We start from the raw sequence: 72,089 nt of genomic DNA, 5'->3' as shown, positions 1-72,089 counted from the left end.
GAAGAGTGGACTGGTAGTGAGGTCCTAGTTATAGATTTTGGTAATGGTGGGATGGTGGGAAAAGAAGTCACAAGCCAACCACTACTGCGGAGCAAGAAGCAGAAAGCAACAACTAAACAGTTTGAGCTCTCCAAACTGCTGTAATAGAAAAAATTATTTCTGATCGCTGAGCTGTAAGTGCAAACCGGAGCCAGGACAGGCGCACAGTTCTGTGAAACCTTTTACCTGCATGCGTGCTGAGCTGTAAGTGTGACCCGGAGCCGGGACAGGCGCACGGCCCTGTGTACCTTACAATTATGGTAACTGCGTGCTGCACGCTGCATGTAGCAGGCGTATCGGGTAGCCTGGTGAGTGCAGTGTGCACCTGCAGACATGTACGGCAGCGCATACGTTGCACATGTATGCAGGTGCCAAAGGTAAGAAACGGAAATGCCTATATATAAGGAACATGAGGAAATGAGCAGTGGGAGTCTGTGATGAGCGCTAACAAGGGTTTTAAAACTGCATTAACCCCACACTATACTCATGCGCTCCTCGTTATACTCCCACCCCTCCGCTAAGATGTTCTTCTTGTCCAGTGATGACTACTGTGCTAGCTGCATATCTATTGTTAGAGGCTGAGTGTGTTGCTGAAACAAACAGATATTATACATGTGCATGTATTGGAAAGCCGCGATTATAGATACATCCTCCCAAGATATTGAAAACTGGGCATGCACTGTAGTCGTAGCCCAAATTTGCTAGCAATTCTTTGAGCAAAATAGCGCAAGTTGCCGGCAAGTTTCGAGCAAAATATCGAGTTTTGGTGGGCTTTTCGGAAAATCCAAGGCTTCTTAGGGACTTTCCCACTCAGTCACCAAGGTTGAAAACGAGCAGAAAAGCGTTAGTTGGACAAAACAGACTTGTGGCCCACATTTTTGTAGAAATGTGAGCAGCAGCAGCAGCAGCGCAGGAGCTCAATCAAAAATGCCGTCGTCATGAGCGACAGTAATATCGTTGAGTTTTCGTTGAAACTCATTTATCTCAAGCAAAACCAAAGCAAAATACCGATGGAGAAAGGAAATGCCAAGCAGGATATTGAACATTTTGTGGCAAAACTGTGCAGCAAAATATCGATGTGAGCAGAGCAAATTTGGGCCATGACAAATGCACGACGAAATGATCGGCCTTTTAGCTGACCTGGGGTCAGACTACCCCTCAAGAGCAGCCTCCGGGACTGATACTAGTTCCCATCTGTACGTCTACCCAAACTACTCACTGCTCAACAACTCATAACATGAGTATCAATCGCTATAGATCTATGTCTGGCTTTCTGTCCTTTTCAATTAAATCGGCTCTTGTTTGGAATTATTTACCAGACGACCTGAAGTCCTGCACTACTATCACAGATTTCCGCGTCAAATTGGCTATTTGGCTAAAAGACAGCTTAACTCTTAATCATTGTTGTGATTTGCTTTCAAGCAATGTGCATAATCAGTAAATTGATGTTGCTGTTTTTGTTTTGTTTTTTTTTGGTTTCCCGTTCTCGGGGCCTTCTATTCTGTACTCTTTGTAGTTGTACTTCTGTACTGTTGAGCTATCCAAATTCAAATAAACACTAAAAAAAAATAGTACTTATAATTATAGCACATCCATCCATACCGTAAAAGTCCGTAAATAAGTACGTATTTACTTTCGAATTTAGTGACCACACCCGTACTAACTTTCGGGCGGGTACTGACTTTCGGGCACGAACAAACTTTCGGACCTGACTTGTGTGTAGTGGAGAAGTCATTTTCATGTCGATGTACATGCTACGTGCTGCATGTGCGTACCGTACCGGTACGTATTTCGGGCAGTATGTTTATCGGGCTTGACTTGACTTCAACAGACAGAGCCAAAAGAATGAAGGGGGTATTTCTTTCGGGCAGGTACTTATTTACGGACTTTTACGGTATTTGAAGTACGCGAGCTCAATTGTGAATATGGAAAGAAGGGAGCAGCTGAGCTTCCTTGTACTAACACCATTGGACACAGTGACCATAATACTACTATTACTTATATTAGGGAGGTTTCGCTCTACGGAATTACGTATGATAATAATGTAGGAACTGCACTTAATTTTCATACGTAAAAATCACAGCTGTTGGGTTTCGCTCTACGTGATTTCTCCACGACTGCTAAACATGCCTTGTTCCTTTGGAGACGCGTTGGCTGCATACGCCCACCGCATGCACTACGAACCGAAACCGCGTTTTCCATCTTATTTTGCACGTGGTGTACGGTGTGTGTACCTTGTGTTTCGCACGGCTTGAACTTTGCCCTGAATAAATCCAGAAAATGCTAAAAATATTTCAAAAAGTCCTACGGAGGACCCAACGTAGGAAAGAGCTTTCCTACGGGGATCCGTAGGGAGATTTACATATGAAAGTTGCCCTCGCTCCCCGGCCCGTACGGCATACGGATTTTCATAAGTAATTACGTAGAGCGAAACCTCCCTTTTATTAGAAGCTTGTTCGCCAGAATACAAGTTGTAAAATTTTATTTTAGGCTGTACATCCTGTTTGAAAGAGAGTGTCACGAATTGCAATAGATTTATACTCGTACAGACTCTACATTCACTTTAGTTCTGTTCTCTACTTTTTGTCTTGATAGATGTTACCATGAAGATGACTGGACAGCAGAAAACACAGCCATCAGTCCACACAGAGGGAGATCGTGCAGCTGATCAACAACTGTCCTCCAGCAGACATACAGCAACAGACAAAGAAGCAACATTAGCTTTAGCAACAAGCAGTGCAACTAGTATGGGTACAACAAGGAGTACTAGACTAACTACAGCTCAGGTTTCAAAAACATCATCACATTCAAGCAACTCATCTCTACCAGACCTGGACGAACACTTCACTGGCAGGGATGACATTGTTACAGAAATCAGTCAAAACATTCTCACAACAAAGTCCAAATCATCATCTACACGGGTGCAGAGTCTTGTGGCACCAGCTGGTTTTGGGAAGACGTCCGTAGCCATTGCTGTGGGACATGTATGTCGCAATGCTGGTTGTCGTGTGGAGTTCTTTGACTTACGCGGTGCAGCTGGTGTTGACGCTGTCCAGGCAATGATTCAAAACCGACTCGAGACAAACCCGGCTTCATCTGAAACTTGCGGTATGACAACGAAATCAACTGATGCCATGGATGATGATGGTGGCAAACAAAGCATGCTAGCTATTCTGGACAATGCCGAAGACGCTATCCAGGCCAGTGCGGATAAGGATTTCCAACTACAAGATGTCATCCAACGACTACTACTCCAACAACACAGCGTACATGTCCTGCTGACAAGTCGTGTTTACTTTGACCTACACGCTGCCCAGTTTAAACTACAACAACACCGTCTTGATGGTCTGACAAAGGTTTGTGCTGTTGATCTTCTCCATGGTCTATGTGTTGAAGGCAGTGTGAGCTTTGAAGATGCGCATAGTTTAGTGGATCATTGTGGAAATGTTCCACTTGCTGTACGCATTACAGCTGGTCTTCTACAAGGTTGTCGATTAACTACCAAGAGGCTGCTGTCGTTGTTCAAGAAGATTGGTCTTGATGTGTTCAACGATGATTGTCTGAAACCGAACCATCGAATTCTGCAGCTGTTGAAAATAGCATACAACACACTACGTCAGGATGACAAAGAATCATTCCATGCTCTATCTCAACTGCGCTCCTCGTTCTCATCTAAGTGCGCTTGTGTGATGGTGGATTTTGAAGGTGATGATGTTGATGTGGTTCATCTTGTACGTTTTGCTCCTTTGATCAAGATTTGTTTCCTGGATTACAATTCGTATTTGGATCGCTACTCTTTGCAGCCATTCATCGCCGAGTTTGGCCGTTACCAATGCCCTGAAGACAAGCAACGCATGTACCAACAGCGAATGTGCAAGCATTTCCTTGGCTTTGTGAACGATATTGATCATCGTAGAGGTTGTGGTGCAGAGAAAGCAATGTATTGGAGTCACCAACTGCTTCAGGAATTTGCGAACATCGAGAATGCGTTGCCGGTTGTTGATCTGCTGTCTGATGATGAACTTCTTCCTTTCTCTAGATTAGCAACGCGTATTGGTTTGTTTCCAGCTTTGTTTGGGACAGCGACAGTTGTTGCAGCGTTTGTTGAAAGGGTTCAAACATTGGACAAGGCACCGCTATCCGTTCAAGTTGGCAGCCTTTGTACCTCAGTCCTGTGTAGGATTACCAGTGCAGACGAAGCAGCAGGTTCGGACACCATCTTTGACGATTTGGATCTCAAAGCCCAAAAGCTTCTGGAGAAATGTAAGCAGGAACCAACAGGAGAGCAGTCACAGCTGCAGCTACCTTTGATGCAACTTTCTCTAGAGTCATGCAGGACATCCATATGTCTGGTTATGAACTGCATTGAAGGAAAATCTGAGCTCAGCCATGAAGCACTATCCAGTCTGCAGGTGATGTACCAGCGTGTTACAACAACACTGGGAATGGGTCTTGCAACAGGTGTCACTGAATGTGCCCTGAAACTCATTCAACTGTATTGTTCCACTCTGCTAAACAAGGATATATCCAATGTACAGGTGGTAGAAGACCTTGCTGAGAGAGTGATGTCATCATACTTCCTATCACAGGATGGTGCAGTCACGTCATGTGCTTCAATGTACACCTTTCTGCTACAACACATTGTTGTGATCCTGGGCAAGGTCATGTCAAGTTCCTGTAGCAGTGAGTGGATTATTTCACCATCGTTGATTACAACACTGGGTATACCACTGTGCGAATGGAAACATGTACCAACTGGTGTCAGGCGCTCGCTCAATGCCAATGACGACTATACCACATGGGCAGATTTACAGTTACAACACTACATGTACTGCATGGATAATGACACAGTAACCACACTACTGCACATGTACGTGAGTGATACGTACAACATCGAGTACATATCCTTGGTAGTAAATGGAAGGGCACACACAACTCCAACTGGTCTCACTCTACCAGCACAGCATCCCTACAACATTGTGATGGACTATGTCAGGAGAAAGTGTAATGGCTCAAATCCAGCAGATCACACAACAGCACTGATTAACAACTGTAGCCAGAACAAGGTACCTGATCTGGAAGTGATGCAGTCTTGTAAACTGATGGCTAGAACACTGCTCCTGTTAGAGGTAAGATGATAGTGCAGCGTTATGCTTACGCTACTAGTGAGTTTTCATGGTCACTGCACTCTCAAAGAACTATTGTACTGCAACCCAGTGTAGTCAGTAATGATCTATGGTATAGTGTTTGTTTCACTTAACCTCATTACTTGCTGAACACACAGGAGAATGTGAAAACTTCTAAGACATGGTAACTATGGAAATGGAATGTGTTGTTTTTTGCTATATCAGCCTGGTTTGTTATTATTGTGTATGATGTTGCCTGTTTCTAGTGTACTGACTTCAGTTACATTCTTTTCTACACTGTTCTTTGTTGTGTTTTTTTGCGGTAGAATACTCTCTTAGCACCTGACAGCATTTCAAAACTCTTCCCAGCACTGAAGTCATTAGTTAAGGATCTCAGTGCTTACCTGCCAAGCAAGTGTGCAACTGGACTATCAGTGTCTGGAATTGTGTACTTACCACCAACAGCTGTGGACAATCCTCTACCATACATCTCTCTCATTGCTGCCCTGCATCATCAATCCAAGAGAGGCCGTGTGAGCATTGATCACCACATTGCACTACTGGAATGGTGTCCACGTGTAGCAGCATGTTTTGTCTGCTATGACCTGGACAACATCACAGCATGTCCTCGTTGTGGCATGGCTTACCTCTGTGGCAAACATCGTCAAACTGGTGAACACCTAAGTGAACACAACCAACACTGTGCTATGCTGGCAGCACTCAGACATCGCATACTGCAGTAAGTTTGATTGTCAGTGTCGGCTCACATGACAGATTGTGAGTGCTGTGTGAAGAACTGGTGTGTGCTTAGTGCCTTGGTATCATGAGAAAATCGAGTCTGTGTAAACGTGTGTGTGGGCGGGGGGGGGGGGGGGGAGAAGGAGGGGATGTGTGTGTCTGTGTCTGTGTCTGTGTGCGTGTGTGTGTGTGCGCGTGCGTGCGTGCGTGCATGTGTGTGTATGTGTGTGTGTGTGTGTGTTGGGGGGGGGGGGCTGGAGTGTGTGTGGGGGATGTCGGGGAGGGGGGGGGGGGGGGTGCGGGGAGGGGTGGTTAGGGGCGGGGGGTGAACCAAACCTCTGATCATCCGTAATATGATAATACGGTATTTTAGAACCACGTTCATATTATGTGCGCTGGTGTGAGTGTGTGTGTGTGTGTGTGTGTGTGTGTGTGTGTGTGTGCGTGTGTGTGTGTGTGTGTGTGTGTGTGTGCGTGTGTGTGTGTGCGTGTGTGTGTGTGCATGCGTGTGTGTGTATGTGTGTGCGTGTTGGGGGAGGGGAGGCTGGTGTGTGTGTGTGTGGGGGGGGGGGGGGTGAACCAAACCTCTGATCATCCGTATTCTCATCATACCATATTTTTGAATCACGTTCATATTATGTGCGCTCGTGTGAGTGTGTGTGTGTGTGTGTGTGTGTGTGTGTGTGCGTGTGTGTGTGTGTGTGTGTGTGTGTGTGTATTCCATATGGTGCAGTGGTATGTGCAGTCGATTTCCAATCGAGAGGTTGCGGGTTCAATCGATTATGGCCGCACACGTCTTTCTTCTGTTTCTCATTCTCCTAGCTCTTCTTTCATTCTCTACCAACAGCCAGTGTGTGCCGGAGTATGTGGTTTGGCGGGTGTGTGTAAAAAAGAATGAAAAATAGGGAAAAAATGAAAAATAGGGATTCACTGGCCGAAAAAGCCACTTCAGCTGTACTGTGTGGTGGATACCAGGCTAAAATTAGTGGCGGTCAATTTATCAGCCTTGCAAGCTGCTGTTTGCTGTAATTCCAGCGCAAGTTTTTTTATTTTTTTTATTTTTTATTTTTTTACCTAGAGCCACGTAAACCCGTCATGTGTGAGCCATGAATAAGGGGAGTGGTGGCGCGGTCTGGGATGCTCTGCCGACCTTGGGTCTCGGCTTCATCACAACCAGGCGCGCCAATAGCAGAGAGAGAAAAAGAGGGAGAGAGGGAGAGAAAGAGAGAGAGAGAGAGAGAGAGAGAGAGAGAGAGAGAGAGAGAGAGAGAGAGAGAGAGAGAGAGAGAGAGAGAGAGAGAGAGAGAGAGAGAGAGAGAGAGAGAGAGAAAGATAGAGAGACACAGAGAAGTGAAGCTTCAGAGGGAAGCTTCACTTCAGCTGTACTGTGTGGTGGATACCATGCAAAAATTAGTGGCGGTCAATTCATCAGCCTTGCAAGCTGCTGTTTGCTGTAGTTCCAGCGCAAGTTGCTATGTCTAACATAGCTGTTCGCTATTATCTCTTCCGGGATGGGCAGGTCTGAGGTCTGAGGTTTATGTGAGCTGCTGTTTGGCTCCCTCTTGCCGACCCGTCCTGCTTGAGGCCCTCGGAAGAGGTGACGTGACGCCGTGGGAGCGGATGTTCAATGTCTCATTGTTTGACCTGGCACAGGAGCGCAGTGAATGGGAAGGGGCGTACTCTAGCGTTACTTCATTCGGACCACGCCCACTACCACGAACACCATGTGCTGTTTATGGACCGACACCTGTGCAAAGAGGAGCGCAGCAAACCGATCGCAGATCAGATTGGGAGCAGGAAATGCCTGGCGTGTAAGAGATGGTTCAGGTGCGCCGGAGGCCTCGCTGTCCACAAGTGTCGACCCGACGACGATCGCTCTACGTGCCCAGTGGCGGGCCCTTCATTTTCTGCGCCCAACTCGGTTGCGGCAGTGCCGGTGCCGGCGAGGACTCACCTATCACTACCCTGCTGCCAGGCTCATTGCAGCGCAAGTAGCAGGTGCTGCCGATCAAAGAGGGGTGTCCAACTCCACAGCTGCGCAAAGTATAACAGAACTCTCGTTGGCCGCTAGCCTGCGGAGCGTGCTGCGTACCGTATTCAACCAACCTACCCCATGTCTGTCGTATGAGGGGACATGGGACCGTCTTACAGCAATGTTCAAGGCAGGTGTGTGTGCGTGTGTGTGTGTGTGTGTGTGTGTGTGTGTGTGTGTGTGTGTGTGTGTGTGTGTGTGTGTGCACGTGTGTATGGGGTGGGGGGGGGGTGCTGGACTTGTACTAGTAGTGCTTTCAGTATTACGAGTGAACTACCGCAGAGTCCATGGTAGGACCAACAGTAGAGGGAGGGGGGGGGGGGGGGGGGGTACTCGCACAAGACCTTATTATAATTATTAATTCAACATCTCCTGGCTCGTCAGAAGACTGCCAATATATATGAGAAGTCGGGTGGTAGCCAACCACGGCGAACTGAATAATAAGGAGAGAAACAAAGAGAGTACTGCAAGGGGAGGCATGACGAAAATGGTGAGATTATTTAGGACGAAGAAGCTGAAGCTTGAACTCCTTAATGTCTGTGCATGCTTTAAGGCTAGTTGGCAGGGAAGACCAGAGAATGTACGCAGAGAAGATAGACCTTTGATTTTCAGTAGGATCCCACACAGTATATTCCTACTGTTGTGACAATGCCATGACAGGACAGGTGTGAGTCTGCCAGTGAGTTGATCTGTTGGAGCACACGTGTGTGCACACGCGCTGTTGTGTGTGTGTGTGTGTGTGTGTGTGTGTTTGTTTGTATGGGCACTTGTGTTGGCGATATCTTTTGTGGAGCGAATGCGCACTTGCTCACCTCCCAGCCTATCTCCCTGGCCAGTTGGGGAGCTGATTGTATTCACTCCACATACCCTGCTGCCACTCAGATTGGTCAGTTGCACAGTGTAAACCTGTGACTAGTCCACCGTGTTGATTTGTCACAGGTCAATCCTAATTGCATTGTGCTATCATTCCTGCTACTACACGCTGAGCATGACGGCCGAGCAATGAACCAGTTCAGCAGCAAGCTTGCAGTCGCCAGTGCTCCCAGTATCACCGATGGTTTCGGGGTGTGTGCGGGTGGCATTGCAGTTCACCACTGTACCCAGTCCAGTTCTGTCTCTAATGATGTTGATGTCGGGAGCTCTGTACCTGTATGTTCATGTATCCGGAAACCATGCTGTACGGCAGCATACTATGCCGTTTTTGAACTTTGCTGCAAATCGATCCAGGGCTTTTTTTTCTCCGCAACCGTGTGACCAGTCCACCAAGCGCCCAACTGCCGATGAAAGAGACACGTTCCAACTACAATGCCAAAATTGCCAGAAGTGATTTAAAAGGCGAAGCCACTTATCCCGTCACAAACACCCACGCCTCATCCCGTCTTCGTCTCGTGCAATGAGAAACTCGGGAACTGCATGGTTGTGTATACCAGGATTAGCGACCCGGAGTGTGTGTGTGTGTGTGTGTGTGTGTGTGTGTGTGTGTGTGTGTGTGTGTGCGTGTGTGCGTGTTGTGCGTGTGTGTGCGTGTGTGTGTGTGTGCGTGTGTGTGTGCCTGCTTCTTTGCATACTTGCGAGATTGTGGGTTGTGTGTATGTGTGTGGGACAAGAAAGAGGGGGAGGGGGGCATGAGTGGGAATAAATATATAAATTTGTAATATGGAATCGCATAACTTGTGCCCACAATTTCCATAGCACGAATTGTTTTCCTTGGCTCAGCATATGCGTACTTAATATAAAAATAGTGGAATATATGGGGAAAAATTCCCTTGCAGGGAATGTCGTCGCAAGTTCTGTAGTATGTGTGCAACGTGTCCTGTTAGACGGTCACCTGTTTGACAGCTTGATGTTATCCAGAATGTGTACATACGTTGCCTATACATACCAGGCATGATGTCATTATGAGTCATGATTATTATAACAATGACCTCATTCCTTAGCACCAACTCATGCAATCCATACGATCAAGAGTACATAACCCCCCAGAGTGCGCAAGTTCACTTATCAGATCTGGGACGGCGAAATCCGTGTTCCACGTCATAATAATGACATCATGAGTAGGGGAAGTGTGGATGTGGCACACCGCGTCGATGGAATGAGGCAAGTCCGACCCAAAAGATGACGTACATCACGGATTACGACGTCCCACAACCCCATCCCAGTTGCGCACTCTGGGGGTTATGTACTCTTGATACGACCAATTCTACGCCCAGGGCTTCAAGTAAATGGGTGTGTCTGCCTACGTGTGTGTGTTTTGGTATGTGTGCGTGTTTGGGTGCATGTGTGTGTGTGTGTGTGGTGGTGGTGTGTGTGTGTGTATGTGTATGTGCACTCTCGCCGTTGTACATTCTACAGGGCTAGCTGAGCTTCTGAAGATCTCTACTGGATAGTGTTTAGCAGTTGAGATTGGTGAAAGTGACCAGCACTGGACAGGGATCATTTCAAGCAGCTACTGCAGTAAGAGATACTCCAACAGCACACTACCTGTCATTGATCACAACACTATGACATCACTTGTATAGACATGATGTATACAGATTGTCTATGACACACACAGTGTTGTGTTACTATGTAGATATAATGATCAACTGAACTACATGTACTGTCTAGTCCAGTCTACTGTGGTATCAGTTTTACTGAATGTGTTCATGTCTACTCTCACCTACTGTTTTTACACTAGTCACTGTACAGAATAGTTACCGGTATGTCAGTTAAACCTGGAAAACTCTACTCTACAAATGTTTATACTGGAATGTATATTGCCATAGCAGTGTCAGCCATACCCTGTACATACAAGTTCATGATATTACCCTTGAGATCGTGACACTGACCGTGCTCATGATTTACTCCTATAGAACTCTAGCAGCACTGCCAATACTTATGACAATGTAGAAATGTTTACCGAGTCTTGAACCAGTTTTTGTCAAGCAGTCAATCCTTTTGAAAATTATACATAACTCGGAATGAACTAAAGACAGTTTCCTTTAGGCAATGTTTCTTTAGAATAATTTTTTCAATTTGGTAGATGTATATCGTTGACCCGACTGCTCCACGGATGCTGGTTGCTGTGAACAATGACCATTCAGTATAATTGTACTGCTTGTGTGCATGCCTACTTGATGTTCAACACAAAGCAGCCACATCATCTGCTACAATCACAACCCTTCCCCAGTCACTAGTGAAGTGCATGTTTTAAAGGGGAAGTTACGGCTGAAATCAAATTTTCACCAGTTGTAGTCTTCGGGGTGCTGAGTCGAATGGTCCTGGTCCGAGGAAGCTGAGACGCTCCATTCCTCCTATATTCCCAATCGAACTCGCGCACTTCCACCGAAACTGGGTGACTACGCCCTAATAGATGGGGATTTGTATGCAAAATGTCACAAAAAGCGCCATTTCGTTTGTATAATGGCACGAATGACCGCGATTGGCCCATATGTTGTAGTCTTTTGGACGCTGAGTCGACTGGTTTTGGTCGAGAATGCTGCAATGCAGCGTTCCTCCCTTATTCCCAATTGAACATGGTTGAACAAGCGGTCACGTGCTCCTCCAGTACACCAGTCACCTGGTCACCGTGCCTAGCGGCCCTAGCCTAGCGCCTGCAGGGTACAACTTACAGCCTGTTTGATCTTTTTTGGGTGCGTTCCTGTCACTCGAGGTGAACTCGAGTTGAACTTTGGTGTGAAAGTTGTCGCCTGCTGGCGCGGTGACCAGGTGACTTTGGCACGCAGGAGCACGTGACCGCTTGTTCAACCATGTTCGATTGGGAATAAAGGAGGAACGCTGCATCGTAGCATTCTCGGACCAAAACCAGTCGACTCAGCCTCCAAAAGACTACAACATATGGGCCAATCGCGGTCATCCGTACTTTTATAAGAACGAAATGGCGCTTTTAGCGACATTTTGCATACAAATCCCCATCTAGTAGGGCACAGTCACCCAGTTTCAGTGGAAGTGCGCGAGTTCGATTGGGAATAAAGGAGGAATGGAGCGTCTCAGCTGCCTCGGACCAAGACCATTCGGCTCAGCACCCCGAAGACTACAACTGGTGAAAATTTGATTTTAGGCTTAACTTCCCCTTTAAAGGAGGCGAATTTCGGCCATCAGCTGGACAGAACAATATATCCGGTAGTGCAGGTTTGAATTCAGTCAGGGGCAACGTGATACACCACAGCACAGACAGGGGCAACATGATACACCACAGCACAGCCAGTGGCAACGTGATACACCACAGCACAGACAGGGGCAACGTGATACACCACAGCACAGCCAGGGGCAACGTGATACACCACAGCACAGACAGGGGCAACGTGATACACCACAGCACAGACAGGGGCAACGTGATACACCACAGCACAGCCAGGGGCAACGTGATACACCACAGCACAGACAGGGGCAACGTGATACACCACAGCACAGCCAGGGGCAACGTGATACACCACAGCACAGACAGGGGCAACGTGATACACCACAGCACAGCCAGGGGCAACGTGACACACCACAGCACAGACAGGGGCAACGTGATACACCACAGCACAGACAGGGGCAACATGATACACCACAGCACAGACAGGGGCAACGTGATACACCACAGCACAGCCCGGCAGGGGCAACGTGATACACCACAGCACAGACAGGGGCAACGTGATACACCACAGCACAGACAGGGGCAACGTGATACACCACAGCACAGACAGGGGCAACGTGATACACCACAGCACAGCCAGGGGCAATGTGATAGGCCACAGCACAGCCAGGGGCAACGTGATACACCACAGCACAGCCAGGGGCAACATGATACACCACAGCACAGACAGGGGCAACGTCATACACCACAGCACAGTCAGGGGCAACGTGATACACCACAGCACAGACAGGGGCAACGTGATACACCACAGCACAGCCAGGGGCACCGTGATACACCACAGCACAGACAGGGGCAACGTGATACACCACAGCACAGACAGGGGCAACGTGATACACCACAGCACAGACAGGGGCAACGTGATACACCACAGCACAGACAGGGGCAACGTCATACACCACAGCACAGCCAGGGGCAATGTGATAGACCACAGCACAGCCAGGGGCAACGTGATACACCACAGCACAGCCAGGGGCAACGTGATACACCACAGCACAGCCAGGGGCAACGTGATACACCACAGCACAGACAGGGGCAACGTCATACACCGCAGCACAGACAGGGGCAACGTGATACACCACAGCACAGACAGGGGCAACGTCATACACAACAGCACAGACAGGGGCAACGTGATACACCACAGCACAGCCAGGCGCAACGTCATACACCACAGCACAGACAGGGGCAACGTGATACACCACAGCACAGCCAGGGGCAACGTGACACACCACAGCACAGACAGGGGCAACGTGATACACCACAGCACAGACAGGGGCAACATGATACACCACAGCACAGACAGGGGCAACGTGATACACCACAGCACAGCCCGGCAGGGGCAACGTGATACACCACAGCACAGACAGGGGCAACGTGATACACCACAGCACAGACAGGGGCAACGTGATACACCACAGCACAGACAGGGGCAACGTGATACACCACAGCACAGCCAGGGGCAACGTGATACACCACAGCACAGACAGGGGCAATGTGATAGACCACAGCACAGCCAAGGGTAGCGTGATATCCCACAGCACAAAGGTATTGTGATATCCCACAGCACAAAGGTAATGGGATACTCGCAGCGTACTTGAGTTCTGCATTGCATGAGTAGCGTCAAGAGTACGTATCTAATTTTGACTGAGTACGAGGTCAATATAGGAAATAAAAGCCGAGTAAAAGACCGAGGCGAAAATGAGGTCTTTTACGAAGTTTTTATTTCCTATACTGACCAAGTACGAAGTCAATATAAGATTTATCACGACAATGAAACAGTCCGTATTTCAAATTCCAGAACGATAACCTCATGAATCCCGGTTTTATGATTGCACAATGATCGTAAAAGACCTCGGCGGACCTCGGTCTTTTACTCGGCCTATATTTTCCATATAGACCTCGTCTTGGTCAATATCCTATACATATTTGACTGCTTAGGTATAGCGAAAATCAATGGGAGTCAATACTAAGGGAGTGATAAATAGCGTTATCCCCCGGGGGTTATGTACTCTTGGTAGCGTATACTCGTCGCTGGCCATCCAGGGTACATTCTGAGCGTCGAGTATACGTGACGCTGGCGTGCAAAGGGTTAAACGCTTTGGCCGTTACCTAGCACCTGATCTCGTAACAATACATGCACATTGGGTGGCCACAACCATGACTGCACGTTGTCATAGCAACCTTGGAAACTCACACAATGCAGTTTACAAGATGGTAGGTTTGACACCAAGCCCTGAATACTCCGTCAGTCTAAGATGCATTAAAAATGGAATCGGAAAAATTTGCAACTAAATGAGCAGAGGAAATAGTAGCGGGCTTCGCATAGATTCGTGCCCAAAAAACGTGAGAGACAGAGAGAGAGAGAGAGAGAGAGAGAGAGAGAGAGAGAGAGAGAGAGAGAGAGAGAGAGAGCGAGAGCGAGAGCGAGCGAGAGGGAGAGGGAGAGGGAGAGGGAGAGGGAGAGGGAGAGGGAGAGGGAGAGGGAGAGGGAGAGGGAGAGGGAGAGGGAGGGAGGGAGGGAGGGAGGGAGGGAGGGAGGGAGGGAGGGAGGGAGGGAGGGAGGGAGGGAGGGAGGGAGGGAGGGAGGGAGGGAGGGAGGGAGGGAGGGAGGGAGGGAGGGAGAGAGAGCACTAGACAGACACACAGACAGACACACAAACACAGTGGGAAAAAGAGACAGTGAGGAGGGATTGAGGGGGGTTGGTCGTTAAAAAGAACCCACAAGAGCAGAGTGATACAGCCTGCCACGCCAGAGGCTAATTCAGAATATACATTAATTTGCTGAGGAGAGGACGAGAGGAAGAACATTTCACAACTGCTTGATTCATGCTTCAGCACAACCAGCAAGAGAAAGCGGCAGTTGGTAGATTTGTTTCTGCTGTGCGTCGTCCGTGTGACCCACACAGCGTGATGCGCAAATCAGCTTTCTTGCACTGACAGCTACTCACCCGGTGAGTGAGATTTGATCTTTGCACGATCAACTCTGTTGGACTATCCTACCTCCTACCACCATGCACCACCTGCTGCAATTGCAAAGCTGCATCGCACATCACAAAGGCGTTCTGCACTGACGTTGACACATCCGTCTTGGGAAGGCAGAAAACATTGACAGGAACACATGATTTATTAAACTCGGATACTGAGCCCATAAATGTAACTAAAATAGAAGAAAACAAATGGAAACGAGTTACAAAGAGAGGTTCCGGGGTACGATTTTCCATGCCAAAATCCGTATGGGCGCTACGAATTTTTTTGAGGCGTGCTCCATACGATTTTTCAGCAAGAACCCGTGACTGGCTTTCATACGAACCATGTTTCGTATGGAGATTTTGCGTCATAGAGTGCAGAAAGATTTTTCGCGTACAAATTACAAATTATGTACGAGAAATATCGATTTTCCACGGGAGGTTTTGATTTCGGTACAAATTTTCAAGATAAAACGGCATAGCGAGGGAATATGACGTGTTCGCGATCGTAACCTGGGCAATGACGACAAAGACATAAGTTCCGTACTCCGGAACATTTCACTGCTTGGAAATGACGTATAAAAATCCGTAGCGCCTCTACGGATTTTGGCACGAAAATCGTACTCCGGAACCTCTCTAATAAGCTGTCAGAAAGTGCGGTAACAGGACACAAAACTGACATGTTACTGAGACATTCAACGACCTAAGACCTAGCTCTCACACACCTCCAGTGCGCAAACCAAGTCAACTCATACACAATACTGTCATGCATGAGAAGTACAGTTAGATATTGGCATCCGGTTTTGTACAATTCGTTTTGGCAAAGCTTCCCCCTTTCTTTATCTCTGATATTGCTGACCCACCCAAGTTGGGTGGTGTGTTGCTTTGCTGCTTCGAAATGTAGTTGGACCGCATTGTCATGTTATTAACTGGTTCCGTCATGGTCCTGTAACTGTCGGCATTCTGTGGTGCCGTGGGACTTAGCTTGTGCACATTTTCCCTGCGCTCACCTTCCCCTTATTGCAATATTGGTCCTAGCATAACCTTGAACCTTCCAAGCTGGAAAGCTGTTGGTTTGCGCACTGGAGGTGTGTGACAGCTAGGTCTCAAGTCGGTGAATGTCTCAGTAACATGTCAGATTTGTGCCCTGTTATCACACTTTCTGCCGGACTGCTTACTATCTTGTTACAGTCGTGGATAGTTGCTTCATGCTGTATAGCAGGAACATTTCAGACGGAAATATTTTCGGACAAAGCCGATTTTCGACCTTTCGTACGGATTTTATTTTCGTACGTGCTGCATGCTAAATGCATGTATTTGCATGTGGTACGCATATGCATGTATAGTGTACATAACTTCACAGGAACAAATTTTAGTACAGAATTAATTTTAGTACAAAAGAGGCTGTGTACGAAATCGTCCGAAAATACCATGTGATATCTTCTATTTCAATGAACACATGAGTAAAAATATCACTGAATAAGTGGAGTATTGTCATAGAAACTTATTTTGAGTCATAAATATCCCTGAATAAGTGGGGTATTGTCATAGCAACTTATTTTCACATGACATAATATTCTAGCAAACTATGGGTATGGCCTTTGGGTGTAAATGTCTACAGTACTGTTGGTCACCAAACAACTGAAGAGACGGGGGGGGGGGGGGGGGGGGGGGGGGGGCAGCCTCCTAGCCTAGACTGTGCTCAAAGTTATTGTCATGCTTTACGACCTATGCCGAGTTGAGTCTCCGTGCATACATGGTATGCTGTGCTGGGTGAAATCCTAGCCTGTTCGTGCTTCGGCGCTCCACTCGTCGGCGCCTGACAGTGCTGTTGGTGACAATCAAATACACGAGTGGTAAAAATACATCACACGAGTGTAATCAGCTGGTTCAGTTTCAGCTGAACGTGGTCTTACCTTGCTACTCGGCTATCAGTTGGCATTGCACTGGTCGGTGGACAAACTGCATGATCTGTGTTGGTGATTTCCAGTACTTGAACACCGTCAGGTAGTCCATGCTTGCCTGTGATAGCCAGCAAACAATGCCTGTGAAGTGTCAGCATAAAAGAGTATCAACATACCCGTACATAACTGTCACAAATCCTTATGACGGTACAAAACATAATGTTGGGGGTGGGGTGGATACTGTGATTTTTTTCTTTTTTCGTAGAACACTTACAAAGCATACCAGCATTTTAATAAGGTTTGGTTAACGTATGAATTACGTATGAGTTAACCCTTTGTGGGTCTTACTCAATGTATGTGAGGTGGTCACGCAAACACGCGTACAAACAACGAGCCATAACTCAAGTTCCGTGAGTTGTAGGTATGGGTAAACTATAATTATATTTTCAAAATCTGTATGCCTGGACGCGTCCAGAAAACACAAATATGACTATGTCCAGGCAAGGGTATGACCCGTGGTAGCCCTTCAAGTTGAGAGAAAATACAATTGTGAACAAAAAAGCACAAAAATCACAGCACGAAGTGCATACCAAGTTCGTGATGGAGCTGAAGTCCTATGATAAACAATCAGGTAAGCGCTACGTCTTGGTGAAGAATATATGCTCCTAATTCCGTCCTTGAGCTCCAATACCTCGCCATCGGCGATGCACCAGCAGCAACAGTTCCACAATATCACAATTTTGGTTCGTTCACCTCAGCGCCGCTCGCGTCAGATTCACTCTCGCTCAGATGAGTACTCAGGCGCGATGTCACGCGTGCCGTGATTCTCACGGCCAGGCGAATCAGCTGATCGCACCTGACAAGTCCTTGTAAGAGTTGCTGTTGCTGTGCTTCCTCGCTGGTTGGTAAATTTGATTTCTTCATTCGGGGACGATTTATTTGAGCTAGGAGGACTCAACGGAGCTATCTTTCTCACGACATTACACTGGAAATCCTCCAGGGACATCCAGCCTAGACTGGTGCCGTCAGTGTCCTCAGAAAGCTTTTCTGACACGGCTTCAAGAGATGCACTCCCATTCTCGAAATGCGCGCATGGCGGATGGTCGTCTTTTCCAATTTCACCAGACTTCAGTCGATCGATACTGCAAAAATTTGTATGGTAAGTATGGTTGTTTTTTACACCGCTGGAAAGCCTGGGACCTCAGCTACGAGTGGAGCACCATTTTAGTTGTCTCCTAGCAACAAAACTCACAGAAAATGCGATTTTACTGTAAGGGTCACATACGACCCTTACGCTTATGTGAGACCCATAAAGGGTTAAACCATTGAGTTAAACCGTCGAGTTAAACCGTTGCTAACAGTCCCGTACCATCGCTCCGCTATTGGCTCTTTATAACGGGTCGCATGGCCCTCTTTACGTGCGTGCACGATCTTGCTCTCTCTACATACTGCTGTGTATCGTAGACATCATAATGCTCGCACGCTCTGCGCATGCGCAGGTTTTCCTGTGCGCACAACTGAGCTTGCTGTCTTTTTCAGTTCCCTTGCCTGCAGATAGCTTTCATATTCTGACCCACCCTCCTCATCCCATTTCTTACTCTTACACTATAGTCCATGTGAATGTTAATCATCTCTCAAAGGAATCGTACTGACTTCACTACATGTACTAGCAAGGCCAGTCAAGGCACATCAAAGCAGAGTTCTCAATGCACAAATGTGCAGAGCAGTATACACATACAACTGAGGCGAATGGTTCACTCACTACATGCATGTGTGCACGCTTTGGAGGAGGATCTCAAAAAGTCTCCGTTTTGTTCACGTGTGATAAATACTGGCAAATACGGCTAGCGCCTTGATCTCCCATTGAAAATAATTAATAAAACCCCGTAAACAGCAAATGACAACTTCCGTTGCAAACAAAACCCAGTGATTTGTACAATGTACATGACAGTCAGATATTTCATGTATACTAGTGTTTTGAAACTCGGATGTTGAGCCATAAATAAATGTAGAAGAGAAAAGGACATATGGATACGAGTTAAGATTGAACCTTCCAAGTTGGAAGGCTGTCGGTTAGCGCTACGGAGATGTGTTGAAGCTAGGTGTCAGGACGTCGAATATTTCAGTACTCTCTCAGTTTTGTGCCTAGTTATCGCACTTTCTGACTGTATATAGTATCATGTTACAGTGATGGAGAGTTACTCTTAACTCGTATCCATATGTCCTTTTCTCTTCTACATATACTAGTATTCGTATTCCAAGGAGTTGTGTGCTTGAAGTGTTTTTGATTTAGTTGGTTCAAAACAAATCTTAAAAGGGCAAGTTAAGCCTAAAATCAAATTTTCACCAGTTGTCATCTTCGAGGTTTTGAGTCGAATGTTCTTGGTCCGAGGAAGCTGAGACGCTCCCTCCCTCCTTTATTCCCTTTCGACCTCGCTACTTCCACCGAAACTGGGTGACTGCGTCCTTGTCACTGAGATGGGGATTTGTAAAATCGCCATTTCATTCTTATAGAAGCCCGGATGACCCCGATTGGCCCATATGCTGTAGTCTTTCGGACGCTGAGTCAAGTGGTTTTGGTCGGAGAAAGCTGTGATGCAGCGTTCGGCCCGTATTTCCAATCGAACATATTGATTAAAGGGGTAGTATACCCTAAAATCAAATTTTCACCAGTTGTAGTCTTCGGGGTGCTGAGTCGAATGGTCTTGGTCCGAGAAAGCTGAGACGCTCCCTTCCTCCTTTATTCCCAATCGAACTCGCGCACTTCCACCGAAACTGGGTGACTGCGCCCTACTAGATGGGGATTTGTATGCAAAATGTCACTAAAAGCACCATTTCGTTCTTATAAAAGCACGGATGACCGCGATTGGCCCATATGTTGTAGTCTTTTGGACTCTGAGTCGACTGGTTTTGGTCCGAAAAGGCTGCGATGCAGCGTTCCTCCTTTATTCCCAATCGAACATGGTTGAACAAGCGGTCACGTGCTCCTGCGTACACCAGTCACCTGGTCACCGTGCCTGCAGGGTACAACTTACTAGCCTGTTTGACCTTTTTTGGGTGCAGTCCTGTCACTCGAGTTGAACCTTGGTGTGAAAGTTGGCGCCTGCTGGCGTGGTGACCAGGTGATTTGGGCACCCAGGAGCACGTGACCGCTTGTTCAACCATGTTCGATTGGGAATAAAGGAGGAACGCTGCATCGCAGCCTTTTCGGACCAAAACCAGTCGACTCAGCGTCCAAAAGACTACAACATATCGGCCAATCACGGTCATCCGTGCTTTTATAAGAACGAAATGGCGCTTTTAGTGACATTTTGCCTACAAGTCCCCATCTAGTAGGGCGCAGTCACCCAGTTTCGGTGGAAGTGCGCGGGTTCGATTGGGAAAAAAGAAGGAAGGGAGCGTCGCAGCTTCCTCGGACCAAGACCATTCGACTCAGCACCCAGAAGACTACAACTGTTGAAAATTTGATTTTAGGGTATACTTCCCCTTTAAGCGGTCACGTCCTCATGCGTGCACACGTCATCTGGTCACCGTGCCGGTATGCTACAACTTTCACACCAAGGTTCAACTCAAGTTCAACTCGAGTGACATGAACGCACCCAAGCAGGCTGTTAGCTGTACCCTGCAGGCATGGTGGCCAGGTGACTGGTGTGCGTATGAGCACATGACCGCATATTCAACCATGTTCGATTGGGAATAAGGGCCGAACTCTGCATCGCAGCCTTCTCGGACCAAAACCAGTCGACTCAGTGTCGAAAAGACTACAACACATGGGCCAATCGCGCTCATCTGTGCTTTTATAAGGACAAAATGGCGCTTTTAGTGACATTTTGCCTACAAATACCCATCCAGTAGGGCGCAGTCACCCAGTTTTGGTGGAAGTGGCGAGTTCGATTGGGAAAAAAGAAGGAAGGGAGTCTCAGCTTCCTCGGACCAAGACCATTCGACTCAGCACATCGAAGAATACAACTGGTGAATAATTGATTAACGGCTTAACTTCCCCTAAGTGGATAACCAAGTCATACTTGTTTGAAGTACGTAACTTAGTAACAAACTACTGATGATGGCTCTTGGCCGATATGCTCTGAAAACGAATCATGTGAGAATACTCGGTGAATTCGTTTCACCCATAGTCATGATTCCACCCAGCTTGCTACAATCTTGACAGTACAGTAAAAGTTCCCTAATCAGAGGACTTCCGTCTACGCTCAGACGGGAAAACAAAACTATTCCAAGTTTCGGGAAATTCCCAGTTATAGGCAGGGTCCGGTCCCATTCTTCCCGGATAGGGGGATGACGGTAATGGTGGTGATGGTGATGGTGATGGTGGTGGGGGAAGCAGGGCCGTAGCAGGCGGTCAGCTGCCGGACCAATATTCGCCCAAAAAAAAAAATAATAAAAATAAAAAAAAGCAGGAGCTCACACAATACATGTGAGCAGCTCAGGATGTCCACCCATGATGTGTGCAATAAGTAGAGGTAGTACATGGTACAAGCAAGAGTATTATAACTCATGGTAATACATGTACATGTAGCGAATACCATGTCATGTACACTCAAACGCCTCTTATCCGGACGCCTCAGATACGGGCACGTCTCTCTACCGGCCACCCTCATCTTGAGTTCCTATGGCAAAAATGCTTCGAATTTGGGGGGTTGAACTTTTTTTCCGAATGCAGAAGTGCTTTTTTGTCACTGCCAACCTGTGTAATCCATACATTTTTATCCACGGATTATTTTTGTAACCTGAACATGTGCAATATGCGCCAAAAAAACCTCTTCAAAAATGATAATGATACATGGTAGATGAGTTATCCTGAGATACGGGCAAATCTGAGATACGGGCAGTGCACAGTCCCGAGGTGCCCGGATAAGAGACGTCCGAGTGTACATAGCACTACGTGGGTGTTGTCCTCTACTGTATGACCTCCTGCCATTCCTCCGTTGCAATGTACTTGTACTTTCTCCTCCTCCAAAGGTCCATTTTGGCTCTTTTATCACATGCATTTAGCATGGCCAGCAATCGAGGACATCTGAGAGTTGTAATTTTTGTACTCCTCCGAGGTGTGATTTTTGGCGTGCTGGGCCCAGCACAAGGAAGCCATCTGCAAAAAAACTGCAGAAAATGGTTGTTGTTTGATCCTTTGGTGTAATCTTTGTTTCTAGTCGAAGCTAGTTGCTGTTTGGAGCAGAAACGCTGAAATTGACTATTTTCTGCATGTACTCATACATGTACTCATGAAAAAAAGTTCGAATTACACGGAATGTTCGAATTATACCGTATTCGAATTAGAGGGAGTCTACCTGTACTCAGGCATGCAGTCTCACTCGTATTTTAGCTCTTTTTCTGGAATGGATGCTGCTCTGCGCCCCTTGGTGAACATTTCCTGCGCTCGTGGAGCAGCTGAAAAGGACCACTGGTATGTCTGGTTCCTGGTTTGAAAGTGGAGAGTCGACTTTTGTGCCTTGAAAAAGGAGTAGAGAGCGATAGAGGTACGTCTGTTGCTTATTTTTGAGTGCTCCTCGTACATTTTTGATCGTGATAGAAATTCTCAGACCAAAGTCAGACCAAAGTCAGCGCGATGATGGCCGTACAGTTTTCTTGTGGATTTTTTAGTTGTTTCATCTCGTATCTATGTCAGTATCGTGATGGTGAAGTGGAGAGGGTGATTTTCTCCCTCTAGGCTTCGTTCGGCCGACTTTGCTTCGTCCTCGTTGAAAAGTGATCCTGAAAAAAAGGTCGATTCGAAAAATTATGTTGATTTTGAATGTACGTGATGACATGCGATTGCTGGCTATGGATATTGTTGCTATGCCTTCATAGGCTTCAATAAGTTCTGTTCGGACGGACACAACATGCTGATGCCCTTTTTCCTGACTCATGCAGAGCATCCTTCTTCCCTTTCTCGCTCTATGTCACTCGAAGGCTATAGCGTGTGTGTTTCTGAACATTCAAGTGATGCTAACGCAGATCCCGCAAATATTATTTTATTATTATAGTCACTCTGCATGGTCACAATTACATACATGTCCATGTACATGCACGTACAATCATGTACATGGACGTACATGTACATGTACCAGCATATAATATATGAGTGTGGGCTCGGGGGGGGGGGGGGGGGAGGGAGGGAGCATCGAGGTCGGATCTTGCCGGACCAACCAAATTAGGGCTGCTACGGGCCTGAGAAGGGGGTCCTACTGTATACTTGTTTTCAAAACCAACAACAATGACGACGACGACGACAACAACAACAACAACAACAACAACACCAACAACAACAACAACAACAACAACAACAACAACAACAACAACAACAACAACAACAACAACAACAACAACAACAACAACAACAACAACAACAACAACAACAACAACAACAACAACAACAACAACGTACCTCTGCTCTCAATGTAATCTATCCTTCTCCGTTCTTGGCTTCTGCTGTCTGCACCCACCACTGATACATGGCTGATTATCTCTGCTGTGAAAGCTGTCCTCCGTGCTCAGTTTCTGATCCAGTATGCCGCCAGTGATAACATGTCTTCCAGCTTGACATTTGGCTACCTTGCTTCCATCATCATCACTTCATTGTGGGAAAGTTGCTGGAACGGTTCTGGATACTGAGCGATGATAAACTCGTCAGGCAAGCTGGCCATCATGATGCTGCCTTTGTACGGCTGCTAGGTTAGGTTGGAGATATCGGCCATTCCCTTCACCAACACTGTCGTTGCCAGTCTATTCCTGTGAGCCTGTGTACATATCATTGTACGCGTAACAGCAATCAGCAGTTTTTGATTGATCATAAAAATCATGCTCTGCACTGTCCTCACAGACGTCCAGTGAGTCATGCTACCCAGAATGCAGTTCCAGCGGTGCTCATTGATCCGTGTGTCCCACCAATCAAGATCTTCATGGTAGGTTGGATTCAGCGCTTAGAGTTCTTTTCACACTTGAAACACAGTTGCGCTTTCCAACGGCCGTAAGAGAGTCGTCAGCCACTGGCTATGCAACTCTGTTGTTGTTTTGCTGTGTTGTACGGGCGGAGCACAAAGACACAGTTGTATCTTTGCAGCAAGCCTCTACTTGCTACGTGTGTGACTGTGGCCGCCATTGCATGCCTTTTTTCATAGCTTGCACTTTCCTCGAGAGTCTTCTGCTCCTGGACTATCCTTTCTGCGTTCCTACACTGTTATAATCGCTGGCAACCCTGGCCACGTCATTGGCCACAGAGCTCGCTAGCAGTGATCACTCGTCCCCTGTCCGAAGTATTAGTTTCCAGTCCACTGTCGCATGCTCTTAATCTTGGACGATACAGGTAACTAAGAACGGAACTGCACGGGTACCGTAGAGCAACCAGACACGTGCGCTATTGTAACGCGAGGCAACGATTTCGATCAGTTGACCATCTAGTCACGCACCGCATTTCTATTTGACGTTTGAATGGATTTTCAAAAATAATATCCAACAGCCTCAATCCTCCAGTCTCAGGTCTGTGGTCATCGAAATCATGAGGATCAACACTTGTTTTTCTATAACTGTCTGGCTTTATTCAATCTTTGACCATTATCAATACCAATTATTTATTTTATTTATTTATTTCTGCACCTCGTGGCATGTCAAGACAGCCAATTGAATTTCCATGCTAGGATCAACCGTTTACTCGATTCATAAATAATCATCATGGTGCACTAAAAACCCAACTACCGTACTGGCAATATTATGTTGCCGCAGTGAGGCCATGAAGCGTTACATTGGCACATGTTTGCCGCACGCAGGGCGTTACATGCAAAGTCGCACAGGAGCCGTTACACAGGTTTCTATATTGCCGCAGTCCTTTTTTTGCTATTGCCGCATCACTTTTTTGCTATTGCCGCATCATTTTTTTGCTTTTGCTGCATCATTTTGAGTGAAAAGATCGCCGCACCCCGCCGAACGCGCGTTACGAACTCAACGAAAATTTGTCGCACTAGCCTGGTCGCGCGTTACGCCGCACCCCCCTGCGTTACGCGTTACGCGGCAACATATATTGCCAGTACGGTAATTACAAGTCATGTACTTCCAAAATGTGAGGCTAAGCACCCTTTTCGCGTGCTCTGGCTCATTAAGGGCGCGTTCGAATTGTCACTCTTTGACTTTTCGAGGAGCTTCGTTTTTCTGAAGAGGTAGCCTTATTGGCCTCTTCAGAAAAACGAAGCTCCTCAAAACTCATCCGATGGGAAGGTGGATTAGTTTCGAAGAGTTTGGAATAGCTACGTCACGTAGTAGGTCTACGTGGCGATGGTCGATCTGATCGGACGTCATCATCGCCATGACAATTCCACTGAAAAACTCTAAAATGATAGAAACCGTTCTCGGACACTTCAACTAATCTCTATATAAAATTTGTAAGAACAGTTGATGAAGACAATTCGAACGCGCCCTTAGATTCTCGGATCAGTCTTGGCTTATGCCAGTTATGGCTATGCACTCGCATACTCTGATCTGCCAAGGAACCGAAAACGACAAAATGTCGCGGATTTTTCTTCGTGCACGCATGCGCCACGGCAGCCATGACTGGAGAGTCGGAGACTCCAGCCCATGCCCAGGCCACCGGCCCAACATCGCCATCGGCCAAATAAGCCTCTGCACTCTGCACTGCAGTACTGAACTACCGCACCGTTGGCATTTTCATCTCCTTCGGATTATTTTTCTAGTGCTGATAGCGATCTATGCGAGCTTGATGCTGAACATTTCAAGCGTTATTTTCGAAAGAGTTGCTTGCCTTCATCAATTTCGCTCTGTACCTGAGCCACAACGGATGAACGGCTTGTACGTGGCAGTACGTATAATTGCGTGAGATAAGACATCTCTTTGATCCTAAGAAGTTATGCAGTAACTCGATGTCGATCGTGATCAGTCCGCAGTGCGAGTGAACTGTGGTCACGCGGACAGGCAGGAGTGTGAACAATGGCAGACAGGGTGCGCTATAACATAGCCTTCCTAGTTTCCAATCTAGATGCATCCTTGATCTTGGAACTCTTGCTGGAGAATGATGTGCTGGACGTTGATGAATATGATACTGCCTCTAGCAAGGAACACGTGAAGTCTGATCTGACAAAGTACATGGTGAGGCTGATGCTGACGAAAACAGAGGAACAGGTCGACACGTTCCTGAGGCTCATTCAGCACAGCCAGCCTCATGTAGCGGAACATGTCGCCAGTACCATGGCAAAGCGACGCGATCCAACTGCCAGTGGAAAAACTGACCATCCGACGAAGCCAATGTCGGCAGATCATGAGCCAGCACTTGGTTCGTCCTCCGGTAAGTGTAGAAGATGATCCATACTGGTTTACACACATGATAATGACACACATAACTGGGTAAGACGAAATAGTGTAGATACAGCGTATCACAAAAATGACAATTCACTTTGCTCTGTACGTGTATCACAACGAAGAAAATCTGGCGTCATCAGGTGGGGCATTGCTCAGGCATTGTTTGCCAAATAAGTGTGGTTGTGTGTGGTTGTGGAACTGCCCACTCGCACGTGTCTGCATGCATACACATGGATGTGCACTTGAGTGAATGCCTGTGTGTGAGAGAGGTGGATGTGTTGTTGGATGGGTGTGATGATTGTATCTGTTTGCTTATGCTATTATATTGTCTCTACAGCACTGCCAGAGTGGGTGAACTTCCGCACCATCAGCAACATTGATCGAATGGAGAGGCTAAAACGCATCCGGGACATCGTGGCCGAATCCTCCCAACGTGTGCATGATGTTGGATCCTACCTTCTGGAGAAGGAATTCCCGGACAGTCCAAAAGCGGTGTGTTCTCTTTTTGCCTATTTCACTGTACTAATAATATTTATTTATTTATTTATTTATTTATTCAACATCTCCTGGCCCGTCCGAAGACTGCCAATAAACATGAGAGGTCAGGTGATAGCCAACCACGGCAAGCTAAAAGGGAAAAAAAAAGAAAGATGCTGTCAGAGAGGGAAAGGAGATAGGGAGAGAAAAAGAAAGGGAGGCACATTAATAATACATGGGATCACTTCGGATGAGACAGTGTGGAAAGCTGGACTGTGAATTTCCTGATATCCTGGCATGTCTTGATGCTAGTAGGCAGGTTAGACCAAAGGGAGTATGCTGAGAAGAAAGGGGATTTCAAAAACAGAGAGGAACTAGCTCGGGGCAGTGATAAGGCATTGCGTGTTGGTCTAGTGGTAACAAACCAGTTGTACTTGGCAATATGTTTCGGGACTTGGGCTAGGAAGATTTTTTGCACAAGGATACAAAGATGCTGCTGATGTCGGGCAAGAAGAGGGTGCGTGGAAGCAAGTTTATAAAGACAAAGGGAGGCAAATGTTTGGTCTTTTCGAAACAGAATTTTCAGAAGCAAGCGTTGATGTACCTCCAGTCTGTGGAGTAAAGTCTGAGACAACCCGCACCAAGCTATATCGCAATAGTCAAATATAGGCAAAATGTACGACTTAAAGAACAATTTTCTGCAGTTATCATTCAAGTGTTGGCAGTGGGGTTGTAGCATACCTAAGGACGCACTCGCACGCTTGCACACAGACTGGACTTGTGGAGACCAGGAGAGTTGGCGGTCGAGAATAACGCCCAGGTGCTTGTGCTCGTTAACAACTTTAATAGGTGTACTATTTAGACCAGGAAAATACAGAAGTTGAGTGGGGGGCGAGGGAGAGAAGAACATGGCCTCGGTTTTGGCGAGGTTAGGCTTCAGTTTCCAGGTTTCCATCCATGTTACTGTAGCGTTGACCCCGGACTGCATGGAGGCCGTGAGGTTGTCTGCCGAGCTGTCGGAGCACATCAGAGCAGTGTCGTCAGCAAAAAGACTTACATTTGGTACAAGGGCTGGCAAGTCATTAACGTACAGTAGAAATAGGAGCGGCCCAAGTATGGACCCCTGGGGTACCCCAGACACGACTAGTAATGGGTCTGATAGGGAGGTAGATACTCTGACAGTCTGGTGGCGGCAGGAAAGATAGGATGAGAGCCATTGCAGGGCTGGACCGTGTACCAAGAAGACGGACTCTAGCTTTGCAAGCAGACCACGATGCCAGACGGTGTCGAAAGCTTTCGCTAGGTCAAAGAACACGATGCCAACATGCCGCCTGAGGTTCCGCTGGGTGTAGATGTCTTGTACTAGACGTGTTAGTTGGAAAGTTGTGGAGTCTCCACGGCAGAAACCGGATTGAGATGGTGAAAGCGCTGGGGTGACGTGGCAGTACAGAGACTCAAAGAAAATACGTTCACAGACCTTGGACACAGCGGGAAGGAGAGAGATTGGTCTGTAGTTGCCAGCCTGAGAGCGTTGGCCTTTCTTATAGATCGGGACGATAACAGCAGATTTCCAGACGGACGGAAATACTCCTGTACGATATGACATGTTAAAGAGCAGGCACAAGGGATAGGACAGAGATGGCGCAAGCCATTTGAGAACCTCATTGGGTATGCCATCTTCGCCAGGGGACTTACAATTCTTCAGGAGTTTGAGGTGCTTACAGACGGTAGCAGTCGTGGTAACGACGCGTGTGAGTGGTGCGCTAAGTTCAGGGGCTGGGGACAGCGATGGAATGACCCAATTCGGATCTTCCGGAATGCCGGATGAAACAAACTGCTTGTTCAGTGTGTCTGCAATCGCCTTCACATCGTGCTGGCGGTTGCCATGGGAGTCCGTCAGGTACTGGATTGGCGCGCGGGAGGTCCCGCGGCACTGGTTGCGAATGAATTGGTGGAGTGATGGGCGATCGGGGGAGGAGAGTGTTGCAGAAAGAGAGTTTAGAAAGGAGCGGTGTGAGGTACGAGAAAGGTGCTTGACGAAGTTGCGTTGAACTCGGTAAGCCTCCCGGTTAACCGGCGTTGGGAATTTCTTGTAGATGCTGAAAAGATCACGCTTGCGCTTCACTTCAGATACGAGGGACCGTGTCACCCATGGGGGACTAGATGTCGAGGATGTTGGGTTGGAATGTTTCCGGTTGTTGTAGCCGATAGCAAAGTTAGAGAGGTGCTGTTGGAACCCTCGTTCAAGGACGGCTGCAAAGTGATCTACCGCGGCGTCAACAGTTGGAGAGCCTTCTGGTTGCAGAAACGACCAGTCGTGGCAGGAGAAATCATATAGTATTTCTCAGACTTATCAATAAAGACGAACTCTCTGAGTCGATCATTTTAAGGTAGCAGCCTGGTCCTAAATTTCATATGGCATTCAATTGACCGTAACTTTGGTGTCTCTCAATGGATTTGAGTGAAACTTGCACCACACACTCCTGCCACTATGCTGGCCCTCCGGACATGATTTAACCCTTTCACCACTGTCGACGTATATATACGTCATGGCGTGTGCACCTGCCCCACTGACGACGTATATATACGTCCTCGGTGTACGTCGCGTTTGTACTGATGCCTCAACATCAGTGGGGCCCGGAACTGTTCCTCAGTGGGCTGAAGGACCTGATCGACGTGTACGCAGCGTATGTGGCCAGTCTGCATAGCAGAACAGCCGCAAGCATCGAGTTTGAAGTGCGTATTTTGGCATATCGTTCACATAAATTGTTTTGCTCAAAGTTCGTTTTCGTCATCTTGTCCTGCTGTTTCTCGGCAAGGTAAGTAGCTCAACTACTCTGTGTCGATGGAAGGAGTCCTGTGAAGCAGTGTGAGGCGGGTAATGACTCTGAGGATGATTCTGGAGACAGCGAAATTGTGTCGGAGTCGTTTTCTGAGGATTACGAATTTGCTGCTATTCAAAAGATCGCAGCTGGCTCGGACGCAGGGGATGCTGGAGACCAAAGAGATCTGGAAAGCGATGCTGAAGTCTCTAACACCTAGGCATGGTGTTCTGAGCAGGAGCTATCTGTCGTGAGCCCGTTTGCTGAAGTTCCTCAAGTAAACTGCGATCAAATTTGAAGGTCAGATTTTTGAAAATATTTGAATTTGAAATCAAGTGTACTGGTCAGACATGCATGCAGATCACAATAGAGATGTGCATACATGTAAGTATTGTATGTTGAGTACAGAGCCAGGCACCTACAGGATGGTGATTGCTATCTAATATGAATCCAGAATAATCCGGAATAGTCAACAATTGTGCAATTTTGAACCACTATCAGAAATTGCACAGCCGATTGTTTCTTGAATTTTCATGCGTACGTACACCGGTACGCAGTATGCACTCGGCTGTTTAGGGAATGCTTCAGACTATTTTGGTAGCTGGATTGTCTTGCCAGTGAGTGTCCAAATCAGAGAATGAGCTGTATTGCATTCTCTATCAATATGACTTTACCTGTGCCGCGTACGTACGTACGTACGCGTGCGGCCAGTGATGATTCACCCTGGGATGCGCCGAGCACAGTGAGCCAACCGCTGCCACTGCACCGGCTGCTATTATAGCCGATGCAGTTGCTGTGGTTGCTACTCCAGTTACTCGGCATCCTCACTGTCCATCACATGGTTTTGTCTTGAAGTAGGTAGGGCTGCTGGAGGATTCAAGCTTTACGATGCGCCCAAGAAAAAAGAAAGACCCATTCTGGATCGCGCAGTCGCATATGATTCAAGCGCCGTATAAAACGAGTTGCTGTACTCTAGTCTAGGTTGCCGTAGAACACCAGGATCATATCAAGCTTGTTATATGACATTTCTCCATTCTGAAGTCAACACTGACCAGTTATAGCACTGCTTGCCATTGCTTGTCTGATCTTTGTCGTCAATTGCCTAAATTGAATGAATTTTGAGGAAAAATCGCCAAAAGTCGCATATCTAAATATGGTGTTATGAGTCTCGTACAATGAAATCCTACAAAATTTCTTTGGATTCACAGTGCATATGTCCATACCCAACATCTCCAATCAAATTTGGACCAGAATATGCATTTTCAAAAATTGCCATTTGTGGCCCAGTGGGAGGTGATTTTCCGGTCAGGGCTGAAAGGGTTAAAAGTTCTTGCGCCTCGCTGACAGGCTTTACAGGCCGGAAAAACTCAAAATTCCGGCATAGTGCCACGGTTGGCGAGCCACCCAGGAGCCAAACAAATACATTTACATTTTTTCACATTTTCTAGCCAATTCTGTTCGTGCGCAGGATCCAAACCTAAAACAACGTCCAGAAGCAGCCATGGGTGGTGGGATAGGGCCCTTCAACGTGGCCCTGGAATCTGTCACAACGGCAGGAGTGGGCGTTCTGTCACAGACTCCCACAGACCCAAGTCAATTTTTGAATTTTTTTAGGTTCAGGGCGTGCTACGAGGTCGTACCTTTGATATAACATCCAGTACTGGGACCTCCACAGCAAGCCATTTCCACAGCGCTTCAAACCGAATCCAGGATACCCTCCAAAATCGCCAAAGACTACCAGTCACGTTCCACCACTGCCTGGTACTGAATCCTACCTGACTTCTTGACACGACTCAAGCTTGCCAAAGTCACTAAATCAACGTCAACTACAATAATCAAGCCACATATCTGCAACATCACGAGGGTGCTGGCAAAAGTCCGGCTGCACGGCGGCGGGCTTCGCCCGCCGCCGTGCAGCCCAATACGTGGTTTTTTAACGTGATTTTTTGGACTTTTTTGGACTTGGAGCAAAATTCTGCACACTTTCGCGTGATTCCATGATACGACAAGTTGCGCACAGTCAGCTCACATTCAAATACAGTGCTGCCAACAAAATGACAGCGCGCAACAAAAAAATCTTTCCTTGCAAGGGCACATTTTCGGCCATAACTCTTGAACGGCTGGTCAGATCGAGACAAAAATTTCAGAGATTTTGCAGCTGTTCATGCTCTTTCAACTGATGTAGCACTCGATGTGAATTTCCAAATTCGATTTTTTAGGGATTTAGGACCAGGCTGCCACCTTAATCCATGACATCTTAAAAAAAGTATTATTCATAAAAATTGTTGAAGACCACAATGCTGTACTCGGAGTTTGTCTATTGATAAGTCTGAATGTTTGGAAAAGGGGATTTGATCCATTGGAAACACAACAGCACTCTTACTGTAGTCTGACTTACTCCGATAAAATAAAAATTAATGAAAGTAAAAACAGAGGATCGGTCGGGGAAGTGAACTGCCTGAAAAGAGAGAAAAAATGCCAGACCCACCAGGACTCAAACCCGGGACCTTGCTTGTCATGAGCAATGCTCTAACCATGTGAGCTATGGGATCAGGTCAAACCTAGAAGGCGCTGAAAAGCTTTTCACTCCAAGGCAGCTCACATGTGCCACCCATACTACGGAGGATTAGCAAGACGAAATTCGCGTTCGCGTTCGCTCTCCAAAGAAAGTCGAACTCAGTGACGGAATTCGCGTTATGAGAAGGATTAGCAAACAGAATTCGCACATGCATGATGTTGACACGACGTAGGCAGTACAGCGTGGTAAATTTATGACTGCCCTGACACGAATCCACGATTCGTGTTCCGACTACTTTTCCGAACGAAAAATGCGAAAGTTCGCAATCCAGTTCGCGACCTGAAAAATGTTTGCGAACGCGAACGCGAATTTCGTCTTGCTAATCCTCCGTACTGATGGCACTTGGGTCTTTTCCCTCACCCGGGGGACCAACCACGGTCAGTTTTTGGAACATACTACCAGAGGTGAAAAAATCACGGTTCGTGTGAGACTCGGCTGGAGGCGAGTTTTCCGCATCCGCAGGAACGCCACCACCCACTAGGAACACGGCACAGCTGCAGTGGTGGGAGATGACTCATCTCCCTTAATTGTTAAAGACTGTTGGCAAACACTATCAGGCAGTTCACTGCCCCGACTGATCAATTGAACTTGAAGTCCTCCCGGTACTTTAAAAATGAATCACTTTCTTTCACCTCTGCTAGTACCTTCCAGAAACTGACCGTGGCCAGTTAGCAACCTCTGCGTCCAAACAACGGCGGACGTACTTTTTCCGTTGCAAACTCCAGACGTCACCTGCGCGATGTACTCCAGAATGCTTGGGTATGCCATTCATTAGATAAACCAGGATGATGCCTTGTGAGAAGAATTATGCAGGATAACTGGACAGAAATTTGTCACCGATATATTTTATTACTGCACGTTTACGTGCTGAGTGGCCTGGTGAGAACGCTAGGTTGTCGTCACAAAACACCCGCTTCTGGGTAATAGCAGGTATTTGTTGGATTGAGAAGCCCTCATTCCAGCTCCATCCACACATGATATACTCACATACATGATGTGTATGGTTTGCTAATGTCAATGTTATTTGAATCTGTTTTGTCTGGAATGTGCTGGGTAACATGAAGTGTTTGTGTTGTGAATTCGTTATACCCACAGGCGATCACTGATAGAGCCCATCCGGAGACGAGCCCATTTAGCTTGTTCGACGCAATGACAAAGCTATGGATCGAGAAATACCACATACCGAGCGGCAGAGACATGCATATGGCCGTTCAGAATGCGGTTGGGCATGGATTGGCGGCGAACATCAAGGAATTCTGCCTCAACTCTGGTAAGTGGTTGATAAATTTTCCCTACACGTATATTGCAATACACCCCTCTGGCTAGTATAAATTGGTGTTGGGAGAATCCTCAACGGTTCGAATGTTTTTTTTACTCAATGATCGAGTGTGCACAGAAACAGATCATCTCGGACATGTCATACTATTAAAGGGTGCTTGCCCCCATCGATCGCAGTCATGTGTGGTAGGTCACCCACTGGTGATGGCCCACAATGTCAATCCACTGTACACTCGTCCTGTCACATATGTACAGCCAGTAGATACATGCAAATAATGAGATGGAAGGCAAAACCCCGCTAAATCTATTTGATCACTTTTCGGATAATGGCCCAAAAAAAGGATTAATGCTCGGTGCGGTTTGTATCTAAATAGATTTGGTATGCCAGGCTGAACTGCTGTCAGCTGTTGTTGTGTCCCCTGCGAGAGTTCTAACTAAAACCAGGCAACTGTTTCGGGGGTGAATTAATGAATGACACAGGACCGGTATGCAGGCTAGCGGCATTCAAAGTGCGCTTGCTGCGGAGCAATAGCAAGAAAACATCAATTATTCTCGACCTTGAAGACTACAAACTTGACGTGCTTAGTGTGACGGAGATGTGCATAAGCGGCTGTAGAGTTGAAGTTCTGGAGCATGGTAATACTCTGTACATCTCTGATGGCCCGTCTCATTGCCCAGGAGTTGCAGTTCATATAAGCAAGCAACTTGCCACAAATGTGGGATCGTACAAATTTATTTCCGAACGCTTGGTTGTTGTCCGCATGAGAGCAGGCCCGCATTCTGATAGCACCTCGATAGTGGTGGTTTGTTGTTATGTTTCGACCCTTTAACGCTCGACCACCCATCGGAGGCAGACGCCTGCTACTCCAGTCTGAGGCAGGTCATGGCAAAGGTACATATATGTGGGATGCTGTGCCACCAGATCACCGCTCTCGATCACCGCTCTCGATCACCGCTCTCGATCACCGCTCTCGATCACCGCTCTCGATCACCTCACCGCTCTCGATCACCGCTCTCGATCACCGCTCTCGATCACCGCTCTCGATCACCGCTCTCGATCACCGCTCTCGATCACCGCTCTCGATCACCGCTCTCGATCACCGCTCTCGATCACCGCTCTCGAATATTCACAGGTACACGTGTACACAGGTACATGCGTGCAAAATGCACTACACTGCACTGCAATGCACTGCACTGCACTGCACTGCACTGCACTACACTACACTGCACTGCACTGCACTGCACTGCACTACAGTACACTACACTACACTACACTACACTACACTGCACTACACTGCACTACACTACACTACACTACACTACACTACACTACAATACTACACTACACTACACTACACTACACTACACTGCACTGCACTGCACTGCACTGCACTGCACTGCGCTGCACTACACTACACTACACTACACTACACTACACTACACTACACTACACTACACTACACTGCACTACACTGCACTCCACTGCACTACACTGCACTGCACTACACTGCACTACACTACACTACACTACACTACACTGCACTACACTACACTACACTACACTACACTACGCTACACTGCACTGCACTGCACTGCACTACACTGCACTGCACTGCACTGCACTGCACTACACTGCACTACACTGCACTACACTGCACTACACTACACTACACTTCACTACACTACACTGCACTGCACTGCACTACACTGCACTACACTACACTGCACTGCACTGCACTACACTGCACTGCACTACACTACACTACACTACACTACACTACACTACACTACACTACACTGCACTGCACTGCACTGCACTGCACTACACTGCACTACACTACACTACACTACACTGCACTGCACTACACTACACTACACTACACTACACTGCACTACACTACACTACACTACACTACACTACACTACACTACACTACACTACACTGCACTGCACTACACTGCACTACACTGCACTACACTGCACTACACTACACTGCACTACACTGCACTACACTACACTACACTGCACTACACTGCACTACACTACACTACACTACACTACGCTACACTGCACTGCACTGCACTACACTGCACTACACTACACTGCACTGCACTGCACTACACTACACTACACTACACTGCACTACACTACACTACACTGTCGGAATTATTGTACATTGCAGTCTCCTCAGACCCAAACCAGCCAATTCGGTGCCCAGAGAACTGCAGGCTCATAACTGAAGAACTGCAGGCTCAGATATATATTACATATATCCCAAAATTTCCCTGCAAAAGAGTTTCACTCTGCTGTTGAATGACGGTTTTTACTTGTTCGGGGTCTGATTGTGTAAGCAGTGTCTACTGTATAAGTAGAAATTTTCGTTCACGAAATCTTTCGTTATATCACTCCACCAGCAGGCTTGTTACGTACTTAATTTCGTTTCTGAGGTCTGTCACCCCTAACGTTTAGAAATACCTTAAGTTAGCCCCTGCACCCGTCAACATGCAAGCACCTCCAAGTGCACCCGCATGCCCAGCTTGGGCACTCGTGCACTCATGCAGACAGACACAAGCGCACACATGCACGCACACGCCACTGGTGTACCCATGCTCTGACACGCAAACACCCGCACAACGTACCGCTCACAATGGCATGCACAAACATACAATAGACACATTGGGTTGGGGGTTGCCATGATTTCTTTTGGACAATTCAAATATTCAAGAATATGCTCTTTGATAATAATTGATTGAGTAAAGATGCATGCCTGAAACTAGCATCTGCCCGCCAAGGGCGCACAAATGGCCACCGCGGCCCGCCGCCAGCTAAACTAGAATACTGCCCACCGAGGGCACCCGAATGGCTAAACTAGCCTACTGCCCACCGAGGGCGCGCAAATGGTCGCCGAGGCCAGCAAACCGCCCGCCGAGGGCTAAACTAGCATACTGCCCACCGAGGGCGCACACATGGCCGCCGAGGCCAGCAAACCGCCCGCCGAGGGGTAAACTTGTATACTGCCCACCGAGGGCGCTCAAATGGCCGCCGCGGCCAGCAAACCGCCCGTCGAGAGCTAAACCAGCAGACCACCCATCGAGGGTACGCAAATTGCCACCGAGGCAAGCAAACTGCCCACCGTGGGCCGATATCATCTTGCCCGCCGAGAGCACGCAAACGGCCATCGAGGCCAGCCAATCGCCCACCGAGGGCTCACACGACTGCCTGGCACCGGCGTCACAACATACAGACATAATAGGAGGCCCGTTTGCCCCAAAAAGATAGTAGTCCTAGAAACCATGGCATCCCGTTCCCCGCAACCCGCAACGAGCTAGCTTTGTGACCACGGCTGCAGGTGCAGCGAATTCCTCACAATAATACCGCGCCCGTGCAGGCATACACACACTAGTTATCATGGCGAGCGCTGCTCAATAACTTACAAGCTAGGCATCCCGGCTGCATGCCACACGTAACGTTCGCATGCAGAGCTTCTCCAGCGGCCCACCCGCTTTACTTGCCATTCACTTGCCCCACGGAGCCATGAGTGAAGCGCCACCGATACGCATGGAGTGAGAGCTGACCTCGTTCGTCCTCAGGGCTAGCCGCAGAATCTTGGTCAGTTCCTCCCTGGTCAGAAACCGGCCAGACGCAAACACAAACACTGGCTCCGTCGCCTCTCTCTGACCCGCAAGGACCAGATAGGCGGTCAGGGCACGCACAGGGCAGAAGTCGTCGCGCGTCTCGCGCGGCTGTACTTGGCCGCAGTCACCCAGCTGGGCTGTCTTCGTCAACCGCAAGCGGACGATTGCCGATGACGCCTGGACGCTGATCTGCTGCCAGGTTAGCGTGCGCGTTCTATCGACTCTTGTTGCATGCGGTGCCAGGAACTCACTCGCCCGCAGGAGGCCGTGGAACGCTGTCAAGACACTGGCCCAGATCATTGCGCGGTCCGACTCGCTGTAGTTGGACCGGAGTAGGAAATGCTGTAAGTCGACCAGATCTTGCCCAGTGAGACCTCTCCGCGTCGTGGTTGCGGGACCCTGCCTCCTCTCAAGGCCCTTGAGAACTGCAGAAAGACGGACGGACTGCATACAAGTCACAGGAACACGCTTGCACAGCAAATGATACCGTACCGCTGACAAATACACACGCACAGTCGCCACACACCTCGTACGGGACAGCTCGGTAGCAAATAATACGATATCCTCCTTAGAGGGTGCAAGGGGATTGACATAATGTTTAACGCAATAATCATTGAAGGTTTCAATGCCAGTGGAGAACGTTCTCGCTGAGCGTTCCGACACTGAACCTGGTACAAGGGCATCAGCCTCGAGGCCTAGAGCAACACGGTCAGGCAGGGGCATGGCACTGGCGAAGCAGCCGCCGTTGGTGCCAGTTGACGGAAGCGGGTCAGCTGCAAGCGAGAAAGAGCATCAGCAATGCCGTTATTAGTGCCAGCAATATGGCAGATATACAATATGAAATTGTGCCTAGCGGCAACAGCTAACATAAAGCGGATCAACACCATGGCCTGCTTGTTCTTACATGAACCATTCTTCCAAGCTCTAACTACCGCCTCGTTATCGCAATGAAACAGCAGCTTCTTCCCTGCCCAGCACGGATCCCAAATGCAGCAAGCTAGGGCAATGGGAACCATTTCTCTAACCATAATAACGCTTAGCTGAGGAGATTCAAACTCCTCCGGCCACTTCCCAAAAACCAGTCGCCCTGGAAGTAGCCCTGTAGCCCTCGCCAGAGGCATCTGTGAACAACTGGAGGTCAGGAGAACGGGACCAGGCCTGGTCGTGGAAGAAGGACTTCCCATTCCAGTCGGCCGCAAAGCGATGCCACCAGGCGATGTCGAGGCGCGCTTCCTCGTCGATCGGGATCTGGGCAGACATGGAGGAAGCCGTTGTGCTGAGGTCAATGAGGCGCCGAATGAACGTGCGGCCCGGGGGACCACCTTGGCGGCGAAGGACAGCGTGCCTATGAGGGACAGGAGCTCACGCTTGAGGCAGTCGGTGCGCTGGAGCCAAGTTGCCAGAGCTGTGTGGAGGGCGAACAACTTGTCCTGAGGGAGCCGAGTCGCCTGCTCCACACTGTCAACTTCGATCCCCAGCACAGTCATCACAGTCGTTGGAGGGACGACCTTGTCCTGGTCTGTAGCCACTGGAACGCCCAAGTTCTCAAACACGGTTAGCAGCGTCGCTTGTGGAATGGCTGCGGTAGATGACGATGGAGAGGGGCTAGGCGGGGCGACGCCAATATAGTCGTCCAGATAATGCTCGAGGTCGGCCAGGGAATAGTTGTGCTGGAGTATCCAACATAGCGCATCTGCCAGCAGGTTGAAGAGAGCCGGGGAAGACCGCAGCCTGAATGGCAGGACCTTGTCGAAATAATACTGCCCGTCCCACACCATGCCTAGGAGGGGCCAATCGTGTGGGTGGACGGGGATGTTGCGGAACGCGTGGCGGATATCCACCTTGTACATTAGCGCGCCCTTCCCGTGAAGGATCACGTGCCCCACGACGACGTCCACAGTAATGTACTCGAGGCTGTACAGGTCTTCGGGAATGCAATCGTTGGTACTAGCGCCGGCCGGCGCGGATAGATGCACTATCAGGCGGTGGCCACCTGACTTCTTCGGAATGAAACCGATGCCAGCCGAATGGAAGTTGGGGAACGGCGGTTGCCGAAACGGACCGGCCGTGTGACCAAGCTGAACCTCTTTAGTGAGGTAAGCTGAAACAATCTCAGGGGAAACAAATGCCGAAGAAAGATTCTCACAAAGCAAAGAATGACGGGGACCGTCATAGCCAACTCTAAAACCATAGCGCAAACCATCTAACAAATGGGCAACAAATGCAGGATCAGGGTGTGCGAGCAATTCAATTTCCAATGCCTGCAGAACAATTGGAGTGTGAGGGGTGTGCGTGGGTAAGGCAGGGTGTGTATGTGCGTGCGAATCAGACACGAATGCATTAAAAACAACAGGAGTGTGAGGTGTGTGCGTGGATAAAGCAGGATACGGACTAGCCGGGGTCTCACTGGCCGGCGAGAGCCCCGCACCGGGTGGCGACGTGGTCGGGAGCTCCGCAGGAGCTGCAGACGTGGCGATACCTACAGTTCCGAAAATTACACCGGCCCTTGTTGTGCAGCTCGCACGCTGGCTGGGTCGTGCCGGGCTTGCGCTGGTCCCGGGAGGTGCAGGTGTTGGCGCCGCGGTGTGTCCGAGACGCTTGCAGAGCGGGCAGAGAACGAGCGCCTGGCCTGTGAAACAGCGGGTGTACAGGTCCTGATCCACCACATCCCACTGCATGCCAGGGCTGTGGGCGAGTTTCCGACGGAACTCCTCGTCATATTGGCACACCGCCGCCCACCTATATCGTTTCGCCGCTTGAATGATACGAAGCTGATACGTGATCAGCGACACCGCCCTTGCGGGTTGGGTGTCGCAGATCAGTGCGCAATACACCGACCATGCCTCCAGCCAAACGGGCGGGCTCTCCAGCTTGCGGCGGAATGGCAGGGACGGGGAGAGCACTAGCTGGCCGCTATCCTCTGACACCCGGACTCGCTTTGCGGCTGGCTCGTCCGCGAGGGGGGTGAGGAACAACGCAAGCTCCACATATTCCCCGCGCAGCACCTTGTCGTACGTACTACGGGGCACGTGGTCAGTCACCCCATTACGGGACCCGGCATTGACAGCACTAGGGTTACACACAAAATCATTGTACGGAAGACTGCTAGAGATATTCACACTTGGAGTAGGCACACGAGAGCTATGGATAGTCACACTACTAGGGGGAGACAGCCCGTCGACGACAGTCGACGCAGCCACAGGGGTAGGGGGGCTAGCACTAGTAGGCACACGTGTGGAACTACTACTACACACACCCGTACCTGTAGGAAACGACTCCTCCACCTGCACCCGAGGATCGGCAGTGTTGGCAGGGGCAGCCAGGCGGGACGGGAGGCGTGTCGACTCCGTCTGACCCAAGGCTGCAGGGGTGACGGCTCTAACAGCCGCCTGGAACGATGTGGCGATCAAGGCCTGGAGGGTTGCCATTTGGCCAGGAGAACACCCAGGTGCCGGAGCCGGCGTTGCCGGGGGAGCAGGGGGTGCTGCAGCAGCAGGAGGAGCTCGAGCAGCCATGCTGCCGGTGGGGGGAGCAGGGGGTGCTGCAACAGCAAGAGGAGCTCGCGCAGCCATGCTGCGGGTCACGGCACGTCGGGTGCTCATCTCAGCAAGTAACGGAGAAGAGGGGAAACCTCGGAAGGAAGAAAAAACTTTGACTTGCAAAAAACTTTGACTTGACACAGAAACTGCAACTGCAAAGAACGCTCCTTCGCACAAAGACAGCTCAGCAAAACACGTCTCCAAATAATTAGACGCCGGATCCACGATTGTCCATAAAATTTTGCCAGGCCACACGCGGCGCACGCGGCTTAATCACGAGGTGGTCACGTGACACGCACTCGCAGCACTCCACCACCACTAGCATGCGTGTGCATATGGGCTAACTAGGCTTTGCTGCGCAAAGCCCACATTTTGGTACAAACTTTAGTTATTTCGTGCCCCCTAACGAATATAGCGAAAGTTAATTCCAAACAAAAAATTGTACTTATACAGTATCTGTTTCTTCTGTTGTTTTTGTTGCAAACAGATGGAGTCACTCCAGAATACCTTTTTGAACTGGAAAGAGCAAAAAGAGATGCTGCAAGGCGTGGTGACACAACAAGCGTCCGCTTCTTGCACATTGCAATTCTTGGAGCTGCACGTTGTGGAAAGACAAGCTTGCTGAAGACCATACTGGGTGAAGAGCATGACCCCGGTGAGAAGAGCACGCTTGGAATGAAAACTTCATTCGCCGTCACAACGATTGAAAATGGCCAATTCATAGTATGCAGTGATATTATTGAAGCGCTGCGGCAGCTGTACGTAACAACGATACTGAAGGACGAACAAAGCGACTCTAAAAGACTGCAAGAAACAGATCACTCCACTCCTCCACACGGTGATGCCGCAAGGTCACAAGAAGTTACGTTTGGCGGAGCTGCACCAATTCTTCCTGGAAATCCTTCACGGCAAATCCTCATCAGTGAGCCTTCAGTAGGAGGAGAAGACTTCGTGCAACGTGCAATAGAAGCCATCCGTTCTTCAGACATGGTGAAGTACATCAAGGAAGCTGCTGCCAAACCTGACTTCACCGTGATCACATTTCAAGACCTCGCTGGTCAGCAGATCTACCAGTCTGTACAGCCACTGCTCATAATGAAGAACACCGCATTCATAGTGGCGTACAATGCATCAAAGAATTTGGAGGCGGAGATCGATGAGAAAGAGCTTGAAGAAATGCAGATGGCTCAATCACCAATCCTGCGTGCGACTTTGCCAAGTGATGCTACCCACATTGATCAAGTATTCTCATGGCTCGACATGCCACTCTTCCATAGCAAATCTGATCACACAGACGAGACATCAGGAGATGTGTTCATGGTCGGTTGTCATGGAGATGTCTATGACGAAGAGAAGGTCAAGGAAACCCTGCCAGATCCGAAAGGGTTGCTTCACAAAAGGATCAAGGAATCGCGGTACAAGCGACTGGTATCTAATCAAAAGTCACACTTCCTAGTCAACAACACCAAGTCCAAGTCAGGTGACGATGATGGTGCCAAGGCCCTGAAGAAGGCCATTGCTGATCGCTGTGAAGACAGCAGGCTCAACATTCCTGTGACATGGCTGCGCTTTTGCATGGCCATTGAGCTGTTGAAGACAACCATCCAGCTACCATGGCTGGACTTAAAATGTGTTCAAGGCATTGCTGAAGACCTGGATGCCATCGAGAGAGACGATGATGAAGGGATGAAGGAACTGCTGAAGTATGGCCACGAGTCCGGTCATTTGGCATACTTCCCCACTCGTGAACTCAAACACCTCGTTATTCTGGACAAGCAATTTGTCCTGGATTGTGTGACTGCCCTGGCATACGTCGACTTGGAGGACAGCTGCGATGCCATGTCGCCGTCTGAGTACGATGAAGAACGCTATGGCAAGGGCTTCATATCTGAAGATTTGGCCAGGTTTGCCTTCAACCAATTTGCCAAAAAAGCAGAGAAGACAGCACATTGGAAACTGCTTCAGGACCATCAAGATGAATGGAACAGTGCATTCCATATTCTCCAAGAGCTGTCAGTCCTAGTTATCACTCCGCGCACTGTTGGCAATGGACAAAAGAAGCAAGAGTTCATTATGCCAGCAGTAGTACCGAACGAAGCACTAGAAGAAGCCAGATCTGCTGATCTGTCACCGCCAGCATACATATGTCTTGAGATGACAGGGGAAGAAGGACACCAAATCCCGTTTCCTGTCTTTCTCTACTGGCAGTGTGTGGTTGAGATGCTCAAGGAGTCGCCGAACCGCACCGATTGTAGTGTATCTTTCAATGGAGTGCGGCTATACTGGGTCAAGGATGATTGGCAGTGGTTACGGCTTAGCTATGCCCGGTTCGGTCTAAGGGTGTGTCTGGAGCGGAGCTCAGAGGCACAGGATTGTGCCAGCACAGGCCAGCCAGCGCTAGCACTGCTCAAGTCAACTGTTCAGAATGTGCTAAGCGAATGGTCGGGAAAGGGCAAGCTGCAGGCAAGCGTTGTGAAGGTTCTTCCATGCCCAACGGACTGTAAGCACCCTTCTGGCGTGAAATGCTTGGAGCATGGGAGAAAGTCCTGCAACAACAGCTGCCCACATGCTCTCCACAACGTGACTGTGGGTTTGGTGCCTGTTTGCCGTCTTCCTCGCCCTCCAGTGACACAGATGATACGCCAAGCAGCAAAGTTTTGGCTCGGCCTTGAGCAGGTATGTGTATATGTCGGTTTGCGTGTGTGTTTGTCACTATGTGTGTGTGTGTATGTGTGTGTGTTCACGCGTGCAAGCATGCGTGTGTGTGCATGCGAATGCGGTGCATGTGTGTGTGTGAATGCGAGCGTTCGTGCATGGTGCATACATGCGTACGTGTGTGCGTGTGTGGTGCATGTGTGTGTGCATGCGAGCGTGCATGCATGGTGCATACATGCGTACGTGTGTGCGTGCATGGTGCATGTGTGTGTGTGCATGCGAGCGTGCGTGCATGGTGCATACATGCGTACGTGTGTGCGTGCGTAATGCATGCTGAATTTCAGGGTCCATACTTTCTATTCAATGTATAAAAACCGTATTTTCTGGAGTATACGCCTCACCGGAGTATAAGCCGCACCCAGATATTATGTCACGAAATATCGACATCTATTCTGTATTCGGTCTATAAGCCGCATCCCTCATTTGCTGCGTGAACAGTTCTTTTCATTGCCGACGACTTTGAGGTTTTTTCGCCAACCCTGCGTTCACCAAAGTGGAATTTACGGCCAGCAGCACGATAGCCTAAGTAACCGGTGTACTTATGCTAAGGCATCCATGTAGTTTAAGATACTCTGTACTCTTCATTTTGTATTTCCCGCTTCTTTGCCATAATGATTATTCAGAACCCATTTGGGATAGAAGAGCGCATGCTCCAGTGTCATGTAACTCCATCCTATCATAAAGCTTAGCCAGAGCAGCTAACACTTGGCTAAAATGTCCTTTCCCGAGGCACCCTCATGGGACAGGTTTCATAGCTTGATAATAGGACGGAGCTATAATTATGACACAGAAATGAAGTATACGAACAAGAAAGAATGAAGGCAAGAACCACTGGAGCATGCGCTCTTCTATCCCTGATGGGTTCTGAATAATCGTTATGGCAAAGAAGTGGGAAATACAACATGGTGAGTACCGTATTTCTCCGATTATAAGTCGCACCTTTTTACACTAAAATTCAGGGTAAAAAAGGGAGTGTGACTTACAATCGAGCACGACTTACTACTGAAGTGAATATATCCAAACGATATTGCTCAAACCTAAAAATGGGGGTGCGACTTATAATCGAGTGCGACCTATAATCGGGGAAATACGGTACGGAGTATCTTATACTGCATGGATGTCTTAGCAAAAGTCTTGTCCTAAGTACACCCATCATAGCCAGCAATCGCATGTCATCTCGTACATTGAAAATCAACATAATTTTGCGAATCGACCTTTTTTTCAGGATCACTTTTCAACGAGGACAAAGCAAAGTCGGCCGAACGAAGCCTAGAGGAAGAAAATCACCCTCTCCACTTCACCATCACGATACTGACATAGATACGAGATGAAACAACTAAAAAATTCACAAGAAAACTGTACGACCATCATCGCGCTGACTTTGGTCTGAGAATTTCTATCACGATCAAAAATGTACGAGGAGCACTCAAAAATCAGCCACAGACGTACCTTTATCGCTCTCTACTCCTTTTTCAAGGCACAAAAGTCGACTCTCCACTTTCAAACCAGGAACCAGACATACCAGTGGTCCTTTTCAGCTGCTCCACGAGCGCAGGAAATGTTCACCAAGGGGCGCAGAGCAGCATCCATTCCAGAAAAATAGCTAAAATACGAGTGAGACTGCATGCCTGAGTACATGAGTACATGTATGAGTACATGCAGAAAATAGTCAATTTCAGCGTTTCTGCTCCAAACAGCAACTAGCTTCGACTAGAAACAAAGATTACACCAAAGGATCAAACAACAACCATTTTCTGAAGTTTTTTTTGCAGATGGCTTCCTTGTGCTTGGCCCAGCACGCCAAAAATCACACCTCGGAGGAGTACAAAAATTACAACTCTCAGATGTCCTTGATTGCTGGCCATGTAGACCTACTTGCTTTGCAGATTCACTGACTCTGAGCTTGAAGAGAGTCTCATAGCCGCTACGTTTGGACACTGCCATGATTCAGCTTTGAACAGCAGATGAAACTGAAAAGGAACGACAATGAGCAAGAGAGAAAGTGACTTGTATCAAAATGTCCGGTCATTGATCCAATGTGCGATATCCGTACGCATGCACCCAGTTGTGTCGCCATATATGGTCGTCACAGTGCACTGTTGTTTTTGAGAACGTGTGCATGTAAAATAAAATAGATTACTGAAAAAATGTCCAGTTACGCAGCCTACCGCACGCTACTTTGTGCACAGTCCGGTTGACCATCCTACATGTAGGCCATGGGAAAAGTATGTTCGGCTCTCGAGCACGTGCGCACTGATGTTTGGCGGCACACCAGAAGCTGTATTATTATTTCTGTACAGCATGTAAGGCTGGGTTGTAGCGTGTTCAGAACAGAATGCCACATCACTGTGACTGTTAACTGCGTTCAGATTGTATGCAATCACCGCACTGCTTACCGCTGTGCGCATGTCTCCCGCTGAGCTATGAGGAGTGAAGCCTAGCCTAGTGTAGCCTAGCGTAGCTGCGCGAAACACGACTGCAATGTGTATTGTGTCCTGTCATGTCTACTGCATGCAGTCCGAGGCTGCAGTCTAGCTGTGTGTAGCAGGATCTGGGAATGAAACATCAACCGGTCGATGTTGCATTGAGAAACATTCCTCCGTGTGATATAAAAATCCACCCGCTCTCACTGATTTTCACATGCTGATGTTAACCTTAAATTAAAGCGGTACCAACTTTTCTTGGGTGAATTATGAGTGTTTAGAACGAGGTCTGTCTCGTTGTCCAGGAAACGACCAACCAGCGACATTCCCGCCAAGGGCTTTATCAGAGTTTAAAGCCCGCTCAATCATAATTTTACTACTCTTGATGACGCGTCGAGGGCCTTGGATTAGTTTAAAGCCCGCTGAAGATACTCTAAACGGGTGCGTACAACTCCTGTATTTATACTAGTACGTTGCAGATAATGAACTCTGCATAAAATGTACGGTGTACTACTAAAAGCTACGCATTTGAGAAGTGTGTACGGTTTTTGCCTCCCGTATTCTTTCATCTATACGATTTTCCTTTGTCAACAGCGGGCGGAAACCTATAAAACCGAAGATCAAAGTCATTAGAGGTATCGGCAAGGGGCTCTCAAAGCCCCTAAATAGCTCCACAAGCTATGAATAAGAATGAAGCTCGCAATAAGAGCCCAGCATTTCATTTGCTTCCCTTCTACTTTTAGTAGTCCTCAGTGGTGCTGAGTTACCATAACTTACCGGAAGAAAATATTCTTTCATACCACACCAAGTCTCTCTGCACACAAACCACAAAACTACCCAATAATTATAATGGTACAAAAGCATAATGGAAGCGAGATAATGCATGTAACCTCGTTCTAAAATAGTTAGTGCATGGCAGGGAGGGTCTTATGGCTTGTTTGTGCCCTTCAGGGTAGCCCTCGGGCCTACGGCCCTCAGGCTAACCTGTCGGGCACTAACAAGCCATAAGGCCCTCCCTGCCATGCACTAACCTATAATTAAAGTTCGGTGGACATGTATACTCCAGAAAATGCAATTCCTGTTGAACAATGAGCTACTTCTGGCTAGGATAACTCTTGTGTAATTACTGGTGCTGGTGAAGCCTATATCAGATCCACTCAACTCTAATTCAGCCACTTGGTCTGCACATGTTACACACACTACAGTGCATTCATCCGAAATACTAGTAGCCGCCAGCTTGCTACTGCTCAGTCGCTGAGAATGCGTTGGAAACCTGCTCAACGTCACACCGTGGCTTGTGGTGCGTCACATGCCTTCCTCCCTCTCAACGCTCGACCACCCATCGGAGGCAGACGCCTGCTACTCCAGTCTGAGGCAGGTCATGGCAAAGGTACACGAGAAGATGCACGATGAGAATGAACTCAGCACGCCCGGCATGCGCACGTCCTACGCAACTACAAGCATCTCTGATGACTGTCGATTCATCGAATGCCCAGACATGCCAGATGCTCTGAGTCGACTCTAGGTCCTCACCATGATGTGCAAACCATCCACTTCGAATCATCCCCAAGACAAAGAGACAACACAAGATGACAGAGAGAGAGCCCCAGCAGGAGAGAATCCTGTGGCTGGGACCCATGCAGGACCTATGGAGGACAGCAGTAGCAGCAGCAGCAGCAGCAGCGACGGGCCAGCAATGCGCGAGGAAATACCACAAGACCATCACAGGATTTCTCAACGCAGACCGGGTAAAGTACATCTCTGACCGGGCCAACACGCCCGACTATACCGTCATCACATTCCGCGACCTTGGAGGGCAGCAAGTCTACCAATCCGTGCAGCCCCTCTTCATGGCCAAAAACACAACCTTTATTGCCACATACAACTCTTCTCTGGACCTTCTAGAGACCCTTCCCAAGCTCGATAAATTTCAGTTCAGCCAGGAAGAATGTATCGAGCGGGCCACTCTACCGGCCAATGCGACTCGCCTAGACCAGCTGCTAAGCTGGCTCGACATGCTGCTGCTGAATGCGAAAGCTGACAGCAGCACAGATCAGAGTGCTGCAGATGATGTGTTTGTAGTGGGGTGTCAGAGTGACATGTGGAAGAAAACCGATTTGCCTGATCCTTGTAAACTACTTCGAAAGAATATCGAAGGTTCGCCGTATAAGAACCTTGTCTGGACCGAAACATCGTACTTCAAAATCGACAGCACCAGATCCACTGGAAGTGCAGCACAAGCAGATGAGCTGCAGCGATTGAGAGAGGCCATCATCGACCGCTGCCGGAAGAGCCAACGTAACATCCCTGTTCCATGGCTCCGATTCTGCATAACCAGGCGCGTGCACCGTATGAGTTTTTTGGTGTCTGGAAACCACCTTTTTTCGGGGAATCTTGCCAAAAGAAAAGGGTGTAGTACTGGATTGGTTATCGATCCTGCAAACGTATCGATCGACCGGCAGTTTACAGTACAGTGACTATGTCCTTATTTCGAAGTGAGAGAGAGTTGCTTTGCATGCAGTTCGAAATACATTATTCTCTTTTTCTTCAGTGGAGAGTAGCCACGGAGGGATCGATCTCTAGCTCTGGTTCGCTCCTGGATTGGCGATGACGTTCAAGAAATCCGTTTTGTCTCGAAATTTGAGTCAAGCACGCGCGATGCAAGTCAGTTCAAGGATATGATTGACGATATCTCCTTCCAAACCGTTGACTCAAATCAAGATCGCCACAGCCTTTCGTTCTCGCTCATGTGCGCAGCAGAGATGTTCGTCAAAAACGTTGTCGACTGGAAGACGTAAAAATGTGCGTCCATGATCCACTTGCGCTGCTTCAGAACGAAGCGCTGCTCCGGCCGCGACTCAAGGACGCGGGGCTTCGCTTTTCTTCCGCGAGCTTCCATCGAAGCAAGGTCCATAACTCTCTATTGAAATCATGTGGAACATTGCCAATACATGCTGAAAACTTCGTCATAAGAACAGAAAGAAAGATACGTCGAATGTAAGCAGTGTTTTGATGAAACAAACAAGCCTGGAGTGGACTAGTGAAGTACCATAGTCTGATAGACATAATGTTATAGACTGTAGTGTAGCCTGGGCAGCTAGGCCTATCAAACCTTTACGTGTTCAATAATTTTAATTATGACAAACATGCATATGAGTACATTGACTTTTGCACCCTTTTTGCAAATGCTTTTTGAAGTGCTGGTATGTAAAAAGGTAACCCATTTTATCCTGCTATCGATTATACATGTACCAACATTTCCATGTAACCGGCATCGTCCCCTCCCTCCATTCCTCTTTATTCTTATTTCTGTCCTTTCTACCCCTGTACCTGGTTCCCTCTCAGACGCGTTTGTGCCGGCATGATCTGATGATAGCAGTCGGACGAGCCCCGCATCTCATCAGCACCAGTGTTCATTGACATTGGTGCCCTGCACCCCTGATCTTGAGTCCCCCCCCCCCCCCCCTCCTCCCTAGCCGGCTGCCCTCGCCGTTATCTTCGACGGGATGTTCGGGGGATGCGCATGTGCACAAAATTCATACATAATTATACAATGGGGCCCCAGAAAAAAATTACCAACTCTAGAAACCCCCCTTTCAAGACTCGGTGCACGCCACTGATAACCATACACACGCTCAAGCAGGAGGTCACGTGGCCTTGGATTTCCTTCAAGGAGGCAAAGTTCATAGCGAAGCAAGTCAAGGCTGTTCCACATGACTGCAGTGACCAGCAAATACAGCTGCTGCTGAAGTACTGTCACGAAGCAGGCCACCTGGCGTACTTCCCAACTTTCAAGCTGAAAGACACGGTCATCCTGGAGCCCCAGTTCATCCTGGACTGTGTCAATGCCTTTGTCTACATGAAGCTTGACCGTGACATCACAAGGCACGAAGAGCAGCGCTATAAGTCTGGGTTCATGACGGAGTCCCTGGCACGCAAAGCTCTCAACAAGATGTTCGAGGGTCAGTCTTACTGCGACCATGCTAAGGCGTGGCAAGCAGTCAGAGCAAGCAGTGATGGGTTCAAGCTCATTTTTGAAATCCTAGAATGGCTCTCAGTCCTGGCAATTGTGCAGGATGAGCACGAGTTTATTGTACCTGCAATCGTCCGGGACATGGGCACGGACCCCCAGCTGCCTTGTTCCTGTGCCTACGTGTCCTTTAAGCACGCAGACAGCGATGAGTTGATGCACTTTCCCGTGTTCGTGTACTGGCAATGCGTGGTGGAGGTGCTGCTGAAGTCACACAATCGCTCGGCTGCCATGCTGTCACGGTGCAGCGTTCGCCTTTGCTGGAACGATTGTCCATGGCTGCACCTGCACTATACACGCTACGGCTTACAAGTGTACGTCCACTGCGTGGGCCGACCCGGCGGCAGCGGATAGTCTACGCTGGATTAAGTCCGGGCAATCGTGCTCACAGTGCTACAGAAGTGGGGCCTGCAGGTCGAAGTGATCAGCACATTGCCATGCCCCTGCGGAGAAACATCGGGCGAGGAGTGTTTACAGCATGGCTTATCTACCTGCTGCGCACCAAGCTGTGCGCACGCCTTGGACGCTTCCACCCTAGTGGCTGAATACTACCCACTGTGTACACGTTCAAAGAAGCGGGATATACAGATGATCCGTGAGCAGGCCATGTTCTGGCTGGGTCTTGACCAGGTGAGAGACTTGACCTGATTGAATTCCCGCAGCTATGCAAAAGACGTTACGTTAGAAGCGCCTGCCGCTAGCTTTACAGCGGCGGATCCAGAGTTCAGCTGAGGGGAGGGCGCGGGTAATATCCATGACAGGGAACCCATGCGGTACATGTATTTTGTACACATTACGACATAGCGGCTATTTTACGTCTCAGGCTTACCGTAATTCCGTGCGTATAAACCCACGGGCACATCCGGATATAAGCCCACCTCCGTTTATAAGCCCATAGGCTTATAAACAGACACAAATGCAACTCGCGTGTCAACAATATTTTTTCACAATGTGGACTCTTCCTACCAAGGTACAGCAGGTCAGTGCAGTTTACCAGTAGAGTATGGTAGACCCACTATGAGCACGGACTTGTACTTTTTCGTGAACCTTCAAAATTCGAATATTGGCCCATGGGCTAAAAAACGAACATGTTTTACTGGATATTTTATCCCCAAACTGGCTTATATGCGCGGAACTACGGTAGCGGTTATGTCTATTTTAGCACATGCACTCACTCCCACTTTTTCAACCACTTCATTGCATTGAGGACTCTGGCTGTAGAGGAACATCGCCGCACTACATTGAACTGTGTAAAGATAGTGCTTCAAAGCTCAAGACATGCTGAGATGAAGAACAATAATGCTGCGTAGCAGTGCCACCAGCCACATCATTCGTGACAGTCACAACGTCGTCATCTGCGATAGTTTCAACAGCTAAACGCTCCTGACTCGCATCACTACTACTGACAGTCCCACCATCGTCGTCAGAATCTACTTCAGATTCCATTTGGGGAAGATCAGAGTCTGAGCAGACCTCAATCTCAGGACTCTCTCTCTCTCTCTCTCTCTCTCTTTCTCTCTCTCTCCACACTATACTTTTCGCTATATACTTTTTCAATCTTTTTTTGTTTCTCTTCTTCTCCCGATTTTCTGATGCGTGAAGTAGGCGCGGATGCCGAGACCATTGGTCGGCAGAGCCTGCAGCACCCCATCACCACCGCTGCGCTGCATTTGCAGCCCCATTCAGTCAATGTCTTGTTAGTCTGTTGTTTTGTCATTTCCTGCTTCTTTCTTCTTTTACGAATTGGGTGCGTGGTTTCAAGTAAATAAAAAAATAAAAAAAACCTTCGCTGTGGTCCGAATTCTCCTCCAAAGACGGATCGCTTGACTGAGCAGCTGACGAAGCGCAAGTTCGCTTCGCGAAAAATCCGTGGAGAGTTTGTTGGCTCCCTGGCCGCTTGGGCGGGCGGTGCGCCATCCCCTTCACCGACTTAGCTATACAAGTTCGTCAACTGAAAACTAATTTCAAAACTAATAGTCAAACAACTACTCCGTGTTCAGAAGAACTTTCTTATCTGACACTAGAAACTACTTGTCACAGTATGACTGTGACTTGCGCAACTGCCCACGAAAAAAAAGAAAATCGAAATATTTGAGGGGAGGGCGCGCGCCCACTGCGCCCTCCCCTAGATCCGCCTCTGCTTTAGTTCATATGTTTTTGTGGGGGGGGGGGGGGGGGGGGGGCACGAACAAGAGACAAGTTCCACCAGGCCTTGTTGTAATTCTGTGTTATTTCTGTTTAGGAGGAGAGTTCTTCACACACAAAGTTGCACCATTTCTCTATTTTCTTAAAACTTGCCACGTATTCCCGTCATGTGGATGAGGAGATAACCATTTTGAGCCTACTCTGACTTCGGCGATTATGGCTTGTGCGTGTGCGTGTTTGCATGCATGTGTGCTTTTGCTCGTGTGTGTTTACATGTATGTGTGTGTGCGTGTGTGTGTGCGTGCACGGGTGTGGGTGGGCATGTGCGGGTGTGTGCGGGTGTGTGTGTGTGTGCGTGAGTGCGGGTGTGTGCGTGTGGGCGTGGGCATGTGCTTGCGTGTACTTGGTCTCTTGCAATACCTGCAGGATGCACATGGAAGGCTGTTTGAGCCGAGATCGACCTCTCTTCCTTCAGGTTAGTTGGATGCACAATTCAAACAGATCTGCTACTTCCAAATGATGTTTTGCATGATGTCCGCATTCGTGTGAACCTTTAGTCGCAAGGAAACCGTACGCTGTTCTATTTTCGTTTTGTGGTAGCTATTCCCGTTCGGGTATTGAACACTGCATGAGCACAGGACCATATCTGCTGTGGATAGAATGTAAAATGTGAGCCTCTTCTCACCGCAAGCTGGTGTTTGATCCCAACCAACACTGCAGTTCTGACTCTGTTTTGGGCTCTGGACGACTGACATTACATTGTCATAGAATTGCTATGGGGTCGCTGTCATATTTTGTCGTCCTGAAGCGAACATGAAGCGAACATCGTTCGTGGCAGAGGAGGAGGAGGGTGCGAGGTCGAAAAATCATAACTTGCTCTACAGTGCACTACGTGTACATGCACTTGATTTGTGGTGTCCAGCATTGCAAACTGTGTTCATTTTGGAGGAGTGAGGGGTCCGTCCGAGTACGAAATGAACCATGTTTGTTTCAGTGGCGACAATAAACTTCTGCAACAAACCGTGTGTGCGTGCCCACCTGTGTGTGTACATGTATACGTTGCATCTGCATGTGTGTGTGTGTGTGTGTGTGTGTGTGTGTGTGTGTGTGTGTGTGTGTGTGTGTGTGTGTGTGTGTGTGTGTGTGTGTGTGTGTGTGTGTGTGTGTGTGGTACCTTCAACATGCCTGTATACTGTCTTGCAACAACGTTGTGCAAAGACATTCTGAGATCTTGCTGCCAATGGCACATGTGTTGCATGTGGCCAGTGTTTCCTATGTGTTCGCTGATGCGTCTGATGGCCTTTGCACCTTCTTTATGTGTTCTCTTTTTGATTCTGTTGCAGTGCAAGATTCAAGTGAAGCTAGTTCTCCCACTCCTGCAACCGATGGTGCTTCGCTTTGCGATTTTAGGTTAGTATTTTTGTTGTGTGGTTAAACTTACTCTAGTTGGAGTTCCGGGCCGGCACATAATCAGCTCTCGCCCTTCCGATTGCAGCTTTCATAGCTCAGGATTCTGTGACATTGGCCGAAACAAATGGCAGCCTACAACATTATGCAGGCTTGCAGTGCATATACTGTAAACCGTGAAATTATTGCGATGGTCTAATTTCTGCGAAATTCACGACCGCGTGGAAATCGCGAAATTTAGACAGCGCGAAAAGGAGATTCATGAAGGGTTTAGCAAGAATGCCACAGTAGCACATTCTGCAATCGCAAAATTAAAACCTCGCAAACCTGTCCAGATTCTGAAAACGCGAACTAAAAACGCCGCGAAAATTTCACGCTTTACAGTAGCAGTAGTCATGTGATTAAACAATGGCCAAAGCATTCGTTTGTTGGCTCCTTGAAATATACTCTTGTCAATAAATTCAGTTTCTATTAAAGTTGTAAGTATACATTCTAGTTTGTGAGCTATACAAATGTCTACTTATAAGCTCAGTGAGAACATTGGCTTCCATGCATTTCCCCTTTATTCAACCTGTGTGCACATGCTGCAGGTGGAAGACACTGGCACAGATCGAAGATTGGCTAGACTTCGAGTCTGCACTCCAGAACTTTGTCACAGGCGAGGAAAGAAGTGAGCTGAACTTTAAAACTGATGTGGTTCATGTCAATGGCCATTGCTACTATTATTATTGTAAGCTTAACCAAGTAGGCTTGGCTAGCCTTCGCAAAAGCCGAACAAAGTAAAGGAATGAGGAACGAGCCGAGCCAAAAGGCTCACAACACATGCCAGTGCAAAAAAGGAAAAATAATGATAGTTCAAAACTTGAACTGAGGACTTCTTGCATGTGATTTTGTTGTATTTTGAGACAGTCGAATTGTGTTAGTGTTACTAGTTTATCGTTAGCTTACTACAAGTAGTTTGTTGTTGTCAAAGGAGAAAATGGAATTTTGAGTTCTGTACACTATTTCACGTCACATTGTAACGGAGCGTGACTTCAACTGCACAATGGCCCAACCCCAACCAGGCCGAGAAACCAGGGATGCAAATAAAATGTTATTGCAAGAGTTGAAGTAACATGAAGAAGAAGGAAAGAACAGAACCAGCGAAACTACGTCCTGCACAGACCATCTCCGATCGGGAACTTACCCAGGTCGCCGGAAACATGAAACAGTCACAAAGCAAGCCGTGCGCAGCAAGTAGATTTACCATGCATGTACTGTTGTGATAGGACTACATTTGTAGGAGCAACGAGCTGCAGAATTAAATGCATATAGCAAGTAGTAGCATGAAGCGAAGCACCAGCATGGCATGAGAGTCAGAAACTGCAGTTGACACCTATTGTAGCCATAGATGTATCAGGAAGCATGCATACTCTCAGGTGCAAGACACAATAGCTATTTTTAAGGGGACGGCACACCCATACAACAGAAACAGAATGAAAGCACACCAACAAGGCACAGATGCAGCTCCTGAAGCGGTGGGAGGCGAGTGGATCAGCTCGCCAGCAAGTGGTCAAAGACCGATAATCCCATTCACTGCATTAACTGTGGGTCGTAGCACGGCTGGAAAAAATCCTTCCATAACCAGGACTTTAACCTGGTACCCTCTGTTTCTCAATTATGGTCTTAGACCATCCCACTATGCCTGCCTGAAATCAAGAAAAGTGGCTGTTGAAATGTTGATTTTTACTGAAATTACAAATTTTGGGCCAAACTTGGGGGTACGGCGTAGCCCGGATTGCTAAAATTTCTGGAAGAACCAGAAATAATGAACTTATCTTTTATTATAATTATCTTAAAAATAGTAGCGAAAGCTTCCGGAATTTTTTCCATCCCCACTGCGTTTGGAATGTACACGTCTACACGACCATGAAAATCATTAAATGTGCCTCATCCAACCCTGTCCTAATACATTTTGTCATGTTTGCGTTGCCTTTTATCCCTTTTTTCTTGAAGGAAATCTTGGTAGAGCTGCAGTGATCTTGGTTGATGACGCGATGAGGAACGTCTACGGTGCTGAACTAAACCGATTCCATGAAGCGAATGCTGACGTAATCCGTGGGGAAGGGAGAGGCATGGATAACCTATTCTGCATCATTCTGTACCTCATCAACAAGAGGCAGGGAATGACCATCAACGAACTGTATGGAATGCTGGCTAAACATGCAGAAAGCCATCGTCGCGATATCTGGAAGGCCCTCTCGTAAGTGTGCAGAGAAGGCCTGTGCTGTTAGTGGTGAACACGTATGCTCTTGTATCTAGGCAGTCATAGCATCGCAGGGAAGATACAAGAGCATTGCGCCCAGCATGATGTGCTTCTGAGCATCAGATTTGAAAGTTCTACATGCTCCTTGGTCTATGCAACGCGCAACCACAATCTTGCCCATCACCAGCTGACCTTGGCGGCAGCCAAGACCAGTGGCAGTGGTAGAATATGTGAGCGTGTACAGCATTGGCCCTGCCCCTCAGAGCAAGTGAAAAGGACAGGCTGAGAGCGAAACACACCTTATTTCATATTCCACTCTGTACATCTCTGCACTCACGCTGCGATTTCACTCACTTCTCAACGGCATTATCAGCTCACTCACCCTTACCGAGAAGTCGCCACCTAACTTGTATTGATTTTATCGATGGTGCTGGGAACAAGGTTGGCCAGAGAGTGCATTCCCTAGTGGACAGATTAAAGTTATTCGAGTCAATGAGCCAAAAGCTGCTGCTCACCCTTCTTCATATTGATCATCGATAAAGTCGTTGCAGATCGTTTGTCCCCGAAGAACTGACTGTGGATATCCAGTGATTTGACCCCAGCATTGGTTTCTGGTTTTGTTTTCTAACAGGGAAGCTGCATACAATGATTGAGCAAGCACTGCGTTGGGAAAGGAACAGGTAAAAGGCAATGCTATCAACTACCAGTGCACCTAGGAATCCAATCTGTACTTACTCCCTTCTATTCCCGTGCTGTCTCCTGCCCTTTCACCATTGTAGGGAAGTGAAGACTTTGTCTCTTTTGCGTTGCAGCCTATAGCCTATGGGCTTGTAACAAGAAAGTAGTGTTATGTTCCAAAGTTAGCCATCACCTAATTAAGTAAGAGACAACCAGCTCCAGTGGTTGTCACCTTTCACCACTGCTGTCATTCACGCTTTGCACTGCAGCTATTTACACTTTGCTTTGTGAGGATATAAACCAATACTGATCCAGATTTCCAATTACTGTTTTCTGATGATCGCTTAGTGCGTGAAACTCTGAGTAAAAACACTTCCTCTGTCCTCCTATTGTTTGTTCCAAAGTTACTTTTGCAGTTAGTCTGTAAGGCACAGTAGCTATATATGAGTGTAGTGTATCAAAAACTGTTCTGATATTACCAGCTCCCATTACACCACATGGCTTTCTCTGACAAGCCACGCTTGATCTGATTCGGTGCACGGTGGCGACTTTCCCGTGATTGTCTTGCCACCAGGTTTCTGCAATACACCACTGTGGCACACAGAGAAGAAACCTAACATGGGTTACATGTAGCATGGCGACACTATACACCCAATGGACATAACTAAAAATATATGTTTTTTTGATGGCCTACCTAACAGCCTAACTATGAGTCTAAGCTACTTCTGTTTGCTGAGGTTAGGTTTCTTTGTGGTAATCTAGTGCTTTGTTTTGATTTTCTCTACAGGGAATCTGAGCAGAGGACATGATGGCTGACTCACCAAAGATTAGTCAGTCAATCGCATTGCTCAGCTGCTGCAATTGCAGTTACGGTATTCTCGTTGTCCGCTGTTATAATGTTATGTTCATCTATTTATCATTTATTTACACCGATCTATCCAGTTGCATTGAAAGCCCATGGAGAAGGAGCCATTTCCCCAAACCCGCGATGGCTGGCTGGCATGTGTTTCTTTTGCTGTCCAAGACCGAGGCTGTTATTGCAACTTTCACAGTCAATCATCAATCAAGAATACCTGAAACTGCTGTTCTGCAGCTGCCATAGCACTGACAGTAGTCACTGCATTTGTCTCAGTCGCATGGCAAACCTATTCCCAACCCAAACATTTACGTACATGCGCACTTGATTCTTTGATTCTTGCCCATGAGAATCACTCAGCCTATATATGAACCTTTCATCTTTCAGTGCAACACCTTTGACTATTCGAGAGCGGCAATTAGAAATGCAGGAGCGGAACGAGGTGTCACGTTTCCTGCACAAAAGATATTATCTCAGATACGCAAACCTGAACAATGACAATAATATCAATGCGGCATCGATATGCCGTGTTCATTTTTCTATATTCTTAGACTAGTATTTTCAATTATCTTGTGTCCTTCGTGGACATTTGCCTTCATATTGTGTGTGTGTGCGTGTGTGTGTGTGTGCGTGCGCGTGCGTGTTTGTGTGTGTGTGCATGTGTGTGTATGCATGTGCATGGGTGTGTGTGTGTGTGTGTGTGTGTGCAAGTGCGTGTGTATGCATATATGTATGCCCATGCATGTATGTATTAGTAAGAAGAAATCACATGGAAACGAGTTATGAAGCAACTATCCACGACTGTAACAAGATAATAAGCAGTCAGAAAGTGCGATAACAGGGCACAAAACTGACATGTTCCAAATACTGTGACATTCAACGACCTGAGATCTAGCTCTCACACACCTCCAGTGCGCGAACCAACAGCCTTCCAGCTTGGAAGGTCCAAGGTTATGGTAAGACCAATGAGGGGAAAGTGAGCGCAGCGAAAATGTCCATAAGCTAAGTCCCATGACACCAAAGAATGCCGACTGTTACAGGACCATGACGGGACCAGTTAATAACATTACAATGCGGTCTAACTACAATCGAAGCAGCAAAGCAACACACCACCCAAGTTACTTGGGTGGGTCAGCAATATCAGAGATAAAGAAAGGGGGAAGATTTGTGAATTTTTTTAAATTGTTGCTATGCTGTGACGTAGCACTTTCAAGCCCAATTCTAATGCTCACAACCCCAAATCGTGCCAATACAGGCTATAGCTTTCGGCACACTCGCACTTGGCATTTGCCAACTGCAAGAACCGGCGGCTGCCTGGGCTCCCCTCTGTATAAATCTCTCCATTCTTTCAATGGCCTCTCATCAATGTTATGCGATATTCAATCACCAGCTTTATTTTTAAGCAAAATATATCAACCCTGCTGCTGCATTCAATCTGCTCATGCACGAGCCACGCTCACCCGTACTTCTAGTTTGATCACTGCTAGCCTTGAAATTTCTGCATCATACTAATCTCACTATATTATCTCTTATGCGCTACAGGCCATCGTGAGAATAAAGATTGGAAACTACAACTGCTCCCAATGTTATCTATCCTTCTCCGTTCTTGGTATCTGCTATCCGTAGCCATAACCACCACTGATACCTGGCTGATTATCTCTGCTGTGAAAGCTGTCCTCCGTGCTCAGTTTCTGATCCAGTATGCCGCCAGTGATAACATGTATTCCAGTTTGCCATTTGGCCACCTTGCTTCCATCATCATCACTTCATTGTGGGGAAGTTGCTGGAACGGGTCTGGATGCTGAGCGATGATAAACTCTTTGTACGGCAAGCTGGCTATCATGATGCTGCCTTTGTACGGCTGCCAGGTTAGGTTGGAGATATCCGCCGTTCCCTTCACCAACACCGTCGTTACCAGTTCATTCCAGTGAGCATGTGTACATATCATTGTACGCGTAACAGCAATCAGCAGTTTTTGATTGATCATAAAAATCATGCTCTGCACTGTCCTCACAGAAGGTCAGTGAGTCATACTATCCAGAATACAGTTCCAATGGTGTTCATTGATCCGTGTGTCCCACCAAACAAGATCTTCATGGCTCTACAGTCTTTGTATCGTGTAGGTTGGGTTCAGCGCTGAGCGTTCTTTTGACACTTGAAACACAGTTGCGCTTTCCAACGGAGAGAGTCGTCAGCCACTGGCTATGCAACTCTGTTGTTGTTTTGCTGTGTTGTACGGGCGGAGCACAAAGACACAGTTGTTTCTTTGCAGCAAGCCTCGACTTGCTACGTGTGAGACTGTGGCCGCCATTGCATGCCTTTTTTCATAGCTGGCACGTTCCTCAAGAGGCTTCTGCTCCTGGAATATCCTTTCTGCTTTCACTCACTGTAATAATCGCTGGCAACCCTGGCCACGTCATTGGCCGCAGAGCTCGCTAGCAGTGGTCACTCGTCCCCTGTCCGAAATTTCCAGTCCACTGTCGCATACTCTTGGACGATACAGGTGCCGAAGGGAGCTGCACGGATACCGTAGAGCAACCAGACACTTGCGCTATTGTAACGTTAGGCAACGATTTAGATCAGTTGACCATCTAGTCACGCATCGCATTTCCATTTGACGTTTGAATGGATGTTCAAATAATATCCAACAGCCTCAATCCTCCAGTCTCAGGTCTGTGGTCATCGAAATCATGAGGATCAACACCTGTTTTTCTATAACTGTCTGGCTTTATTCAATCTTTGACCATTATCACTGCCATTGTAGGACCAACCGTTTACTCGATTCATAAATCATCATTATTTTTAGATTCTCGGATCAGTCCTTGGGCTTGGCTTTGCCGATTGGCCATGGAACCGAAAACGGTTCAGGTCGAAGCGGTTCAGGTCTTTCTTCATGCACGCATGCGCCATGGCAACCACGACCGGAGAGTCGGAGACCCCAGGCCCAGCCCATCCCCAGGCCACCTGCCCAACATCGGCCAAAGCCTCTGCAGACTGCAGTACTGAAGTACCGCACCGTTGACATTGTCATCTCCTTGGGATTATTTTCATAGTGCTGATAGTGAAGAGCGTAGATCTGTGCGAGCTTGATTCTGAACATTCCAAGCGATATTTTCGAAAGAGTTGTTTGCCTTAATCAAGTTCGCTCTGTACCTGAGCCACAACTGATGAACGGCTTGTACTTGAAAGTACGACGTATTATTCCTTGAGAAAACACAACTCTTTGATCCTAAGAAGTAAGTTATGCAGTAACTCGATGTCGATCGTGATCAGTCCGCAGTGCGAGTGAACTGTGGTCACGCGGGCAGGCAGGAGTGTGAACAATGGCAGACAGGGTGCGCTATAACATAGCCTTCCTACTTTCCAATCTAGATGCATCCTTGATCTTGGAACTCTTGCTGGAGAATGATGTGCTGGACGTTGATGAATATGATACTGCCTCTAGCAAGGAAAACGTGAAGTCTGATCTGACAAAGTACGTGGTGAGGCTGATGCTGAAGAAAACGGAGGAACAGGTGGATTCGTTCCTGAAGCTGATTCAACACAGCCAACCCGATGTTGCTAAACATGTTGCCAACACTATGGCAAAGCGACGCGATGCAACTGCCATTGGGGGAGCTGACCATCCGACGAAGACAAGGTCCGCAGATTGTGAGTCAACACTTGGCTCGTTCTCCGGTAAGTGTTTACATACTTGAAGTAGAAGATGATCCATACTGGTTACACACATAATGACACACACACTTTGCTCTGTACAAGTCACTCAGGTACAGTATCACAACAAAGATAATCTGGCGTTATTCCCGTAGCTATGCAGAAGACGTTACTTCAGTAACGTCTGGCGCTAGCCAGGGTCCACACAGCTTTAATTTGGTATTTGTTTGTGTGTTTGTTTGTTTGTTTGTTTGTTTGTTTGTGTCACGCCTGGCGCTATCCGTATCTGACGGCAAAAAAGCATAGGATGTTATAACTTTTTCAATTCTCCTATTTTTTTCAGGCATATCTTGGGATTCGAACCCGCACTATCGCCCTACATGCATTCCCCCATACACCTCGCATTCATACCCATTCTTCCAAGTTGCTTCACGTTATGATCTTGCGTTTGAAAGCCCTATTTGAATATTGCGGGCAGCTGTATGTGGCCAGCTGTGTTTGATGGTACGGTACGGTACGGGAGACGGTGTCGTATTACCCTCGATCGTACCTGTCCCGTACCTATTCCCTACCGTACCGTGCCATCAAAGACGGCTGGCCACAATGCATATTCAAATAGGGCTTTCAAATGCAAGATCACAATGTGAAACAACTTGGAAGAATTAGTATGTATGCGAAGTGTATCGGGGGATGCATGCAGGGCGCGCGATAGTGCGGGTTCGAATCCCAGGTTATGTCTTAGAAAAAAAGGATTTTTTTGAAGAATTTATAACATTCCTATGCTTTTTTTGTCTACATGTAGGTCATCAAGGCAAAAAAGCATAGCGTAGGGCCCTGAGCTTCCAAGCTCTCTCGTCAGGTGGGGCATCACTCAGGCATTGTTTGCCAAGTAAGAAAATTCAGAAATGAAACGAACACAAAGGAACACACTTGGGGCGCGTTCGAATTGTCACTCTTTGACTTTTTGAATAGTTTCGTTTTTCTGAAGCGGTGGCCGTATTGGCCTCTTCAGAAAAACGAAGCTCCTCGAATCTCCTCGAAACTCCACAACCTCATCCGATGGGAGAGGTGGATTAGTTCTGAGGAGTTTGGAATGGATGCGTCACGTAGTACGTGGAGATGGTCGAGCTGATCGGGCGTCATCATCGCCATGACAATTCCACTGAAAAACTCTAAAATGATAGAAACCGTTCTAATGGGACACTTCAACTAATCTCTTTATAAAATTTGTTTGAACAGTTGATGAAGACAATTTGAACGCAGCCTTAGCTTATCGGCTAAATTTGTTGTTGTGAACCTTGGAAGGCAAAGTCAGTTTACCAATACCTTCAGTATGTGTCTATCAATGACCAGTGCACAGTGGACAGATAGTAGGTAGGTGCATGGGTGGGTAGGTAGTTAGGTAGGTTGGTGGGTAGGTAGGTAGGTAGGTAGGTTTTATTGTTTTACTAGGGGACTCCCAACAGGTCAAGGCATTTTACAAGTAACCTAGGAAAAGCCGGATTTGGTCTGTAATACAATCCCAGGAAGAGATACAGCTTGGCGGCATTGGTGGGATACTGTGTTACTCCACCTGAATATTCACAAGTAATTCACAAGCACACGTGTATACAGGTATTTGTATTGTAATTTTTCTACATCCCATAGCACGTAGTTTCCAATCAAAGAGGAGGGGGTGGAAGCCAACCACGGGTGAGAAGCATAAAGAAAATAAATTAATAGAAAGAAAGGGTGCATGCGTTCACAGTACACACTGCACTGGTACGGCAACTGCTGTATGTATCACTACGGGATCGTGTTTGATTGGGAATAGGAACCGTACGCTGTTCAGCAAGCATCCTCAGACCAAGACCATACAACTTAAAGTACAGAATGCTACAGGTTCTGAGAGTTCAAGCACATCATCGGTTTCTATAAATATGAAGAGGTGTTTTCTTTGGAAATATCCACACAACTCAATATCTACTAATACGGTGTAGTAGAGAGCACTCTCCCAACATTGGGGAAAGTGTATTACGGTGCTAGTTCAACTGGGAATATGGAACGAAGGGAGCGCAGCAGTGTCCCCGGCCGTGACCAACAGCATTTGGCACAGTGACCAGAATATTACACGTGGTAAACAGTTTGATTCCAGGCCGTACACCCTAACTTTCTCGTATTGGCTATGTATTATTATGTGCCATGAAGTGGAGACGATAAATAAATTTAAAAAAAATAAGTACATCCTTTTAAAGAGAGAGAGAGTTTCAAAAACTGTAATAGATTTGTGGTGGGCGGCAGATCGTCTCTAAGTGTTAGTATTCCCAAGATCGTTTGTATACAGAGATGTGCGCCTAGTGGTCATTCCACTTATGCATACCACAGACCCAAAGCACAGACACATCAGGATGGCAGAGTACACAGGTCGGGTATAGAAAGATATGAGAAGCAAGAAGTAAAACTAAGAAAAAAACTACAAAAGCCAAACCCGGGTCAAACAGACAATTTTGCTTGAGCGGTAGCGGAGCTCCTACAAACAAAGCCTATTAAAGCTACAGTAAAACCTGTCAAGGCGACCACTCGGATAAGGCGACCACCTGTCAAGGCGACCACTCGGATAAGGCGACCACCTGTCAAGGCGACCACTCAGATAAGGCGACCACCTGTCAAGGTGACCACTCCGATAAGGTGACCGTCTGCCCCAGACGAACACTGCAGCCAGGACCAAGGAATGCTATTTCCAGTCAAATAACATTGGATGCGGAGACCACCTGGTTCCAGAGACCACATTCTCTTGAGCGGTAGACAGGTTAGACAGGTTTCACTGTACAAGTACATGTACTGGATCTCAGCTGATACAAAACACTCACCAGCTACTAGCCAAGCTGATACAAAACACTCTCCAGCTACTAGCCAAGCTGATACAAAACACTCACCAGCTACTAGCCAAGCTGATACAAAACACTCACCAGCTACTAGCCAAGCTGATTCAAAACACTCACCAGCTACTAGCCAAGCTGATACAAAACACTCACCAGCTACTAGCCAAGCTGATACAAAACACTCACCAGCTACTAGCCAAGTTGATTCAAAACACTCACCAGCTACTAGCCAAGCTGATACAAAACACTCGCCAGCTACTAGCCAAGCTGATACAAAACACTCACCAGCTACTAGCCAAGCTGATACAAAACACTCACCAGCTACTAGCCAAGCTGATTCAAAACACTCACCAGCTCCTAGCCAAGCTGATACAAAACACTCACCAGCTACTAGCCAAGCTGATACAAAACACTCACCAGCTACTAGCCAAGCTGATACAAAACACTCACCAGCTACTAGCCAAGCTGATACAAAACACTCACCAGCTCCTAGCCAAGCTGATACAAAACACTCACCAGCTACTAGCCAAGCTGATACAAAACACTCACCAGCTACTAGCCAAGCTGATACAAAACACTCACCAGCTACTAGCCAAGCTGATACAAAACACTCACCAGCTACTAGCCAAGCTGATACAAAACACTCACCAGCTACTAGCCAAGCTGATACAAAACACTCACCAGCTCCTAGCCAAGCTGATACAAAACACTCACCAGCTACTAGCCAAGCTGATACAAAACACTCACCAGCTACTAGCCAAGCTGATACAAAACACTCACCAGCTACTAGCCAAGCTGATACAAAACACTCACCAGCTACTAGCCAAGCTGATACAAAACACTCACCAGCTACTAGCCAAGCTGATACAAAACACTCACCAGCTACTAGCCAAGCTGATACAAAACACTCACCAGCTACTAGCAAAAATTGGCAAACTTACACTAGCTGAAGTCCAAAGACAGCAGGCTGGGAAGAGGAGGGTCGAGCATGCAGCAGCAAGCAAAAAAGGAATAGAGACCAGCAGGATCGAGCAGCACATTGGGCTGCAGAAATTAAATACAATAAAAGAAGCCAATCAAAAAGCCAATGAGACAACTGAAACTCGGATAGTGGTTAAGAGATCTGTGGTAATGAAGAGTACAGGCAACACATTGAAGAGCACTAGCAAGAGGTTGGCTTAGCCTAGTATAAGGTCACACGTTTTTACTTCTATGTTTCTCGTCACCCGTGCGCATACGATTCAGGAGTCTGGAAGAGAAAAAAAAAGACTGTGCTGCACTGTGGGGACCAGCACATGCACATATGCACCCTGGCCTGGCCTGCACGACACATGATGCGAGGTCAAAAGGTCGCTGCATGCAGTTTTTGTTGTGCAATCTAGCTGCACGTGCACAGCAGCTCCTAACATGTACAGTAGGTATCGGTTATAGCGTGGGTGTTTGAAAAACGACTTTCTATTCTTATTTCCGATATTTCTTACACACGATAAATATAATGTGACGTTTCATATGCATGTGCATGTGTGCATAGCCAGGAAGATCATCATACATGTTACGTAGTGCTGCTGTGTATGCGGTTGCTCGTACTTCCAAAGTAGTCCCATACTGGGCCATAGGTTCACCATGTGATTGAGCAACATGAGTTACATGACCACATCAGATGCACTTGCAGCATTATGATGCAATTCGAGTCGGTTCAGAACTGTATCGGGCAGATGTTATTACTACAGGCGATACACTTTGTACTAATCTGGCATGTTTTGCTACACAAAGTCCATTCTTAGGACCGATATATTCTATTACACGATAACATTGCTTGTAAGAATAAAAAGACACATGAAACCCATGTTATGATTATGAAAATAGGAGGGTTCATTCTTGTAGGCAGTATATTCTTTTACACGACCACGCTATAACCGATACGCACTGTACTAGTTGGGGTCATTATTTTTTCCCACCTCTGGCCGCACCGTTCTTTTTCTATGTTTCGCGTCACCTTATTCGATGAAATCTATGAGGGAGGGCGAAAAAATAAAAGTGCCATCCAAAAAAAACAGTGTACGTGCATTACATTTGTGTACAGTGGAGCTAAAAAAATGCCCGGCACTGTTCATAATATATATTCATTCACACATGCACACATGCATACATGAGTGTAATTTCAATACAATGAATGTAGCAAAGTAAGTTCATTGCGCAATGCAATCTCTACTGATTGGTAATAACTGGCCAAACTCTGTCAGCATTATCAGCATGCTTGTGGTCCAAACACAGGCGGCATGATGATTGCGTGACTTGCGGTCCAGCTTACACACACAGCTACGTGTACATGCATGTGAGCTGAGTACAATCGTGCGACAAATAGAACAAAATTAATGATGCCAACATAATAGTTACGATGCAACAATCATGTACCTTTTTTTTTTCTTTTTTTTTTGGAACTCCGACTGTGAAATACATGCGCGCGCAGGGGACGCGAAACATAGATAAAAAAACGGTGTGGCCTCTCGCATACGATTTTCGACTTTCGGGTGACGAGAAACATAGCAATAATAACGTGTGGCCAAATGTTGAAAAGGAAAGTAAAGAGAAGTGCACCAATGTTATGGAGATTGATGAGAAAGTTTGCTAGTGGCATGTGACAGTTTGGCTATACATCATGTGATAGTGAATGTGCAGAGAGTACAAAAATGATGAGAGGTACATATAATATATATACAGGGTCACGACAGATTTCTACTCGTACAGACTCTACGTTCACTGTAGTTCTGTTCTCTACTTGTTATCTTGGTAGATGCTACCATGACAACGGCTGGACAACAGAAAACACAACAATCAGTCCACACAGAGGGAGATCGTGCAGCTGATCAACAACTGTCCTCCAGCAGTAGACATACAGCAACACACAAACAAGCAACATCAGCTTTAGCAACAACCAGTGCAACTAGTATGGGTACAACAAGGAGTACTAGACTAACTACAGCTCAGGTTTCAAAAACATCATCACATTCAAGCAACTCATCTCTACCAGACCTGGACGACCACTTCACTGGCAGGGATGACATTGTTAAAGAGATCAGTCACAACATTCTCACAACAAAGTCCAAGTCATCATCTACACGTGTGCAGAGTCTTGCGGCAGCAGCTGGTTTTGGTAAGACGTCCGTAGCCATTGCTGTGGGACATGTATGTCGCAATGCTGGTTGTCGTGTGGAGTTCTTTGACTTACGCGGTGTAGCTGGTGTTGACGCTGTCCAGGCAATGATTCAAAACCGACTCGAAACAAACCCAGCTTCATCTGAAACTACTGGCAAGGCAACAAAATCAACTAATGGCATGGATGATCATGGTAGCAAACACCACATGCTAGTTATTCTGGACAATGCCGAGGATGCTATCCAGGCCAATGCGGATAAGGATTTCCAACTACAAGATGTCATCCAGCGACTACTGCGCCAACAACACAGCGTACATGTCCTACTGACAAGTCGTGTTTACTTTGACCTACACGCTGCCCAGTTTAAACTACAACAACACCGTCTTGATGGTCTGACAAAGGTTTGTGCTGTTGGTCTTCTCCATGGTCTATGTGTTGAAGGTAGTGTGAGCATTGAAGATGCACAGAGGTTAGTGGATCATTGTGGAAATGTTCCACTTGCTGTACGCATTACAGCTGGTCTTCTACAAGGTGGTCGATTAACTCCAACCATGTTGCTGGCAGTGTTCAAGAAGATTGGTCTTGATGTGTTCAACGACGATGGTCTGAAACCGAATCATCGAATCCTGAAGCTGTTGACAATAGCATACAACACATTACAGCAGGATGACAAGGACTCATTCCATGCTCTAGCTCAACTACACTCCTCGTTCTCATCTGATTGCGCTTGTGTGATGGTGGGTTTGCCTGCAACTGATGCCAATGTGGTTCATCTTGTACGTTTTGATCCTTTGATCAAGATTTGTTTCCTGGATTACAATTCGTATTTGGATCGCTACTCGTTGCAGCCATTCATCGCCGAGTTTGGCCGTTACCAATGCCCTGAAGACAAGCAACGCATGTACCAACAACGAATGTGCAAGCATTTCCTTGGCTTTGTGAACGATATTGATCATCGTAGAGGTTGTGGTGCAGAGAAAACAATGTATTGGAGTCACCAACTGCTTCAGGAAACCGTGAACATCGAGAATGCGTTGTCGGTTGTTGATCTGCTGTCTGATGATGAACTTCTTCCTTTCTCTAGATTAGCAACGCGTATTGGTTTGTTTCCAGCTTTGTTTGGGACAGAGACAGTTGTTGCAGCGTTTGTTGAAAGGGTTCAAACATTGGACAAGGCACCGCTATCCGTTCAAGTTGGCAGCCTTTGTGCCTCGGTCCAGTGTAGGATTACCAGTGCATGCAAAGCAGCGGGTTCTGACACCAATTTTGACAATTTGGAGCTCAAAGCCCAAAAACTTCTTCAGAAATGCAAAAAGGAACCGACAGGAGAGCAATCACAGCTGCAGCTGATTTTGATCCAACTTTCATTGGAATCATGCAGAACAAACATGTCTCTGGTCATCGACAGCAGGGAAGGACAGGTTGAGCCCAGCCATGAAACACTATCCCGTCTTCAGGTGGTGTACCAGCGTGTTACAACAACACTGGGAATTGGTCTTGCAACAGGTGTCACTGAATGTGCCCTGAAACTCATTCAACTGTATTGTTCCACTCTGCTAAACAAGGATATGCCCAATGTACAGGTGGTAGAAGACCTTGCTGAGAGAGTGATGTCATCACACTTCCTATCACAGGATTTTGCAGTTACGTCAGGTGCTACAATGTACACCGTTCTGCAAGAATGCATTGTTATGATCCTGGGCAAGGTCATGTCAGGTTCCTGTAGCAGTGAGTGGATTATTTCACCATCATTGATTACAACACTGGGTATACCACGATGTGAATGGAAACATGTACCAACTGCTATCAGCCGCTGGGTCGATTTCCATTACGACTATACCACTGTGTCTGCTCTTCAGATACAACGGTACCTGTACTCCATGGATAATGACACAGTAACCACACTACTGGACATGCACTTGGGTGGTGTGTATAACACCGAGTACATATCCTTGGTAGTAAATGGAAGGACACACACAACTCCAATGGGACTCACTCTACCAGCACAGCATCCCTTCACCATTGTGATGGACTATGTCAGGAGATGGTGTAATGGCTCAAATCCGGCAGATCACACAACAGCACTGATTAACAACTGTAGCCAGAACAAGGTACCTGATGTGGAAGTGATGCAGTCTTGTATTCTGACGGCTAGAACACTGCTCCTGTTTGAGGTAAGCTGGCAGTGCAGTGTTATGCTTACCCTAGTTTTCATCCACACTCCACACTCCATTCTGAAAGAACCCAGTGTACTGCAAACCAGTGTACTCAGTAATGATCTACGGTATAGTGTCTGTCTCACTGAACCTCATTACTTGCTGAACACACAGGAGAATGTGAAAACTTCTACAAGTACAAGTAAAACCTTGTAAGTATGGAAATGGAACGCGTTGCTTTCTGCTATATCAGCCTGGTTAGTAATTATTGTGCGATGTGTTGTCTGTTTCGATTGTACTGAATTCAGTTACGTTCTCTCTACACCGTCCTTTGTTGTGTGTTTTGCTGTAGAATACTGTCTTTGCACTTGGAGAAATGTCCAAATTCTTCCCAGCGTTGAAGTCATTGGTTAACGATGTCAGTGCTTGCCTGCCAAGCAATTATGCAACTGGTCTATCAGTGTCTGGAATTGTGTACTTACCGCCACCAATCACTGGGGACGTTCCTGTGCTATACATCTCTACCGTTGCTGCCCTACACCGTCAATCCAAGAGAGGCCGTGTGAGCATTGATCACCACATTGCACTACGGGAATGGTGTCGACGTGTAGCAGCATGTTTTGTCTGCTATGACCTGGACAACATCACGGCATGTCCTCGTTGTGGCATGGCTTACCTGTGTGGCAAACATCGTCAAACTGATGAACACCTAAGTGAACACAACCAACAATGTGCTATGCTGGCAGCACTCAGACATCGCATACTGCAGTAAGTTAAGAGTGTTATCATCACTGTCTCACATGACAGATTTTGAGTGCTGTGTGATGAACTGGTGTGTTGGTGCCTTGCTATCATGAGAAAATTACTGCTCAGTCTGCGTGTAAATGTTTGTGTATGTGTGTGTGTGTGGGGGGGGGGGGGTGCTAGTGTGTGTACGTGTATGTGTGGGGGGGGGGTGGGGGTTGCTAGTGTGTGTACGTGTGTGGGGTGAGGGGTGTGGTTGAGTGTGTGTGTGTTAGGGGGGGGGGGGGGTGCGGGTGTGTGTCTGTGTGTGTGGGGGGGGGGGGGGGGACGCCACAGTTTCGAAATGCCTCTTTGTATTTCCCATTCTTGGTCTTTGTTACACTGTAACATTGGCTCAATAGGACAGACTTTTAAGTATGCATGAGTGTATGTGTGTGTGTATGTCAAGTGTATGTCAAGTGTATGTGTGTGTATGTGTGTGCGTGTGTGTGTATGTGTGCGTGTGTATGGGGGTGTCTGTACTTGTATGGTAGCGCTTCAGTATTTCGAGTCACTACCGCTGAGTCCATGGCAGGACCAACAGGGGGGGGGGGGGGGGGGGGGAGAGACAGAGGTACTCGCACAAGACCTTTGATTTTCTGTAGGATCCCACACAGTATATTCCTACTGTCCCTCTGTATGACCAATTCTGGGGCCAATGTGACATTGTATCAGTGGCTTGATAGGAAGGACAGGCATGCGTCTGCCTGTGTGTATATGTTGGAGCACACGTGTGTGTGCGTGTGTGTTTCTGTGTGTGTGTTTCTGTGTTTCTGTGTGTGTATGTATGGGCACTTGTGTTGGTGATTTCTTTTTGTCGAGCGAATGCACACTTGCTCACCTCACTGCCTATCTCCCTGGCCAGTTTGTGAGCTGGTCGTATTCGCTCAACATACCCTGCTGCCACTCAGATTGGTCTTGCACAGTGTAAACCTGTGACTAGTCAACCGTGTTGATTTGTCACAGGTCAACCCTAATTGCATTGTGCTGTCATTGCTGTTGCTACATGCTGGGCATGACGGCCGAGCAATGAACCAGTTCAGCAGCAAGCTGACACTTGCCAGTTCTCCCAGTGTCACCGATGGTTTCGGGGTGTGTGTGTGTATGTGTGTGTGTGTGTGTGTGTATGTGTGTGTGTCCCATATGGTGCAGTGGTATGTGCAGCGATTTCCAATCGAGAGGTTGCGGGTTCGATTCCCGACGATTATGGTCACACACGTCTTTCTTCTCTTTCTCAGACTTCTCCTGACTTTTCTTTCATTCTCCTGGGTGGTTACCAACAGCCAGTGCATGCCGGAGTATGTGGTGTGATGTGTGTGCGGGAAAAAAAAAATGAAAAAAGACCAAAAAGTAGGGATTCACTGGCCAGAAAAAGTCACTTCATAGCTGTGTGGTGTAGACCAGGCTGAATAGTGGCGGTCAATTCTTCAGCCTTGCAAGTTGTTGAATGGTGCAATCCCAGCACAAGCTGCTATGGCTTCTGCTGTAGCATCGCTATCATCGCCTTCGGCGATGGGCGTCCAATGGTCCAATGGTGTGTGTGTGTGTGTGTGTGTGTGTGTGCGTGTGTGTGTGTGTGTGTGTGTGTGTGTGGCTGGCATTGCAGTTCACCACTGTATCCAGTCTAGTTCTGTCTCTAATGATGTTGATGTCGGGAGCTTTGTACCTGTATGTTCATGTATCCGGAAACCATGCTGTGCGGCGGCACACTATGCCATCTTTGAACTTTGCTGCAAATCAATCCCTGGCTTTTTCTCTCCACAACCGTGTGACCGGTCCACCAAGCACCCAACTGCTGATGAAAGAGACACGTTCCAACTACAATGCCAAAATTGCCAGAAGTGATTTGAAAGTCGAAGCCACATATCCCGTCACAAACACCCACGCCTCTTCTCGTCTTCGTCTCGTGCAATCAGAAACTCGTGAACTGCATGGTTGTGTATACCAGGATTAGCGACCCGGAGTGTGTGTGTGTGTGTGTGTGTGTATGTGTGTGTATGTGTGTGTGTGTGTATGTGTGTGTGTGTGTGTGTGTGTGTGTGTGTGTGTGTGTGTGTGTGCGTGTGTGTGTGTGTGCCTGCTTCTTTGCATACTTGCGAGATTGTGGGTTGTGTGTATGTGTGTGGGACGAGAAAGAGGGGGGGGGGGGGCATGAGTGGGAATACATTATATAAATTTGTGATATGGAATCGCATATGGAATCGCATAACTTGTGCCCACAATTTCCATATTAAAAATTGCTTTCCTTGGCTCACCATAATGCGTTCTAAATATAAAAATAGTGGTGTACTAGCTGTGCTAGTACTTGTTAGCAACAATCCGAACTAGCGCACACACTGCACTGCATTGCTTTGTACTGCATTCAAGACTGACGTCATGCGCTTTGTTT

At 47.5% G+C, this 72,089-nt stretch overlaps 2 protein-coding genes across 3 annotated transcripts; both read left to right on the top strand.

Moving 5' to 3' along the window:
• Positions 1 to 25,611: 25,611 nt before the first annotated feature.
• On the top strand, positions 25,612 to 57,687 carry LOC135813818 (uncharacterized). Of its 2 annotated transcripts, XM_065326833.1 has the most exons (10): positions 25,612 to 26,247; positions 26,599 to 26,753; positions 33,234 to 33,408; positions 41,078 to 43,266; positions 52,330 to 52,378; positions 53,247 to 53,313; positions 53,901 to 53,980; positions 55,306 to 55,552; positions 56,187 to 56,235; positions 57,021 to 57,687. In XM_065326833.1, exons 1-9 carry the CDS (start codon positions 25,893 to 25,895, stop codon positions 56,206 to 56,208), a joined length of 3,339 nt encoding a protein of 1,112 aa, XP_065182905.1. In that variant the 5' UTR covers positions 25,612 to 25,892; the 3' UTR covers positions 56,209 to 56,235; positions 57,021 to 57,687. The 2 variants fall into 2 exon arrangements, with proteins under 2 accessions (XP_065182905.1, XP_065182914.1); XM_065326842.1 differs by lacking the exons at positions 53,901 to 53,980; positions 56,187 to 56,235; positions 57,021 to 57,687 and having other exon boundaries at positions 55,306 to 55,453.
• Positions 57,688 to 60,065: 2,378 nt separating this feature from the next.
• LOC135812992 (uncharacterized) lies at positions 60,066 to 69,689 on the top strand. The gene is made up of 3 exons (XM_065326233.1): positions 60,066 to 60,767; positions 66,399 to 68,935; positions 69,270 to 69,689. The coding sequence occupies exons 1-3, from the start codon at positions 60,413 to 60,415 to the stop codon at positions 69,687 to 69,689; spliced, it is 3,312 nt and encodes a 1,103-aa protein (XP_065182305.1). The 5' UTR covers positions 60,066 to 60,412.
• The last annotated feature ends 2,400 nt before the right edge of the window (positions 69,690 to 72,089 follow it).

This window comes from Sycon ciliatum, chromosome 1 (genome assembly GCF_964019385.1).
Source record: "Sycon ciliatum chromosome 1, ocSycCili1.1, whole genome shotgun sequence".
NCBI lineage: Eukaryota > Metazoa > Porifera > Calcarea > Leucosolenida > Sycettidae > Sycon > Sycon ciliatum.
This window is presented reverse-complemented; position numbering and strand designations above follow the sequence as displayed.

Bases quoted from the DNA above. Each gene is read 5' to 3' on its own strand.
- LOC135813818 (XM_065326833.1), top strand. From the start codon at position 25,893: ATGGCAGACAGGGTGCGCTATAACATAGCCTTCCTAGTTTCCAATCTA. The intron at 52,379-53,246 runs GTTAGTTGGATG...ATTCTGTTGCAG, and splicing joins ATCGACCTCTCTTCCTTCAG to TGCAAGATTCAAGTGAAGCT. The intron at 55,553-56,186 runs GTAAGTGTGCAG...GTTTTCTAACAG, and splicing joins GATATCTGGAAGGCCCTCTC to GGAAGCTGCATACAATGATT.
- LOC135812992 (XM_065326233.1), top strand. From the start codon at position 60,413: ATGGCAGACAGGGTGCGCTATAACATAGCCTTCCTACTTTCCAATCTA. The intron at 60,768-66,398 runs GTAAGTGTTTAC...TTATCTTGGTAG, and splicing joins AACACTTGGCTCGTTCTCCG to ATGCTACCATGACAACGGCT. The intron at 68,936-69,269 runs GTAAGCTGGCAG...GTTTTGCTGTAG, and splicing joins GAACACTGCTCCTGTTTGAG to AATACTGTCTTTGCACTTGG.